General features: G+C 36.9%; 6 protein-coding genes, 2 long non-coding RNA genes and 1 pseudogene across 13 annotated transcripts; 8 read left to right on the top strand and 1 right to left on the bottom strand.

Annotated features, from left to right (window-relative positions):
• The first annotated feature begins 4,938 nt into the window (after positions 1–4,938).
• On the top strand, positions 4,939–7,291 carry hoxa11a (homeobox A11a). The gene is made up of 2 exons (XM_039678343.2): positions 4,939–5,913; positions 6,596–7,291. The coding sequence occupies exons 1-2, from the start codon at positions 5,148–5,150 to the stop codon at positions 6,823–6,825; spliced, it is 996 nt and encodes a 331-aa protein (XP_039534277.2). The 5' UTR covers positions 4,939–5,147; the 3' UTR covers positions 6,826–7,291.
• An 8,915-nt stretch (positions 7,292–16,206) lies between these two features.
• hoxa9a (homeobox A9a) lies at positions 16,207–18,249 on the top strand. Its single transcript, XM_039678996.2, has 2 exons — positions 16,207–17,031; positions 17,314–18,249. The coding sequence occupies exons 1-2, from the start codon at positions 16,497–16,499 to the stop codon at positions 17,550–17,552; spliced, it is 774 nt and encodes a 257-aa protein (XP_039534930.1). The 5' UTR covers positions 16,207–16,496; the 3' UTR covers positions 17,553–18,249.
• Positions 18,250–23,690: 5,441 nt separating this feature from the next.
• On the top strand, positions 23,691–28,530 carry hoxa5a (homeobox A5a). Its single transcript, XM_039678995.2, has 3 exons — positions 23,691–23,822; positions 26,149–27,185; positions 27,680–28,530. Exons 2-3 carry the CDS (start codon positions 26,645–26,647, stop codon positions 27,928–27,930), a joined length of 792 nt encoding a protein of 263 aa, XP_039534929.2. The 5' UTR covers positions 23,691–23,822; positions 26,149–26,644; the 3' UTR covers positions 27,931–28,530.
• On the top strand, positions 23,798–48,357 carry hoxa3a (homeobox A3a). 4 transcript variants are annotated; one of them, XM_089123158.1, is made up of 5 exons: positions 23,798–23,822; positions 29,340–29,452; positions 42,297–42,357; positions 45,613–46,171; positions 46,854–48,357. In XM_089123158.1, the coding sequence occupies exons 4-5, from the start codon at positions 45,730–45,732 to the stop codon at positions 47,645–47,647; spliced, it is 1,236 nt and encodes a 411-aa protein (XP_088979284.1). In that variant the 5' UTR covers positions 23,798–23,822; positions 29,340–29,452; positions 42,297–42,357; positions 45,613–45,729; the 3' UTR covers positions 47,648–48,357. The 4 variants fall into 4 exon arrangements, with proteins under 4 accessions (XP_088979284.1, XP_088979283.1, XP_088979285.1 ...); XM_089123157.1 differs by lacking the exon at positions 42,297–42,357; XM_089123159.1 differs by lacking the exons at positions 23,798–23,822; positions 29,340–29,452 and adding an exon at positions 40,108–40,692.
• hoxa4a (homeobox A4a) lies at positions 33,291–36,334 on the top strand. The gene is made up of 2 exons (XM_039678997.2): positions 33,291–34,988; positions 35,468–36,334. The coding sequence occupies exons 1-2, from the start codon at positions 34,577–34,579 to the stop codon at positions 35,791–35,793; spliced, it is 738 nt and encodes a 245-aa protein (XP_039534931.1). The 5' UTR covers positions 33,291–34,576; the 3' UTR covers positions 35,794–36,334.
• Positions 39,412–43,088, bottom strand: LOC120483783 (uncharacterized). The gene is made up of 2 exons (XR_005623653.2): positions 42,854–43,088; positions 39,412–39,616 (listed from the first exon to the last, which is right to left on the bottom strand). It is a non-coding gene; the product is annotated as an uncharacterized LOC120483783 (long non-coding RNA).
• A 2,644-nt stretch (positions 48,358–51,001) lies between the features above and the next one.
• LOC120483769 (homeobox protein Hox-A2a-like) lies at positions 51,002–52,814 on the top strand (annotated as a pseudogene). The gene is made up of 2 exons (XR_016147376.1): positions 51,002–51,523; positions 52,004–52,814. The product of XR_016147376.1 is annotated as a homeobox protein Hox-A2a-like (transcript).
• An 81-nt stretch (positions 52,815–52,895) lies between these two features.
• On the top strand, positions 52,896–55,601 carry LOC148970912 (uncharacterized). 2 transcript variants are annotated; one of them, XR_016147391.1, is made up of 5 exons: positions 52,896–53,183; positions 54,302–54,420; positions 54,525–54,680; positions 55,028–55,127; positions 55,311–55,601. It is a non-coding gene; the product is annotated as an uncharacterized LOC148970912 (long non-coding RNA). The 2 variants fall into 2 exon arrangements; XR_016147390.1 differs by lacking the exon at positions 52,896–53,183 and adding an exon at positions 53,675–53,993 and having other exon boundaries at positions 55,311–55,600.
• A 2,629-nt stretch (positions 55,602–58,230) lies between these two features.
• On the top strand, positions 58,231–59,677 carry hoxa1a (homeobox A1a). The gene is made up of 2 exons (XM_039678985.2): positions 58,231–58,870; positions 59,052–59,677. Exons 1-2 carry the CDS (start codon positions 58,231–58,233, stop codon positions 59,399–59,401), a joined length of 990 nt encoding a protein of 329 aa, XP_039534919.2. The 3' UTR covers positions 59,402–59,677.
• Positions 59,678–71,670: the final 11,993 nt, after the last annotated feature.

The following is a 71,670-nucleotide window of genomic DNA, read 5'->3' as shown; positions in this document are numbered from 1 at the left end:
ATCTTAAAAGAATTTTCAAAAATAGATTTATTTTAGAAAGCTTAGAATTTGGAATACATTTTGTTTTATAATAGAACGACTGCAGCTGAATCCTCTCGAATTCTGTTGTTATGCTCTGGCTTTTCATTTTAGTTTTGGAGTAGGCTATATATAGTTTTTGAATCATGTCATGAGCAATTTTTAGATCAGGTTTCAATGGGTGTTTAATTCTTTTTTTTAGTTTGGCAAATAGGACGCACACAAACAGACATGCATGTAAATGCTTTTTAAATTTTATTTATTTTAGTCATTCTTTGTAGTATTTTTACGTTTAAAAATAAAGTCATATGATCAACTAAATTTAACAGAAAGGCATTTTAAGTTGGTCAAGATTTATCAAGATTTTATTAAGAAAACTTTGAATTCGGCTGACTGCTGAATCGTTATCACAGACACGGTTAGTCTAAACAGACTATAGTTCAAAATATTGACTAAATATAAAAATATTTAAACCTTAATTTAATACGCGATTGGCACATTTACACAATAAAATTTCAAAGAAAAAAAAAAGAAACGATAACACCCTAGTGTATAGCCTGACTTTAGACAACCAGAATTTTGCTATTTTGCAGCTTAATCTGCAACTGAAGTTTCAATGTGCATTATGTTGTCCTATATGACAATCTCCTGGTAGCCTATCGACGGCCCTCATATGAATTTCCAAAATAGTTAATTATTATTATTATTATTATTATTATTCCATGTAAACAAATAAATGGGTTCCGAGTTTCTGATTATTGTAGGCTGCAGGCCTACACACACAATCTGACTTGACACTGCTGATGATCAAAAAAGATGCATGCCTTCCAAAGTCACGTTTCAGTTGTGTGCGTCAGCCTGTCTGTGTGTTGGTCTGTTTTGTTGACGTAATGTCTCAAGTGCGCGCACATAGTCTTGAAAGGGTGAATGCATTTGAACCATTCGCGAGTCCTTTGCTCACTAGTAAACCTGGTTTCTGGCGCCATCTAAAGAACAAAAATGTAACCGCACCTGCACATTTTTATTTATTTATTTATTTATTTGTTTATTTTGTGGGCTGTTTTCCGGATCAGACCGAATTCGACTGTATTGTAGTCTGCGTCCTAAAACGGACCTGTCATAATTAAGCATTTATTTGTTTTAATAATTTTAATGTGATTTACATGACCGTATTGATATAAAACAAAGAAAGTAAAAAGTTTGATAATTATAGATGAAGATAATTTTAAATATAGACAAATTGACCCAAAACACCCGAGTGTTTCAGGAGAGAATGTTGGAATGTGTTGTGAGAAAGATTAGAGATTTGTGAATGACTGGTAAAATGGCGCGGGTATTTCTCAGGTTTCATTCTGTGAGCCATTAGAAGCTCGGGGTGGTCGTCTAGACAATGAAAGCCAAGGCCACATACAATAGGCTCATGCCCTACGTCTGGTTTATCCATTTTATTAAAAATAGGCCTATGTATTTTATATTTGATAACTATAAGTAGCCTACTTTGTTTGATGTAGAATTTCATGACGCATTGTCAGATAGCCGCATAGATTTATTTGTAGATGCTCATTTATCGCGCTACTTTTAAAAACACGAGTGATCAAATTGCAAAACAAAAAAAACAACAACAAAAAAAAAACCTTTCTAATGGTGAAGGAGATGGTAGAAATACAAATAGAAATCCTAACCTCCAAATTCAAACAAATTATCCCAACACTAGCATCTATAAACAACAGGAAAAATCTTAAAATAGGCTTCATGTGGTAAAACGTTATTTATTTGATTTTGTTCTAGTCAAAAACAACATCGCTGACACATTACACAAATACATTATGTTACAAAAGATATAAACTATTTTAAGTAACATTGTCTTAAACTTTAACATTGTCTTAAACTATGTGTATGTATAGGCTATATATAGGTTATGCATTATATATTATAAAAGGCATTTAAAATGGTTAAAGCAATGTGTGTGTGTGTGTGTGTGTGTGTTTTCTTTAACCCTTTTAAACAAAGTTATTCATGACTAGAACATTTGCATGCATATAAGTCGTGAATTTACTACATCATCAGTCACTCACTGAATTGTCGAGCACTTTCAAAACAATTTTCTTCGACAATATATTTTTAAAAGTGTCAAAAAATACAAAAATACAGGTTTTAAGCGGTCCATTTAACCTGAAATTACGCCTAATCTTCTGGATAACCCATGCGCTTTGTATATAGGCTAACACATGTGATACGCACATATTAGTAAATCCTGCTGGAGTTACTAATCTGTGAAATTAAATCTTTAGGATATTTGGCGGATGTAGCGTGTCTATTTCAGAAGTCTCTGTAGCTTAGTTCTAAATAGAATCGAAAACCTTTTAGAATTAATTCCATCTAGGAATTCGTTTTTTTTTTCGTTTGATCCTCATTGGAATGTACAAAATAAAGAGACGCTAAATGGCATTATTTAGCGTTATTTGCTGTTGTTTGACGACAATAAAATTATTTCTTTTATTACCAATGTTGTTGTTAATTATTTTGTTGGCTGTTTTTTATTGGCAATGTAATATAAACTATCGTAATATGCTGCATGTTTTTAATATATATGGGACAATTTACGAATAAGTATTTGTAATCTAATCTGTACTAATTGCAGACCATTAATTTCCCGACCACATGCCCAAGCCAAAAAAAAGAGAAAAAAAAAAACAACAGCAAAAGGCTCATTAACTGTTCTGCTGTTTCTGCATTTGTGATAGGCTTGCTTTTGCAATGTTTCGCTGAGGTTAACTGACAAAGTTTAGTAGGCTATAGCCTAAAGTGATATTCATGGGGATCGGCTAGTCCATCCAGTTCTAAATCCAGTTTGGCTGCAAAAACATTTTTTTTCTTTTTATTAGATTAAATATTACTTAGATCACATTGATTGTTCTTTTTTACGGTTAGCTACTAAAAACGGCGTGCTACTGCGTGTGGTATAGGCCATGCAGGCCTATTTTACTAATTTTATGAATTACTTTGTGGCATTAGTGTGAGAGAAACTGTAGCCTAGCTATACAATTTTATTGGGTGGTTTCGTTCTCTCTTTTTTTCTCAAGTGTCTGTTTTCCCCTACTTGTCACGTTATATTGCTTTCTGTCGTTCCCTTATGTGAAAGCGACATTTCTGACTGAAACTCCATCCGGGGCATAGAGTGGCTTGCGTGGCGTTTGTTGTTCATTCTCTTTTTCAGACTTGCGCGGTGGGCGGTAGCCCGTCCCCCTCCCCGAACTTGAAGTCGACCCTGAGGGAGGGGGTGCGGGCCGCAACATCAGACTAGACTTAGATACACTGGGGAAGAGAAAGTCAAAAGAGCAATAGAAAAAAATTATGCCATAACTTTATATATAGCAAGTTGATACAATCTCCTAGAAAAATGTAGGCCTGTGTGTAGTTGGATGTTAATGTCCGTATGACATTATCGTATTATTCATATAGGCTATTCTTATTATTTCAGTCCATGTTCATGTTATTATAAAAATGCTATTATTTTGTCTAAACCTAACCTTGCTCTTAAACCGTAGCGCTTCGCTATAGAGTCACTTACTTTTTTTGGAGTACAGAGAAATTGTTGTCTTTAGCTGAGACATGCGTCAGTGCTACCCATTCATCTTAGCTGAGCAGCGTAGTTCTGTTGTGTAAAAAAAGAAGAAAGAAAAGATGTAGGCCCACAGGGGGTCGCACTATATAGATCGTACAAATTGTATAAAAATCTATGCTTGCCTATCACAGGTTTCCGTTGCACTTGGTCCAAAATGCTGGAAGCTTTAAAGCACAACTTTAAAGCACGCGGAATTTGTCACGAGTTGTGAAGAGGCGGAGCATCTGGTCTCGGGGCCACCGATTTTCTGTTTGTGTCATTCTAACGCTATCAACCTATTACTGGTGATAATATAATCGTATAATCAGAACATTTTAAAAAGCCCGACAATCACACCCTGCAAACCTTAAACGTTGCACTAAACGAGGCTCATGTTTTTCACCTCCCTCTGCGTTCCTCAGAGGCACGTGGGGATTAAGGGTAATATGTTGTGGAAAGGCGAGGCCTTTACCGGCCTAATCCGGGTTTAAAATCTACGGTTAGTTTGTTTTGTCCTCGGGACTTTCAAAAGTAAAAAAAAAAAAAAAAAAAAAAAAACTTTTCTAGAAGAGCTGCCAAAACAAAATGTAACACGGATGATATTAAAAAAAAAAAACAATAACAAGGTTCTGAAATTGTATAGTTTTTGTTAGGCCTATACAAAATAAGGTCCCGGTATAGACTGTGGAATTCTTGAATTGAAGTTTAAATTATGTAAAAATTATTTAGTAGACCTCTAGATATGACTTGAGGTCTATGACCTATGTCACGTTTACGCACAAAGTGGCCCCGGTGATGCATCTGAAGGTAGTTTGTTAGTCCTTTGGAATGAGTAGGCTATTGAAGAAAACCGAACAGAGAAGTAGCCTAACGATATAGGCCAAATTATTGCGAATAATCATTCAGATTTCTAGGCTAATCATTAGGCTAACTTTTAAATGTCATGCTGCTATCACTGCTTGCAGTTTTTTTGTGTCAAGTAACTTAATGAAAACAAAATAAGAAATATGATTGAAAGACTGTGGTAAAGTGAATATATTTCCAAATGTTTTGTTTTAGGCCTATGATTACTGGATTACAGAAACCATTCACTTTTCTCAACAGCCTTTATTTAGAAAGACTTGTTTGCCGTTTGCTGTAGCGGCATTGCTCGCTCGCAAACAGAAACGTATGTTTTCCTGACTTATAAAGTTGAAAGAATACGGGCAATTCTGGGAATACTTTATAGTCTAATTATTTTTTAGAATTTCATTTAGAGAGCAGTAATACATTATAACGTCTATTTTTCAGTTCATATAGGCTATTCAAACATCCCTATCAATTGAACACAATCCTGATTATGTCCACCGCCTCAACTGAGATTTTTTAATCGTCACAAACTATATTTCGCAAAGACATTAGGCTACAAATACATTCGTAATTCAGTTGAAACGGATAGATTTCTCGTCAATATAAACAGTGAGCGAGGATCTATCAATTTATTTTCCAGATCACGTGACCCTGGCCTCAGTTGGACTGGACAGAGATGAATTTCCACGTCATCTTACGTCTCAACATTTCTGCCTCTCGATACCCCTACAACTCGGGTAAGAGGCACGCGCACATGAGAGCATGTTGTGGGCGTTGCGTAAAGGTCTCGCTAGCCCAAGCTAGACGCTGCGCGGGTACAATGATGGATTTTGACGAGAGGGTTTCCGTTGGCTCCAACATGTATCTGCCCAGCTGCACATATTACGTTCCGGGTGCTGATTTCTCCACGTTGCCCTCTTTTCTATCTCAAAGTCAGTCTTCTCGTCCCGTCACCTACTCTTACTCCTCTAACCTGCCTCAGGTACAGCATGTCAGGGAGGTTACATTCCGTGACTATGCTATTGACGCGTCCGGTAAATGGACTCACCGGGGTCCACTGGCTCAGTGTTATCCGTCGGAGGACATTGTACACAGGGAGTGTTTACCAGCGGGAACGACAGTTGGTGAAATGTTCCCTAAAAATAATACATCTGGGTATTATCACTCTACATCGAACTCGACCTCCGCGCACAATTTCTACGGCAGTGTTGGAAGAAACGGGGTGCTTCCTCAAGCATTTGACCAGTTTTTCGACAACGCTTACGGCGGCTCGGACAGTGTAGCGAACAGCGACTTTGCAGCGAGGGATAAAACGCACTCCAGCAAACAGCCAACGCCAGCGCCCGCGCCGGAGCAGGACTCTGAAGGAAAGGAGCGACGGGAGACCAGTAGTCCCGAATCTTCTTCCGGAAACAATGAGGAAAAGACTAGCGGTGCGAGCAGTAAGTATGAGCTCAGCAAGACTGTCATGCGAGAAAGTTTGCAATCTTGCCGCTCCTGTTAAAATTTTATATGCTGTTTTATAAGCGTATAAGGTTTATAGAGGGCCTGAGATTTTCCCAACAAAACCTAGGCTACTTATAAACTGTGAGAATCACGTGCTTGGAATTGAAATTGGCCATGAAAAGACTCAAAGCTAACGCAATTTTAACTTGAACTTTAAAATGCGTTTAAGTGACCGCAGTGATTTCACGGGAATGCTCACAGCATTTGTAACAGGCTTCTCATGTGTCTCTGGTAATTCATGCATGTTTTTTCCACTGTTTCAAAAATAAGAATATACTATTATATCCTGTATATAATTTTACAACGCTTTTGATAAAAAAATGCTTATAGGCTAAAATAAAACTGTTCGACTTATTGTTTTCATATTTAATAATATCGCGGACAACCATTACTATTAGCCTATTAATAATGACAATAGGCCATATGAATAATAGAATGTTATAATATAGCCTAGCCTATATGTAATAATAAATAATATATATATATATATATATATATATATATATATATATATATATGACATTAATAACCTCAATAACCAATATTGTATAGCCTATAAGCTATTCTTATCTTTCATAATCTAAATCTAGCAATGACGCTTTTTTTTCAATGTCTCAGGTGGACCCAGGGTACGCAAGAAGAGATGCCCCTACACTAAATTTCAAATTCGGGAGCTAGAGAGGGAATTCTTCTTCAGCGTGTACATCAACAAAGAAAAACGACTTCAGCTCTCACGGATGCTTAACCTCACCGATCGCCAAGTAAAAATATGGTTCCAGAACCGGCGCATGAAGGAAAAGAAACTAAATCGGGACCGGTTACAGTACTACACCAACCCACTGCTCTAGAAGAAGGAAATATCAACAGATATTAGAATATACAACAGCTGCAATAATGAGATCACATAAGAGACGTTATATAGACTCTCAGCGGTTAACTTCAAGTTCGTGACAAGGCACCATTCACTTGTATACAATTACAGAGAGCATATAGGCCTATGACATTTAAATTCACATAATTTAAGAACGTTTTTAAGTTTTATGCTCGTAAAAAATAAACGTATACAATTTTGTGGTGAACAGAAATTCTTTAATTATACGCTCGTGATACACACTAAACAAGTAGCTACTTCTCCCCTTGCATTTATGATGGACACGCGAAGATTGAGTGCAAATGGCTAAAATATATGGGTCTACACAAGGAGAGACTTGACAGGCCATTCGTATGGCGTGTTAATTTCTGTGGAGGAATGTTGTACAAGTTGGCCTAATGACTTTGGTGTGACCAAACAGAATAAAAAGTGCTAGAAGCAGACTGCACCCAATTTTCGAATTATTTATTTAATTTGCTAGCAAATGGAATTTCCACCATCTTTGTTAGTGAACACTTTAAGCAATAACACTTTCTTCTACATGCCGTCTCGGGATTGTAAATTTAAACTCATTACAAACAACTGTGTACTCATTATATTCAAAGTTTTCACCTGGTGCAAACTCTGAACAAAGAGACAATGCTGGTTGACTGCACGGAAAATGCAAACTCGCTCAATCTCATCCCAGCCATAAAAAACATTTCCGGACTCGAATAAGGTCATCTTTAAGAAGTGGACTCTTTACAAAACTGTTCTCATAAGAAACTTATTTGCCCATATTCTACACCGTGATGTACATTGTCATTAGGTTAAAAATAAGGTTTGGTCCATTGTAATCCAGAAAATCATCTGTTTAACATATATTTCCTAAATTAAATAACCAAAGAGTTACAAAGTATCTGTAGTACACCGTTCTCTTACAATTGTATAGGTAACATTTTGCATGAACATAACAACACAGTCTCATGAAGATGGGTATCTATACTACGAGTGCGCATTATGTGCATTAATGAAGAACAATATAGCCTATATATATTTTTTTTGTTTATTGTTGTTGTTGTTTTTCTCAAGAACTCTCTCGGACCATGGGATAAAGCAATTGTAACCTGACAGTTTTACAATAGCACGGTGGTTACAGTATTTGCAGTTATCATCTGAATGTTTATGGCCGTACCCGTAGCGTTCATATAGGCTATGGCAGCCTATGAGCAATAAACTAAGTCAGATGGAGGGAGAAAGAAAGTAGAAAGTATAAGAGGGGGAGAGAAAGACTGAGCTTTATGGTTGCTTGCTGCAGAGCGACTTGGCCTGGCTGGTGCATCCTTTGAGGCGCTGAGGTATATCCGCCTAATTACAGGGACATCCTCCTTGTTGCTTCAGCAACACGACCATAAAAGCTGTCTGTGTCTGGAGCATTTGGGCAATTGCTGTGTAGTGCCATAAACTGTCTGAGAACCAAGGTTATTAGCCACGATTCCAAGGGGACAAAGGCAAAGAGATATTGAGGGGCGGCATTACGAAGTGACTCTTGTGCTGTTGTATTAATTTAACACTTTTTTTCTTGAGGCGCATTGTGCTGTTTTATCTGCTTAATTTTTTTCTTTTTTCTTTTCTTTTTTTTTTTGGAAAATGTGTTTTTCTGTCTATTTACTTTCAATAATAACTGTCCCATCATGAGCATGTTCAAACGGCCTCCATTGGGAGGCACTCGTGAGATCAATGTCATGGCCGTGGATCATCGACTGCAGACTCAGATCTTTTGAGATCATTGCAGGTGTTCCAACCGAACTCCCTTGAATTCAGTCACTAAAACATTCCACAACTTTAACTGTCTGGATCCAGAATACGCATTTAACGTCTACTGTTCTTATTAGGCTATATTAAATATGAGAGGGTAAAATATGAGGGCATTAACATTTCACTTATACTGAATCAAAAAGTTTATGGCAAATTAATATGCTCCGTGTTTTAAGAAATGCATTAATGGATACAAAAGATATATGCGTCTTCGCTTATATATTTTTGGCACAATTGTTAGATTAATGCTTTACAAAAAATGGTTATGGTGATTTATTGCCAACTGTAATCAAGGATTTATTGTGGGCTCAGAAATGACGTATATTTTCATTCGAGCTTTCAGCGATCATTGAGCATTAACTGGAGAATATAGCTAGCTAACAGCGAGTATGCTGTCTGCACATTTCTTTTTTTTCTCTCTTCGGCTGACAAATTTCATTATAAATGGTGTTTGTATTGTGATACATTATCGCGACTTTCCGCAAGAGGGATTCAGTAACAGCATGAAAAGTAGAGCAGACGAATGGGGTAGCTATAGTGTTACAGTGCGCGTGGACAATTCGTCTCTGGTGCAAAATAAATGCTTCAGCTGATAGCAATAAAATGAGAGATTTTTGTTCTTGGGTTTCTCTTACAGCGAACTCGATCTTGCAAATAAAGAAACGTGCAAAAGTGCCGAGTTTATCTGACATTTGAAATTTGGTACCTAGGCCTATAACTAAAAGTTATCAAAGATGAGATTTAGATCGACCAAAATTAAAGTAGGAATTGGCCAGCTGTTGTTATTTTGATGAGGACTGAAATTGTAATGCCTAAAAGTTTGTGTAGTCCCCAAACCAAGTCTTTGTTGTTAGACCTAGTATTTATTTTACATAGACTACTGCACGAATCTAACCATTGAATGACACCTAAGACAACTTTCCATAGATTATTGTCTTAGGATGGTGTTAAATATGGGCTGTAGGCTACATAAGGCAAACAATATACAACCATAATAATAATAATATGAATTAAATGTTACAAAGCCCTATCCCCAAAATAAAGGCTTACAGAGCATAATAGAAAATAAGTGGAGAAGGAAGAATGAAACTAGTGCAAAGCAAAAGAATATTAGTTAGTTGAATATCAGTTCCTTAAATTACACTGTTACTTTTAAATTTACATTTAAAAGTTAAGGGTTACATCACCCTTATTTTAAAACTTAAAATATCGAAAAAGAAATAAATGGTCCTATGGTGGGATTGTCTTTAAAGATACCATTTATACGCCAAAAATAGTTTTTGCGTGTATAAAAGATTTACAGCGTAGCATATGCACGCAAAAAAAAAAAAAAAAAAAAAAATTGAGTGTATAAATAGCACGAGAAATTAAATTCGTGGTAGGTACGCACTTTCATGAGATCGTGTTGATAATCCCCATTTCACGTTTATTTTTAAACATGAATTTTAACCAGTCAGTGTCAGCGTCACACTCTAAAAAACGCTGGGCTGTTTTAACCCAATTTTGGATCAAATGTGGACAAACCTAAACGTTGGGTTAAACACGTAATTAAAAAAAATGTATCGGCTGGCTTTGTCCATATTTGACCCAACGTTGGGTTGAAACAGCATTTTTAGAGTGCAGTCTCATATCGGACTGCGTGTGTTTTACAAGAAACATTGTGTTGTCAGTGTTTTTGTTTTATTTTATTTTAGCATGTGGATGTTCACTCTAAAAAACGCTGGGTTGTTTTAAGCCAATTTTGGGTCAAATATGGACAAACCCAGCCGTTGGGTTACATTTTTAAATTACATTTTAACCCAATGTTAAATGCAAAGTGTTTGTCCATATTTGACCCAGAATAGGGCTAAAACAACCCAGCGTTTTTAAGAGTGTAATAGGCCTGTTCTGGCCAAGTTTGATGACGGCACTTTGTATCTGTGCACCAGAAAGTCTATCCCACACATAATTCTACAAATATATATTATTAAAGAATCGACATTAATATTTAATTGTTAGTAACACGCACACTGACCCGATTTCGAGTTGGCTATAGGCCAATATGCTCTTAAAAAGTCTTTAAAACTAGCATGCATCTTAAAATAGCCTAGCTGTTTGGTCGGCTTTACATTAAAAAATGCTGGGTTGTTTTAATCCATGTTTGGGTCAAATGTGTAGAAACACAACAGTTCGTTTATATTTTTGTGATTTTGAAACAAATAGGTTTGTCCATATTTGACCCAAACATCTGTTGAAACAACCCAGCATTATTAGAGTGTAAGCGTTGTGTATTTCTTCAAACACTAAGGGTGAAAAAAAGTTTGTGGCAACCCGCAATTCCACACATACACACGTCTTAGCTCTACTTCGAGAATCTAGCCGTCCCACATGGTCTCCTCTGCAGTCCAAAAGTTGCTGCTTTGCCACAGACAGGTGACGAAGGCATGGAAGGGGTGTGGCTTTGTGTTTCTAGGCTTCCACTGGTTGAAATGTGCGCACTGAATTGAACGAGGGCACCTTTTTACATCCAGTTTGTCAAACGAAGTATAGCCCAAATGACGCCCATCCTTTCTCATCTCCAAACACTTTCCGGTAATGGAGTATCCAGTTAGCGCGAGAGAGCATCATGTGGATTCCTTAATTAATAAGCGGACTGAACCTGACAGGTTGACCTGCATTAGCAGCTGAAGTTTAGCATCTGACTTGGAAGATTATTTTATTTTATATTTTGTTTTATTTATAAACCAACAAAACTAAACAGACGGGGCTGTTCAAACCATAACTGTGACCACTATGGCGACGTGGTCTGGAGAAGCTCGTTTCGCATCGTGAATAGATTTTTTATCTCTGTCCTCAGGACATCAAAGAAGACGGGCATGTTGTTCGAGTAGCGGAAGTGCATTGAAGAAGCAGACAGTCACAGTGAGTGAGGATTATGGTTCACGGGATGCGTCGGACTTATGCATCCGATAACTTTAGCTATTATGGTATCTTGCAGGAATCAGATAGGCCATCAGACGTCGAATCCTGTCTCTACTATAGCTGCTTATAGGCTAGTATCAAGGGACAAGATGGAGATGGTAATAGTGTTGTCAGAACGACCGATGAAAACGATGAGGATGAAGCACAAGAAACAAAACACATTTGGAAAATATGTCAAACCTACAGAACAAATACTTGATATAGCCTATTGTTCGGTGTAATGTGACAAAGGTAAGGTAATCGGTTTGTTCTTGGTCTGCTCTCCATACCTTTAACTTTACACTTGAAGCCATTAATGTATGAATCTGGTGCAGAAAATAAATGAATTTATTTAATTAAAAGTATAGGCTAGGCCTATATTTCCAGATATTTAGTTTTAAGGTAAATATTATAAACAACAAACATAGGCTATAATGCATTGCTCAAGAAAAAAGGTTTAGATACCTACTAAAGCCTACTAAACTGTGTTAAGTATACTGTGTGTTTAATAAGCCAATTAATTACTAAAATATAATATATTTAAAAAGAATGTCACTTTTGGTTAAAACTGTTAATAATGTATACAGAAATAACAGCGTTGGAAATAAAGATCAACTGTAGGCCTATTCATGCTATCAATAGGCCTATAAGATTATTGATATTAGTTCGAATAGCCTTCTAAAAATTGGGATCTAAAGTCTTGTTACTTTGTGTTTAATTTTGAGAACAACACTCTAATTTATTATATTGACCATGAAACAAACACTTCCCTATTCTACTGTCAGCTGTCCTTTACTAATTCTAGATCTCATGAAACATGGAGTTTTCAACAAACTGGCTAACGGAAGACTTCCCGGAAGAAGAACTGTCCTTGTACTAATCAACAAACCTTACAGCTGGAGAAGAGGTTCCTCTAGTCTACACTCTATAGGGTATGTAGTTTGACTCAGGAGCGCCGCCTAGAACCAATAGGCAAGGCAAGTCAAAATTCCCTAGAACCGCCATATAAAAAGTGGAGAAATTAGCCTACCTCAGAAAAGACTCACGGACACACACTGAGTTTTCACCAGTGACATATTTTATAGGTTACTTGTTTTCTGCATCTTCTTTTTCTTCGAGATTGTTATCTGATTTTCGAGGATGATAATCATGTGGTTCAAATCCTATAGGCTACCAACGCATGGAATATCAACAATTTCACTTTGTTATTGCAATATGCGACAGCACCCAGCATTGTGAAAAATAAAAAAAAACATATAGGGGCTAATTGCAGATTATTGATTATATTGAAATTAAAATATTAGTGTGTTTATGTTTAATTGAATTGTGTGGTAGGCTGTGCATTTTTATAGAATCATAGGCCTAATACGTTAAAATATTTTGAAACCGTGCACGCACATGGGGCTTTATTTTTTTATAGCCTACAAATTAGGCTACTATAGGCCTAACATTGGCTACTAGCATATAGGCTACTTGGTTATCTAAACATCTTGAAAATACCCAGGTCGTTTGAACGACGAATTGTGTAAAGAAATTATGAAAAGGGAAAAAAACGAAAAAGAAAAAAAAATGACTTTGGATATTGATTAGAATGTGCTTGAATAGGCTACAACGTTGCGTTTCCATATATATCTCTATCTCTCTCTCTCTCTCTCTCTCTCTCTCTATATATATATATATATATATATATATATATATAGAGAGAGAGAGAGAGAGAGAGAGAGAGAGAGAGAGAGAGAGATATATCTATATATATATATATATAGATATCTCTCTCTCTCTCTCTCTATATATATATATATATATATATATATATATATATATATATATATATATACATACATACATATACATATATATATTGCGTTTACTTGACATTTGTTGAGTTTCACTTTGACAACAAAACGGATTTTCGACATTTAATACGTTCTAGATTTTTTAAGTCATAGCCTAACTTTCGTTTCCCGTTCTCTCCGACGGAAATGTAGCCTATTTACTTCAGCGACCGGCCACAACATGTATAGACACTGTCTACACGAGTTTAGTCCGCTTTTGTGGCGTTTTATTGCAGGCTACTTTATGAGGCTCGTCACTTTTCTGAGTGACTATAGCCCTCAGTAGAGACTGGATAGAGGCACGAATAAAGACGTTCGGATTTCAAGGGTTGGAAAAGAGTCAATTTTGGTTGTTGTTGTTGTTGTTGTTTTTTTTCTTCCAAGTTAACACAGGTAAGGTGCTGACATTAGTCTTTGCTGTTACGGAAAATGCATGTTGTTTTACAGTTGTTTGTAAAGGTTAAATTTAAGACAATGCCGAAGATTTGTTTAGATTCGTTTTTTTCTGAAGTTTTGAACCAGACTGTCGAGTGGTTTAGGTAGTTTCATGTTGTTGGGATTGTATAATTAAACCCTACAACACGAAGCTGTCTTAATTGCCCCAGTTTTATTCGTCAGTAACCAACTATTTTTTTTATTTTTTTTGGATATCGAAACAGACCCAGCGTATTTAAATGATCAGTATAGCCTATACATTTTACAGCCTTGCTTTTCAATTGTACGAAATGCAAGCTCCTTTTAAACATAGGCCTAATCATCATAAGTTTTTATTTTTTTATTTTTTTAACGCTCTGCTAGTGAACCGGGCTGATGGCAGACACTGATTTGTCGAACTCAATGTAGACAGCCTTGACAAGGCCTCGGTTACGTCCAATACACCGCAATCGGCCACGTCTGCTTTAAGCAACAGCGACCTCGGTGGCGTTCCACTGAGCTAAAGAAATTGCCTTCCTGGCTTTCGCCTTGCGCTGTATAAGTGGCTGAATACAAAATACAAGATTTGTTTTATGGTGGCACTCCAGTACAGCTAAAGGACCTAGAAAGCATGAATAGCGCCTATGGTAAATCTCGTTTGTGTTAACAAACACCCTATCGCAGTTTACGGCTTCAAAGGGCCATGTTGTTTCCGTCTCTTTTTCTCTCTGTTCTTCTTTTGTAGTGGTGTTTCCTGCTGTAAAATGCTTCTGAATACCCTTCTGGTAACCACTGGTGGATCAATAAGCAATGTGAAAAATTATTTCATTATATAATATATATATATATATATATATATATATATATATATATATATATATATATATATGTCATATAGGCCTACTGTACGAGGCTCATGATACTGAGCCGAAGCACATTAGTCTTTCTTTATTTGTACTTATGGCTGTTGAAAATACACCTGATTAAAACATAAAAGAACAAAAAGGTTGAAAAAAAACAGTAATTAGTTTCTCGTTTTCACTTGAGCTTCTCGTTTTTACTTGAGTTTTCTTGCATTACGCATTTTGTGTTATATTGTTTGATTTTGCTGTTAAATATATGCAGTCCTACTAAACATGCAATTCTGTTTTATTTTCTTTTTAGGCTACCATGATTTATATCTAAAGCATACAGTTAACAATATTCAATCTATTTATGAGCAATGTTTGCCGAATAAAACGTACAACAACAACATTTATAATAATAATATTTAAATATAACATAATATTAACTAATAGCCTATTATATTTTAAATAATAATAATAGCATCGTTATAATACTATTTCAATTTACAATAAGGTTTAATTGGTTAACATGAACTAACAATGCAATCATTTGATTTATTAATGATGTTAATCTCAAAATTTACTATTATTTTTTAAGACCGAAAGTTGTATCTGTTAAATTTAAATGTGAACATTTTATTAATTATCAATAAGAAAGGTTAATAAGTGCTGTAATAATATTTATTGTTAATGCATTAGCTAATGTTAACAAATGAAACCTCATTGTAACGTGTTACCTTTACTATTTTTCTGACCAAAGAAATTTAGAGGGATTAGTTACACTTTGTTAAAATAAAATGGTTACAGTTGTTAGTAAATGGTTATATTGTTACATTGTTTGATGTATTGTTATTTACACGACGGCACGGGAAGATATGGTCAGCTAATTCTGTTCATTTACATTTTCTCTTGGTGTTCAGCATGCAGCAAGCATTTATGTCCTTTATGCATTAAATATACACTTCACACAGTTCATTATTCCTAAATGTTCCGTATGACTGAAAATATACTGTAATGGTGCAAAGAGATAACTAATCATTGATTATACAGAATCGTCTGTATTTGCAAATACTGAAAATCAACAAACTGCAACAGGAAAAAAATACACAAAAAGCACCTTGTTGCCAAACAGAAGCATTGCATGTCTCAAACAAGGTAGTAAATCCATAAAGAATATGATGAATGATAAATAAAAATTGACAGTTAATGGCTATACATTATATGCATTATATTAACTATTGTATTAACGATCAACTCAATCAAATAGACAATTAAAAACAAAGTGGTTATTACATTCAAACTGACTTGGTACAGAAAATGTAAGGACCACTTATGAAAAATGAAAGCGCTTTTAATACTAATAATAAAGATAACACCATAGTGTCAGTTTGATACTTTGATTACATAGTACATTTCTGGCAACGTCTCTTGACCATGGCTTTTGTCTGAAGAAAGAAAAGAAAACCCTTTTTTTGTATAGCTTTTTTTTTTTTAAATTTGTATATTCTTTGTAAAGCTTATTCGACTGAGGTTTATTCAGGTAGAAGAGTTTAATTTGAACCAATGCATTTTTTCTCTCTTTTTTTCAGAAATTCCATTGATTTTTTTTTTTTTATTATTATTGTGCGGTCCCAAATGGTCACGTGTGTACCTCACCCAATCAAATGGCAGTTTGCTCTCAACTTATTAGCTGACTGGGGCTTTGCGAGGGGGAAGTTGCCTCTCCATTTTCACAGATTGTTATTTTGTGAGCGTGTTACTGTATGTGTGTGTGAATGTTTTTATGTGTGTGTGTGTGTGTGTATGCATGAGAGTGCATGCCTGCCATGTCGACATCTGGAGCTTTGACAGGATACTATATTGACTCCCTTGTTATGCCGGACAACGAGGAGACTCGCTTTCCCTCAGGTTCAGGGCTCATTCAGCACAGGCCCTCCGTTTTACCCACAGATCATACAGAGATCGGCCCCTGCACATTCCCGGCAAAGCAAGCCGTTTATGGTGGCTCAGGTTGGGGCCACATCCCTACGCATTTCTCCAGTGGTGTACCGTCAGTGTATCCGCCGCATACACAACCTCCAGTAGCTGGGGATTACGTGCAGTCTTGGCTTTTGGACTCTGCATGTGGGCTGCCTTTCACTGAGCTACCGACGGTACATCATCACTATCATACCAAACCCGATACAAATAGAACGAATGAGGACGGCACAGAGGCCAGTCAGGCCAGTTCACATGTCGTACTCCCTCCCGGAGGCTTCATTAACGGAAGATGCTCTACCGACACAGAGAAAGTATCTGGCCGGACTGATGAGAAGGGAGGCGATATCGAGGAGAAACCGGGCGCTAATCCAGGTAAGGCTGACCAGATGGTGCGAAAGTACAATAATATTAAACTTATATTATGCACCTTTCTTATGTATTTAACACGATTATTTAACTGCGGTAATATATTTGACAGCGAAATGTTTGACATTGTTTGTGACTGTTACGAGACTCTGGGGCATAGTTTGGGTTGGGTAACTGATTTAGCCTATGCCATCGTCTGGATTTTAGATAGGGTATTGTGTAAACGATGTACTACTCGCTTATGATTTCGAAACCCTCCTTCCCACATGCCTCTATACCTTTCCCCAGAAAACCCTGTGTCCAACTGGCTTCATGCGAGCTCAACGCGTAAAAAACGCTGCCCGTATACTAAGCACCAGATCCTCGAGCTGGAGAAAGAATTTTTATTTAACACTTACCTCACGCGCGACCGGCGGTACGAGGTCGCCCGTCTACTGAACCTCACGGAGAGACAGGTCAAAATTTGGTTTCAAAACCGCAGGATGAAGATGAAAAAATTTAAAAGAGATGGATCGAAGGACGAATGAAGCACTTCGTATATGTGAGGATGTGAGCTGATACATCCTTTTACTCAAATGTTGTCATGGGATTTTACATTAGATGTCATTCTTTTCAAACAAACCGTATTTGACTTAAATAGGCCCAAAGCATGCTGGGATTGTGTTGTTTTATTGAGTTATAGGCTATTTCTCATACGTGGATCCATTTTAATGAATACGGCACAAATCAATGTTTCAGACGTTCACTGATGCAGCCTTAAAACAATCTGTATTTAATTTAGACCTAATTTATTAGAAGTTAATAAATATGTCGGAGCTATGTGCTCTTCCTCTTCGATTGCAGGTGTGTATTTCAGACCGCTAATTAACATTTTCTTTTAATCTGTAACTATTACTATAATTTGCTTAGAAATATTGGGCCCAATTTTATGTAAAGGTACTAATACACTTGAGATCATGTGGCCTTAGATTATTTTTTTTAAATATGACACTTCACTAGGCTACCTATTTGTTTTGAATCGACCAACATTTTCACGCCATAACACACGATGTGATAATGGTGAGAACAGGCTGGATAATGGGTGAAGTCTGCGAACTTCAGGGAACAAGTCAAGTTAGATTGTGAGCTATAGAAATAAAAGCACTGTAGGCAACTTTACAAATACCTCATGGTCTGTTGACCGCCATATTCTTTTTGTTATTTTTTTTGTTTTGTTTACTGTTTACCTATTTTCTCAGATGCCATTTGTGATTTTATTTATTGAATAATAAAGCAATTCATATCTCCAAACAAGTCTCCCTTACATTTTGTATTCCTCGTGATTTTTTAAAATAACAATTAAGTTGTAATATAACCTGATAATAAATTGCTTGTAGACTACATGTACAATTTTATTTGTGTAATTTTTGGTAGATTTTCTTGTGCTTTTCCTTTTCAGACTTTTTCGTAAAGTTGTATTTTGCATCGGTGGAAGGGAAATATATGGCCTACTAGATTATTATTATTTATATATATAGGCCTATATATTATTAATGAAATTGTTTTATTTTTATTGGTTGCTGTTGGTTTATTGTTTTACTTTAATGGATGCTGTGTAAACAGTCCTAATTAAAAGGATTCATTGAGAAGGTTATTGAGAGGTTATTTTTTATAGCCTAGTAGGAACACCTGTTTTTGAAAAAGAAAAAAAACGCAAAACGATATGTAAATAACATTAATAATAAGAAGAAGTAGGTGAATAACTAAGAGTGTTAAAACCTTACAATCTTATACGCTAATTTTGGCTTATAGTACTTTACTCAAAACCATTTCACAAGACCTGCCATCAGCTCTTGAGGAATGCTCTCTGAGGCTAGGGTATGCCGGGCGAGTTTGGAGTCGAGGAGAGCGGTCTTGTAGACCGGTCTGGCAGATGAGGTTGTTAGCTGCTTGCTGCCATAAAAGACAATTACTGCTATAACCGTTTATGGTGCGCAAAGCGCTGTGAGGCGAAAGAACGCAACACAACAGAGATATTATAAAACTCGACAGCTGGGCTAAGTGAACAACGCACCATGTGTGCATGAATCTGTGGAATTAAGAGAGCAGAACCTCCATGATGAGGTGATTAATGATATGGATTTCGGTGTGTTATTTTAGATCATGTCTGTTTAAACATAGCTAAAATAAACCTTAAAAATTATAAATATGAATATGTGAGGCCTGGCTATAGCCTGGATAAGTGTACCCATAAGTGTAACAGATATAGGACTTTGACTTAAAGGTCTCCTCATGGAGACAAGGCAATGAATCGCAGACGAGGCAACAGACATTGGCATTCTGTTTTCAATGGCTTTATGGCCGTACAGACACAATTAGACCGTTTCCAGAGGCCCGGCACCCATTTGGAGAGGTGCTGTTATTTTCTTCAGTTGCCTCCGCTTTCAGGGAGACTCGACTTCGTGCACAAAAAGCCAGCGGAAATAATCTATTTTTATTGGTCTCTTATTGCAGTTTACCCTATACGGCACCCTTTATAGCCTACTTTTACATGGTAAAATGGAGGCGTCAGTGCAAATTCTCCAGATTTTTTTTTTCCAAAAACAGTAGCCTACTTATAAAATTAAAATTATGGAAAAAAAATCATAAAAAAACATATTCTTGCTTTCACTTGGGGGAATTATTTTGGTCATAACACGATGTTTAATCGTGGGCGTCCAAGCAAAAATGGAGGCTGCAGTTGCTTGCATTGTTATACAGTCTGACCACTTGATGTCAGTAAAACCTCATCATTGAGAAATGTTTTGAGTGGCCTATAACCTATTTCCAATAAGAGCTTCCATGTTCCTATTTTTTATGGTTTCATTTGTTTCATTTTTGTGTGATGGAATTACAAACCAAAAAAACAACAAAAAAAAAAAACGGTTTGATGTTCTCTCTTCTATTGTAAATGTAAAGCAATAATTACAACTTACATTGTAACAGTGAAGCAAAATCAGTTGAGCACTGTCTGGTTTATGAGTCAAGCCTGTTTGTATACTCGATTTTTAATTAGTCAGTATTTAAGTACCGAAAGAGATTTATTTATTTTAGCATTTAAGTATGCCTATTTTAATGTTAATAATACAATTCCACATTCTATCCATTTAGAAAATATCTATTTATTGTTTTTATTAAGTTTTTTTTAAATATCTTACAAAAATATAGGGTACATTTATTACAGAACATTTATTTAAATGATTAAACTACTCCAGTTTTGGTTTTAATATGTTGAAAAACTATGAATGCATGTCGGCACAAGCCTTCTTCAGAGTGTGTCGGTGTGTATTGTTTTCAATAGGCTATTTTTTTTTTCCAAATGTGACCTGCTTTTAAAACCTTTTGCGGTCTACTGAAGTGCTAAGGTATTTGACTAATATCCCCAACAATTCTGGGATTTTTATGAGGTCCTTCCTGCAAGTCTGAGACTAACATCGATCTAACAATGAGTTAATCTTAAATTAATCTAAAATTTCATCTAAAAAAACTAAAATTCATTCAATTTAGACTAACATTTAGTCTGCTATACCAGAATTACACGTAATAACTGGTAAGCCCTTATTTTGTAATAGGCTGAGTTTTCTTTGTCTTACAAATTACTAAAGTCCACAGTGTAATAACTTTGACATTTTTGGAGGTGAAAGGAGCACATAAAGCCGTCAGAGAATCAAAAATTCTATGCCAATTTTCACGTTTGCAAAGTGACGTCGAATAAAAATATACAGCGTTACCAAAACAATATCACCTATTTGGCGTTACATTGTGTGCTCTCCTGTGAAAAAATAAAAAAATAAAATAAAAACTAACACTCGACCCAGCTTTTGTAGAGTGTAGGCTATCTGGTTTACATTTAAACATCTCACTTTAAACTTTTGCACGTTTAAAAATGCTCTGATTAACTTGTACTTTAAAAAGCTTAGTAGACCTGAGATTGGAACACCCAATTCAAAAACTGGTTTCTTTTGGCAGAATTATCTACATTATAAATTCCTTCCATTATATTGTTTATGTTACGTGTATGCAGGGCTCGTCTTTTAAAATAAAATTGCATTTTATGCACTTTACTCTTTATTTTTCTTCTTTTCTATTTCACAACAATGAAATGTAGGCCAATAAAACGAAGTACAATAGAATTTTAATTGTTAAAAACTTTTCCTTTTGATGTTTTGAACCTGTAAAATAAATATAGGTCTACTTCTATTTTTTTTTTAACTTTTCCTTTTGATGTTTTGAACCTGTAAAATAAATATAAAATATATAAATAAATAAAAACTATTAACGTGTTCTGCCAATTCAATAGATTTTTCGAAGACTATCTTAAGTCAAAAAGGTTCTAAAGTCTTGTTTCTTATTTTTAAATACAACTATATTTTGAAATAATAATGTTCATAGAATTCTGATCATTTTCAGCGGACCATTGACTGATTTAGATATTAACTACTGCTCTTGCAAGAAAGAAACGGCAAAAGCAATGCTTGCAATTGGCTGTTTAAGTGCTTGCGGAGTAATCATGTGACTTCATGGACCCAATGCCAGTGAAGTGGTATTTAATATGAACTCTGGCTGTAATGGGATTGTATATCACACTGGCTCGTAAAAACGACAGCAAGGATTCCTACTCAACAATTCTGGACGATGAAAAAAATACGATTTTAAATTAAATTGGAATGTTTGTCATAGCGCAGCGCTCACTCACTCTTCTTCTTCAGCACTGGCCAGAAATGTTGCTTTGTGTAAAACAAATGGTCGTCTAAAGCAGGGAGAAACTACTTTCTAATGTTACTTACACGTGACATGAAGCTGTGTCTCATCGGGGATTTAGAAAGGACATGGATATATCCTGCCCCCAAATTCATAAGGCACGAACAGATCAACCAGTCGGATGTGTATCTTCAAATGAGAACGCAAGGTATGACTTCCACGTTTGTTTGAGACAGCTTAAGATGTATAGTCTATCTTCTGTAGGTTTTCTTATATTATTGTGTCAGAAGCGATACAGAGTCGTGTCATGTAACTGTATACCATTAAGCCATATGCAGCTGTTCATGCATGTGTGAAGTCGTAAACGTTTTAATGTCTTGGCTCTGTGGTAATAAATTAATTACTCAGTTTGTCTTTAATTTAGAGCATCTCCTATGCGTATCTGGTTGCATAATTTATTTCTCTCTTTGTGTCTGCTTGCAAGATTTATAGCCTACTCTATTAAAGAAACTATGATTCTATCTCCGATGTTATTGTGCCTTACTGCAACAGGCGGCTATAATCTTTTAACGATACTGACCAGAATACTATTTGCGGCATAGCCCTATACACTTTTAAACTAGGCCTAAAATTATCAATCTAATAACAGAAAACCAAGAATCAATTTCATAAGTCAGGAGCGATGATACATACATGATCGTAACACCCTGCATGCATGGCTAAATAGAGTTTGGAGTAATCGTGCAGTTTAAAACGATTAAATCTAGAAATGTTTAGATCGTTTTACGTATTTGCGCATTTTACGTAAAATGTTGATCATTTTGTGTTGACAAGGTAACAGGCCAACACCAACGGTTGGCTTGCGGTAGGCCTACTTCACAAAACCCAGCCCAACGCCATAGACTCAAGGCCCTTGACATGGCGTTGGGGTACACCAAATGTGAAAACTCCAAGCCATATTTGCCAACGCATTCTCACCCCAAGGCGTCACCTTTGCCCATGCTATTGTCTTAAAACGTTAATTCGGTTAGTCAGTCACAGCCTAAGTCAAATAGCCACAATTTAATTCTTTATTGCTCTGTAAACAATATGAAGTTTGTACAATCTGGGAGCATAAAGGAAACTTAACACCTAAAATGGTAATGAAGACACCAAGAACACAGAATGTTTTTTCCATACAAACTCTTCTCATCTTTTCTCTTGTAACCCTTCACTAGCCTACTCATACCCTAATTTAATTAGAAATGCCTAAAGTAAAAGAGATTGTGTAATTATTGTGGTCTCATTTTTTTCTTTTTTTTAAACACCCGAATAGATCAGTTATCCTCCAAAATATTTGGATTAATTCTTGTGTCTCCATTATGATTTCATTTTTTTTTACTTACGCATGTTATTTTAATAAATAAATTTTTATTATTATTATTATTATTATTATTATTAATAATAATAAATTGGTGTCTTTAGGGTTAAATTAATAGCAATATGACAATTTTAACAATTAATGAAAAAAAATGTTAATACTGCGGATTAGGCTTAGTCTTTCGAGTTAGGCTACTTTTCCTGTGAGCTCCTCCTCTCTGTAAAATGGCGTCTGGCTAAAAACGTTGCTTTCCCAGCCCCCACCTCTGTCCTATTCCCTGGAGGAGCTATAAATCTGTTGTTGTTTATGAAAATTTACTACTTTGCCATACAACTTTATGAGCTGCCGCTAGCTCCTATTGGCTTCCACGTTGGTCACGTGTCTGAGGCCACTTGAACGTTAACTTTTTATGTGAATGTATCCCTACCCAAAATAGAGCAGCATTCTTCTTCTGACCTTGCTTTGTCTAGCATTCTTTTACCTCTGCTTTTACACAGAATTTCGTCGTTGTAATATTCTTGTCTTTCAATTTCGAGGTAATATTCTACATTCGCTGCCATCGAAGTGAGCGTTGACTGACGGAAAAGAGAAAACTGCTCATCCTGTTTGGCACACTGTGGCATGATAGAGAAGCTTTTCGAAGATCTGTGAAGTCTTCGAAAAGATTTTTCATCAGCTTTTGTTTCTTGCCTTCGTGGACCAACAGACACTCTGAACGGTAAGGACTTGGGTTGTTTCTATACGCTGCGATCGAACTGATTTTAATGTAATGTAGCACATTTTGTGGAACATTTCAAATTAGGTTTGTTGTTGATGTTGATCTAGATGATGCTTTTGTTGTTGTTTGCTGCTGCTGCTGCTGTTGTTTGTTGTCCACAAGTACTGTTCCTTCCTTATATGTTATCTGACTGCAGTTGCCTAGCCATTGCAAAAAATGTGTCATGTCTTGATAAAAAAAATAATAATAATAATAAAAGGCTGCTTATTGTTATTTTCCTATTTGGAATAAGTATACATAAGCTATTTGTATCCGAATAGGAGCCTACTATTTAGAATGCTATTTTGGTGTGGTCCTTGTTTCAGAAAAGTTTGAGATTTCGAGTAGTTAATAATTAGGCTATTGTCATCATATATAACTTAATAGTAGCCTAATATCACACTGTATAGGCTAGGTCATGTTCTTAAAAAGAAATCTAAGTTTATTTTAAACGGTAGGCCAATACGAATACCCTAATAAATTAGAAATACAGTAATTAAAAGCGTATTATCATTGAAAATCGTCGTACGAGTGCTGAAGTGCATAATGATATAGTAGGCAAAAAATGTCGTCATCTGGCAACCGCAAAATTAGCCTACACCTCAATTTAAAACGGATCAAAGCCTTCTTGCAATATGCGATAGCTAGGGTGGACTATAATGGTATACTTTTAAATCATTCAGATTTTTATTTTATTTCATTTTATTTATTTATTTATTTTTAATTGTTGTTATTATTACAGCACGTTAGTCTAAGCGAATAAAGTCTCCCCAAACGAGTTGAAGAGCAAGCATCCTAATCGAAAATGGAGGATGTTTAATTTATCCCATATAATATATTATTATAAACGAATACTACAATACAAGAGATATGCATAATTATATAGGCCTATTTCTTCAATTGTGAACGAATGACGAGGTAAATATTGGAACATCAAAACCACCACTAGATGGTGATCTACTTTACTGGCTGCACAAGCAAGTGTTTTAAGTTCACTTGTGCAAGCTATGTTACAATGTGTCCACTGAAATGTGAAGTGAAACGGCAATGCCGTTGATACAGCTCAAAAACATCACTTTTCATAGCATCAACAACATTAAATATATACAGAGAATGGTCTTGTGTCGGATTGCCTGAAACATCTGGATCTAGAATAGCCAGAATGTTTAGCCGTCTCTGTGTTGCCCTAATGTCACAATTTGCATGTTGAATTTCGGAAGAACAAGCATAGGCTACCTAAAATAAACATATAGGCCTACAACTTAGGCTTACATATTTGAATTATTATTATTATTATTATGATTATTATTACTTAGGCTATTGTTAATATTAGTATCATTATCATCGTCATCTTTTTTTGTTACGTTTGAGCGACCTCAAGGTCATTGGAACTATATTTTCGTGTGTAATTTTACGACGAGCACTAAGGGAATTTGTCGGATCTTAAGATGCTGAAGCCGAAACTTAAGCGAATATCTCAGTTCTATTCAGATTTTTCCTCTTATAATCAAATAAACTGTAATGTGGATGTGCTAATTCCCTATATTGTATATTTATATATTTTCTCTCTGAAGCCATTTGTCAGCATATTTGAAACATCAGTGGTCAGTTTTATTTGTTCCATAAGTTTGCAGCATAATCACACAGATTTTAAAGAATCACAGTTGGCATATACAAACAACAATAATTTAAGTGAATTTAATTTAACCAGACCAGATAGCCATCCATTAACAGTATTAACAGAAGAATTAAACATTTTAATTCAGCAGTGTTTTTATACTATAAAAAACTGTATATTATATCCTCACTTACCATATACCCCAGAAAGCTCTGCTATTTGCAAAAAAATATCATTCTTTATGATACATAAGCTTGTTTCCTCATATGGACAAAAAAATAAATAAAAAAATATACTGCCAGCTTTGAGCATGAAGTAGGAATTTGGACCACACACACACAGCTCAACATATTTAAAAATTTCCATATGTTCTTGTTTAATAAGCTATATTAATTAGCGATGATCATATAGGCTACCATATTAAAATTAGACAAAATAAGAGCGTGTGGTACCTGCTACCAAATTACCTAAACTCTTTATTTGATGAACCAGTTTATTTTCCTTATATTCCTTTTTATTTTAAGTGGGTTGGCTATATACCTAAGAATTGTATCCTTTTGTATTATATTTTTTTATATCCTTGTGGGTTCTTTATTTCAAACCTTTAGATGCAGTTGTCTTTGAATCTACTGAATCCATTAGACATTCTGGTGCGTGTTTTGTGTGCAGGTCACGGTGCATTGTTTCACCAGATACAATTTTTCTACCGCAGAGTCGTTACCCTCTGAATGACCCCATCGCGTGCTCGCCTCCAGTTTGATGGTTTATGTAGTCCCGCTTTTAACCAGAGGGTGGCGCGCGGCTCCAATCTTTAGGGGCAAACAACAGCTAGTTCGGCGAAACTCTTGTTGCGCGCTCCCGTATCCAAACAATTCCACCCTGATTTCCTGCTTACGCGTGAGTTTACCGCTGGAGGTCATGGAATAGGATTTACGACTGGTCAACAAAAACACGTGACTCTAAGCCGTACCCCATATTTGGGAGCCTACGTAAGGGAGCATTAAGTCTGTGTCTCACTCATTTCCATAATTCATCATAAATTGTGCAAGGGTGTAATAGAAGCTCAAAACCACCAAGAGATATAAATCAAACACAGACGGCAGCATTGTTCTCTCCATCAAGGTAGTTGTAGTAACTAAAATAATTATACGGTAATTGTCAACCAATGAGCTCTTATTTTGTGAACTCATTTTGCGGTCGCTATCCAAATGGCGCGGACTATCCCTTACATAACTATGGAGACCACAGCTCCAGTGGCCAATGCAGAGATTCTACGGGCATGCATTCGGGCAGGTATGCTTACGGCTACAATGGAATGGATCTCAGCACCGGACGCTCTACCACCGGACACTTTCTCTCATCTGGTGAGCAAACTCAAAGCTACACAGACAGTCCAACTGCGACGCCTGTCCGGTACAATCAACCGGTTACCGCGAGCAGCGCCGAGACTTCCTCTGACCCTCTCCCCTGCTCATCCTTAACCAACTCTCCTGTCAGCGAGCAGTCACACCGCGCCCTGAAAACCTCACTAGCGAGCACCGCTGGCTCTGCGACCAACAGCGTCGGGACGGTTCTCAGTCGCGAGGACGTCTCTAAAGCGTCCATGACGGAAGAAAAACCGCCGGGAAGTGCGCAGACAGCTTCACAGAACGTATCCGAGGCGCCGCAGATTTATCCATGGATGCGAAAACTTCATTTAAGTCATGGTAAATGGAAAACAAAGTTCTGTTTTTTATGTTTGTTGGAGTATAGGTGTAAATGAACCCCTGTCAAATTACACAAATTTAGCTGGGGACATTTAATGCAAATAGTTTACTTTGGGGTTTGGACAGTTAAATCGAAATATGTCACCTCCAGCATGCTGTCATGTTGTTTACTGACTCCATGTCTCGGAACATAATATAGAATAGATTTTATTTTATTAAAATGAAAGAACCCAATTGTAGCTATTATTAATAGCCCTGTCTTTTACCCATTAATGATTTGGCTGTGCTATTAAATTCATTAAATAAATCTGATTTCATTTTAAGACGAATTAAATGTTATGCTTTCTGTCCTTGAGAGCGTGCCATGCACGCATACTTTGAAGATGAGTCATGTCCTTTCAACCATGTTTTGTGTTGTGATTACATTATTTATGTATTATAGTAGGCTACATTAAATCATAAAAGTGAAAATTTCACACTTTTGTGTATAACAGACAATTTGACCGGACCGGAGGGGAAAAGGCCCAGGACAGCCTACACACGCTACCAGACACTTGAGCTTGAGAAGGAGTTCCACTTCAACCGCTACCTGACACGTCGCAGACGAATTGAGATTGCACACACACTGTGTCTCTCAGAGAGACAAATCAAAATATGGTTTCAAAACCGCAGAATGAAATGGAAAAAGGACAACAAATTGAAGAGTATGAATATGGTGGCAGCAGGAAGCGGATACCGGCCCTGAAAATGTGTATATTGTAAATGTGCATAAACGAATAAATTAAATCTGTCAGTGTTTCTATACGTGTGTATGCGCATCTGCGCGCACACGTCTAAGTGTATGTTTTACAAGGGGATAAAGGTTTTTTTTTTTCCCCATTTCACAAAAGAACATCCCATTGGTCTTGAGACAGTGTGGCGCTCTGTTCTGCGGCCTTTGTCGGAATAATAATAATAATAGTAATTAAAACAATTACCTTCTGTGTTTTCATGTAATGTTGCTAATGTGGATAGACCTTTGCATTGACTTAGAAAAGCCACATAAAGGTGCCAATTAATATCAAACGTTTTGACGAAAAATGCTTTACGTTTGGTGCATTTGGTAAGCCACCCTGTAAAGGTTTTTGACTCTTCCTAAATGAAGCATAATTTAAATGCGTTTTGTTGTGTTTTTATGTTTCCTGTTGTAAATATAAATTGATGTATTTAATGTATTTATTTTAATTCGATATTAAATATCGATTGTATTTAATTCATTGTAAAGTTGAAGTAGAAGACTTTCTTTTTCGTGTTATACTGTCATTTTTGTGTATTGATAAAATCGTTATGTTAAGACTTGTCCGTATATTTGTGGTGTCCTCATTTTTTTACTTGAATATTTGTGTGTTTTACTGAACTGTTCAAGTAGAATTATTTAGCCTAATTTACCTTCTTGTGAAATTTTAATTATAACTGGAAGTGCAGAAAAACAATGTGGCCAATGATAAATGCAATGTTCATAATAATAATTTTTTTTATCTAATGTAAAATCTAAATTTGTTGTCAGGTTTTGCCCATAAGGATTGTGTGTGTGTGTGTGTGTGTGTGTGTAAAAGAGGCAGGTGTATCTATAAAAGTCAATGCACCACATAATTGTTCATTATTGATTTAAGCGTGAGTATTAATCATAAAATACCAAAATACCCGCTTTTCCACTTTCAAAACCTAAATAAAATATGTAGCAAGAAATTTTCAAATTCTAGTTTGTTTACAATTAGTTTTATTCTGCAAGTTTGAGTGAATCAACAGGTATGAGACACACTAATCACTACTTTACTAACTCAATGTGGAATGTTCCCCTTGCCAACTTCTCAACATGAGTGTGCGTCCACGCCCACGTCTCGCACTCTTCTCTTCTCTGGAAATCTGAAAAGGGTTTTAGCGGCAAACTTTAGGTCCTATGCCATTCTGGATCCGTGACATTGGCGGGTAAGATAAATAATGAGGTTTTCTCCACGAATTAGATCGTAAAACAGCAGATAGGCTCACTGGCCATAAAACAGTCACGTGGTGGCAATTAAAGTCAGTTTTATGGTTTTGGGGAGTCGACACTAGCCTATATCGCATATAAAGTTTAATCGCACTGACGTGGGGCTTCGTTCTCTTTCTCTGCAGACCTTAAGAGGTGTTCATTGACTTCTTACCACAACTTCTATTGACGCACCAGATTGCTATGGACTGGAAACACGTCGACCGGATTCACTCGGGTGGACGAAAGTCAGTTCCTGGTAAGTTCAAGTTGGTTTGTTTCGGTTTTTCGGTTCTTTGAATAGATATGATTTACTTTAGGCCCTCGGTGAAACAATGAGCAGAACATTAATGCACTCAGTTTCAACCGTGTAACTGTTAATTAGGGTTTGTACTGTGAAGACCTGCTTGTCCGGCAGATAAGTGGTAGGGGGCATTGCTCTCTGACTGTATAATTGCTTCATTTCTACTGCATACAATTCTGAATTGTAAGGACATTTTTAGTTAATTCTAGTCTGTGTTTTTGTATCAGCCACACCCTTCCAAACTTTTGGTAGTAGATGTTGATGCACAAATTTACCATCTACCTAAAAGTTTTATCTGTCTTTCTGTCTGTCTGTCTATCTATCTATCTATCTATCTATCTATCTATCTATCTATCTATCTATCTATCTATCTATCTATCTATCTATCTATCTATCTATCTATCTATCTATCTATCTATCTATCTATCTATCTATCTATCTATCTATCTATCTATCTATCTTTAATGGCAAATAGCTGTATGGTGCTTACTTTGTTAGCAAGATCATTTCATACTCTCAATATGGATAATTTGTTAATATTTCTGGATATTTTAACCACTGACAATCTTGTGATTAAAAATGAGTAATTTTTATTCAACAAAATCTTATAGCACCACTACTGCTCAGGACTGCAGTTATCATGCTCAACAATGCTGTTTTATTTTATCTTAACGGGCACATATAATGCAGCCTGAAAAATACAAATGTTACAGTAATGCAGATGAGATGAGAAAATGCGCATATAACTTCCACATGTTTTAAGCAATGTGTAAGAATGAGTGGGAGATAGACAGAATTCGATAGACAATGAAGGAGAGACGTGCTGAAGAAAAATGTCTTCGCTCCTGGTTCACCGTGAGGTCAGCGGCGGCAGGAAGATGAATGTGCGCACGCCGTAAACCACCAGCAGAGCTCGCTTTTGGCCAAGTTCAGTGTCACTCGCATTGGCGCCCCTTTCCCCTATAAGGATAAAAATGAGAGAAAGAGAAAGAATAATAACTCCGGCACACACCTTTAATTGCAAGAACTCTCAGTAGAATAGAAATGGTTCACAAATCTTGATGCAGCATGGATATCAGCAGAACGAAATTGATGGCTACAGCAGGCCAAGCTGTCTGCAGATATCAAGGTTGTTTGATACCATATGAATAGATTTGGCCTAATATTAATGGTCATGATAAATGGAAGATATTAAAGATGCATTGGGAAAACAATAGCATAGATAGATGAGAGAGTGAGAGAAAGGGAGAAAGGGAGAAGGGGAGAAAGGGAGAAAGAAAGTTGATGAGCTCGAAGGCTTGTTTGTGTCCATCTGTTTATTTGTGCTTGTTTGTCTGAGAGAAAGAGAGTTCGATTGTAAAGGTAGGGGGGAGGGCTGGGGTCAAAAGTTTACTGCAGAACAAGTAGCTGTCATCTGTTCTTGTAGAGCGCAGTGCCACTTTTATAATGGCACAAAAGATGGAATAGCTGTGAATCCCGTGAGTTCTGGTCTAACCTCGCGATGAACTCTGCAAGCTTGGTGACCCTGGGTTAGCATCCCCAAGAGACTACCTCCTCCGCCTATGCCAGAGATTGAGCATTCAGGTTTTATTAAGGGGTTTGATTGGTGATTTTCCTTTGAATAAATCGCATTTGATGACAAAAAGTTCTGCTGGACATTTGCATTTAGGATTTATCATATTTCCGCAATGAGCATTTCTTTGTTCTGAAGCGTTGATTTCTCTTTGTCTGGATTCTTGAAAACCAAACATTTGTTTAGTTTAATTGAATAAAAGAAAAAAAATAATACAAGGAAAATAATCTGTTTAGCATTATTTACCGGTTAATTAGGGATAAACGAGGCCGAGACTGTATTTAGATTTGTAATCAAATGACTTGGAATTGTCTTAGAAATAATTTTATTTAGTAGACTTATTCTGCTTACATGCGACGAAGCATCGACGCCATATTCTCTATATGTTAGCGAATACAAGCCTCATATCTGCCTCAAATTTGGATATATTTATTGGATCTCTTTGGGTAATTTATTAGGCCTATTAATTGTTTTTTTTTTTTTTTTGTTTTTTTGTTGTTGTTTTTTTAAGAATGCATAGGCCTTGGCTATATTTTGTGAAATATTTGACCTTTCCGAACAAAATCTTAAGTATAATTTGGTACAGATATTTTAAACAACAAAAGGCATTTATAATAGTGATAATTATAGCCTAATGTTATGATGATTAATAAAGCTATATCACACACATTTGTAGCTGCAAAATTTGTTTAATGAAAGTAATTTATAAGAATAATTTTATCCAAGGTTATATTCAGACAGCTTAATTTACGGGTCTTACCTGAGGTTTATGGTTTAAGACCTGATGAAACTTGCTATAGCCGGAAATTCCCTTTTTAACACAGAGAAACACAGCAGGGATCTTTGTAAATATAAGGTTTTGAGTCTTAAAGTCCAATTACTGGTCGCTATTTAAATTATTTAGATTTTTAATTTTATTTTGGTTTCAGCCAACAATAAAAATGAATATTTAGGTTGCAATTCGGTAGGCTAATTGTGTAAATCAGTTGTCAAGTTCACGGGTTAAAACTGAAGGTGATTAATCTGTTGGCGAAATGTATGTTGCCTTTTACATTTTTCGTGTTTCATTCACTGTTAATTTGTTTAATGTTTGCTATAGTCAATTTATTGGCAACTTATAATTCTATGTAATATGACCATACGCCGTTTCTGAAATTAACTCTCACTGAGTAAAAAAAAAAAAAATTGGCAACTAACCACGATCTCTCTTATTTATATCTTATATTAGCCTAATTGTTGTGAGATTTACGTAAATATCCATAGTCGGTGATTTCTTTCTTCTGATCGGCTGATAAACTGTTTGTTTTACCTGCTTTAAATAGCCTATGTAAATACTGCTGCGTTTTGGTGTTTGATTTTAGGTCTCCAGTTTTTTTGGTTTTTTTTTACACAAAGGAATAAAGCAAGCTGTATAATGTATAACAGACGACATGGTACCTAAAGCCTTTGCTTTCTTTTTTTTCTTCCTTTTTTTAAAATTGTATTTATTTATTTATTGTTAAAACCTTGCTGTTAAAAGTCTTTAGACGTTAGCAATATAAATTCATCTAGAGGTGAAATCAAATTCACTCACTCAAACTACTTTATAACAACATTTATTATAGCCTAATAATAGGAACAATAACGATACTAATTATTATTAAATTTAATACAAATTATTATTAAATGTTGTTATAATTTTTTGAAAATTAAGTTAATGATATATATATAGCCTATATATATATATATATATAAAAGGACCCTGTTCTAAATGAAGTCCAAGGCCGGGGTAAATGCAAGGTCACTGCGTCTAACAAATATGAAAATGTCACCTTTTCACGGGGCACGCCTTGTTGTTTAACAAAGACTGTCAATGAACAAGATTAATAAGGGACGAAATGGACGCTGAGTCATGGAGAGGTCAAACCGAAGTTATCTCTGTGTAGCTAAAGAAAGGTAGCCAGAGCTGTTCTGAGGCTGTGGGTCCTAATAACGTGAATCTTGCGTGAATGCTTGAACAGGAGTTTTCCGTTCGGGCTGACTGGTGAAGCACTACATGGAAATATCAAGGAAAAAGAAGCATTACACGAACTACCTATATCGCAAGAGGGATGCTTCTTTATATTCGTTTATCTGGGCAGTCTTATCAGCTTCAAGGTCAGGAATATATATATTATTATTTTTTTTGCTCACGAACTTTAACAAGGTAGGCCTTCTCATATTTTAGTTTTCATATAAACATTGGAATTCAACAAGATATGATACAGTTATGGAATATAATCGTACAAAAATCTGTAGTTTTAACACTTCTTAACACTGAGATATTTCAACTTGATGTTGCAGCCATTATTATAACGATTATTAAGTATTTTTATTACCATTTAAGCAATATTCATACAAATATAACTGTATGTAGCCTATTGCTGTAAATTAAAAGCCTCCAGCAATAAATACAACTGATACAACTAAGTAGTGGCTACCTTCAAACATAGTTGAATTGAAGCTATTGTGCAGAACATGAAAGTTGTTAAGTTGTCCATTTTAACTGGACAGTTAAAAAATATTAATATGACCAACATATTTCATTCTGGGACTTCTGTGAAAGAATGTCATATTTATTTATTTAGACTAGGCCTATATTTAAGTATGTTTTCTCTTAATGAAGACACATGTGAGGTTTTCCTATACTAATTCGGTACTAATAATCATTTTAATATCAAACGATGCAAAGGCGTGCAACTAAAAGGCTCGTGTATGCATTCGTTTTTATTGACTGCACATGCTTGGGCTGCTTTGAGCAGATCGTCTAGTTGATTATATTTCGTAAAAATTGAAGATACCAATGGCAGACCCCCTAAAACTAAGTCCGTTTATTATGTCTGTAAAAACCGTTACAAAAGACGTGTGGAAGTATTGGTAAATGCTGTTGCTGGCTTGAAAATAGTCTTTGTCCTGTTCATTAACAGGTGCATAGGCTAATATCACTGGTAGTTGCTTTGTGAAAGTGGTCATGATGGGCCTTCTTGGAGGTTCTTTTGAGGAACCTATAGAAATTTGAACATCCCTGTAGGGTAGGCTACAGAACTGTAGGTCGTGGTACACAACAAACGAGATTTCTTTTTGTACATTTGTCATCAGAAAGGGCATCAACACTGGAAGGGGATGCTTTCGTGATAAATCACGTCTTCTCTTGCACTCAATCCTTTATCACTCTATGTCATTTTAACATAGATCGTATACATTCAGCTGTTTCGTTTTCTATTCAATGTATGTAACTATATCGAATTAATTTCTCATATTACGATAACAAAAAGAGACGCATATACCGCTCGAACACATTTTTGCTGTGATAATGCCTGGCCTGCTATTGGTGCTTGTTTACACGATGCCCACAGGAGGCGCTGATTGGTCGCATTTCTCACGTGACCGACCAACTTTGTACATTTGACAGAGGAGTAGGTGGGTTTTGGAGAGATCAGAAAAACGACAGCACGATAAAAATTAGAATTGTTGCACTTTTCAAATTAATGATCATGAGTTCCTACTTGATCAATTCAAATTACATCGAACCTTCTTTCCCACCCTGCGAGGAATATCAGCAGAACGGATACATGCCCGTGTCCTCTGATTATTATGAGCGGCAGAAAGACGCGGGCTTCCCCCATCACGAGGAGACATCATACCCGCGATCAAACTACCAAGAGCCGAGCTATGATTACGGTAATGTGTCAACCAACGGCCTCAACGATTTCACCGACCGTCATCACGCGCAACCTCAATCCGTTCCGCAGAATCATGGACCCCGCCTCACCACAGAGAGCTGTGCTGGTTCAATTGCGAGCAAGGATTGTAGCCTCGTGTCAGAGGCTCTCCCAGGCGCACAGAAGGGTAAAGAGCCGGTGGTGTATCCCTGGATGAAAAAAGTCCATGTTAATACTGGTAAGTAATGTGCACGGGCAATAAAAGCTCTAGGTGCCCTGTGGAGGGCATTTGTCGGAAGGCATGTAGGGAACATACCCTGTTGTAATTGCTCATTTAGAGGATTTACTGCCATCGAGATCCCGGTGATAAGGAGTTCTCGCACATTTGATTTCCCCCGATGTTCCGCCCGGGCCATTTGCCTTTTGTTGCTTACGAATCTAAAGAAAGTTTATCTTTGACCATATTCACAACAAACAGGCCTTTTAATTTAGCTATTTTCCCATAGGATTTGACTCGTGTTGCAATGCTACCAAATTAGTTACATCAAGACTGAGTGTGAATGGAACAGGCTAGTCGGCGAACGACGCGAATCCATTGTTTCATACTCTACTTGTTTAGTGCTCTTCCAAAATTTCGAAGTGTACTAATTATCCGGCATCTCACTTATACCTGAGAATGTCAATAACACCTGCTTGGTTGTGTGTTTATGTGTTTAGTGACCGCCAGCTACTCTGGAGGAGTGCCCAAGAGGTCTCGCACCGCCTACACACGACAGCAGGCTCTTGAGCTTGAGAAAGAATTCCACTTTAACCGATACCTGACTCGACGTCGACGAGTGGAGATAGCACACACTATGTGTCTTTCTGAGCGTCAGGTGAAAATCTGGTTTCAGAACCGCCGCATGAAGTGGAAGAAAGACCACAAGCTGCCCAATACAAAGATCCGCTCCTCAAGCTCTGCGCCCTCCAACCAACACGTGAAAACGGATGCCACTCAGCAGCAGCAAACGCTGCTTCCCACGCCGTGTTCCTCGAACCTATAGTGCTAGAAGCAAATCGACACAGACGGAACTGAACAAGAAAGAAGAACACATTGCAGTATTAGGATCGGAATTTCACAGGGTCACTTTTTATTCAGTGTCCGACGAGGCAAACTTCGCCTTCCCAACCTCTTCCTCCACTCTAATTTGAGCTGGAAATCACATCCTTCCTGTAAAATAGTTTTTCTCTCCATTAAAGGAACAACAGTAGAATGTACTTTAACTTGGACAATGGATCATTACGTTTTCTGTCTTTAACCGAGGCATACCGAGTCTTGTTTGTGAAGATCAACGCTAGTGACGCGTATACAAACTGACATTTTAACATGAAGGCACAAGTATAGGAACAATCGTCCTGGAGTAGATATCTTATTTGTCTTAGTTACATATGAGTATTGTTAAGTGTATTTACGTCATCAAAGCTGTGAATATTCGTGTATTTGGTTATTTGTATATTGGTGAATGATGTCGAGTTGTTTTAGTAAGCCTGTATGCAATTGTAGGCTACCCGTGGAAATAATAAATATGACTTTATTGTGCTTTATCCCTTTAGGTTAATCCATAGAAAAGACTAAGGTGGCCTTTGTTATTTAGCTGTTGATCGAGGCGTAATACCGTTTTATTCCAAGTATTTTGATAATAACAAAAACAAAACTTTATAGCCTATATAACTGAAAGGAATTGTTCGCATTGGACTAAAAGCTTGTCTCTGAAATTTGTATTACGGATATTGCGAGACCAATACTGTTTAGACCAACGTTTTATGTTTGCTAATTTGATTTTCAAGACACAATAGCATTATATGAAAAGGTGCACTTCACAAATCGAACTACTTTTTCTACCAAACATATGAGTTTTTATTTATTCAAGCAGACTAATATTTTGGGTTTTTGTTTATAAAATAATTAAAACGCCATAGCATAATGGTTAGGCTATATTAGTGTTCCTTTACAAGCTTTAATGGTTTTAGATTTTCCTTTACAAGCTAACTTGTAATGCGATACAACGTTGCAAAATTCCGCATTGAAACTGCGTTCAAAGCTTTCATTGCTGTTTGTTGAATTATATTAATTAATGCAGAATTTTTGCACTTTTTTCTTCTAAATCAATTTTCAAACTGTTAGGGTATTTTGATGAAATCCCGTACATTTGTAATTCGTGATTTCACTCATTATTTTTCGATGACATTTTCAATATAAGCAGACCTCCTTTGTGTACCCAAGCTTTTTGCTTTTTATTTGTCAGGACAACGACATTTTTTAATTTGATCTTAACTATAGCGAAATCTCGTTTGCAGTCACTTTCTAAAATCAAAATATTGGCTATTTAAATAACAACTATCATTAACTATTCCCCCATAGAAGTCTATTGAAATAAATTAGAGACGGACGGTAGGCTACTTACCAGTGTAAACTACTGCTGGGTCAAGCAAAGGACACAAATGAGCTGTCCAATCATCAAACTGAAGCACTGTGTATGACCCCTTAACCTCTGACCTCGCCATATTCAGCACCCTCACAGACCATGGTCCTTTTATTTCTCGAACGCATGGGGCAGCAGTGGAACTTGAATATGACCTGAGCATTTATGGGAGACCAAACCCGTACTCTGTGGTTACTTTGTGCCTTATTTTACAAAATATTACTTAAATGTTAAAATCCTCTAAATTTCTCACCCTTGAACAAGTTAATAAAGCTTTATTATATAAAACACACGAAATAGACTTCAACATGAAATAGACAGATCGAAGAAAGTAAAGGAATGGTCGATCATTTAAGAATACCAAATTAGGGATCTGAAGTTCACTCATAATTTGTATTTGTAATTATCACCAGAATGGCAAATATTACACTGAGACAACAGTGGGTTTTGAATTTGAACAGCTTATCATGTTCTTTTTACGATCTGTTTATGATATGTTGCAGTCTGTGTGTGGCTTTGGGGGAATCAGTGACGATGTCTGTTTAAATATTCAGATTTAGAAAGAAAACCCTTAAACTGCAGTCACTATGAGATCGAGTCACAGTTCGTCATCATTGATTCAGATCTTGACAGACAGGAAATTTAAACTTCCATCATGACACTAGCACCTCACCTCTCAATCTACCATGCTTAAAATTTAATTGACTGGCTCACATGACCTTATTAAATAATAGATAGGCTACATCTTGGTTAGAAATAGACACAGGAGGTTCGGTAGGATTTTTCATTTTGCAGTTGACCGTCGACTTAGCCAGACCTCACAGAACCGACCAGCTGGTCCTCTTCCGGTCAGTCTTCAAACAGGGCTTTTGGAGTAAGTAGCTAATCTTATCCTTTTTTTTTTAAATATAGATAATATTTTGAAGGTAATATATGAAAAAGTATGCAGAACGTGTGAAGTACAGGCTATGCAGATGTTGTTTGTACTTATGTGAACTAAATTTATGTTTTCTCTCATTATCCAAAAAAATATTATCATTTTTCCCTGAATAATAAAAATTCGAGGTTAAGTAGGCTATCAGTTTATTTGCAAACGTTAAATAGTGAATCACTGTCATTTCAGTGGTAGTGGTTTTCGACGCATATACAAGGCAATTGTAAACAGAAACGTAGGCTAACACAACAATAATGATAATAGTAATGTAAGCCACAAAATCATTTGACTGTATGTATCAGTGTCTTGTTTCTATTAAGAACAAAACACAGGACACATATAAACGTAAGTATATATTTCAACATTCAATATTTTATTCCGTTTACATTCAACAAACGTCATCCGAAATCATAGGCTACGTCCAATAAGCAGTCATAGATCATTGCCGTTTTCACTGGCAACATGGTCAAACTGCTTTGAGCTGTACGTCATTATTAGCTTTGATGATGACCACGGTAAATCCAAGGAAAAGAATTATCTTCGTCTGCGTGTGGTAGTAATCTTAGCTTGCTTGAAGAGCTCCAAATGTCAGCATTGAGTACAGATTTGTTCTGTCCCCTGGCGATTCTCCACGATCCATTTAGAGTGAAAATAAAGCCATGCCTGTTGACTTCTTTAAAGTCACTTTGTTAAGGGAAAACACACTAAATTGTTGAAATATGTTTATGCTGGTATGCAGTTAATAATTCAATAATAATAAAGTCATTTAAAAATAAGTGATGTCATCAAAATTATAGGCCTTTTAAAATCACAAAGCGTAGTTTTAAAGCGTTCGTAGCGCACTTGGTGCTCGGATGAATAGGATGGAGACATGCTGAAATATATGAAGGCAAACAGACAGCACCAGGGACATCAGCATTTTCGCGTTGGGTCTCGCAACACCCCAGGATTTCTAGTTCTAACAGGCAGGTGAATACACCTAAAAAAGTCCAAGCAACACAAAAAGTATGACTAAAGCAGTTTTTGAAACATTGTTTACTCCTTTAAAATGTCTGACATTCATAAGTCACGCTTGAAAGCACATACATCAAAAATGAAGATGTATTATGCATCGCCTTTGCACTGTTCACTCAAAAGCGGACAGCGCTGGCCTTTGTCCAAAGATTCTTATTGTATGAATATTGAGTTAAAATGATAACATAGCTCATGCTGAAATCTGGGGAAAAAAGTTTGTTCTCATTCAAGTTATGGCTTTTGGGAGAACAAAGCATTGGTGCATGGGGGAGAAGCGGTCCTGCCTGACTGAGGTGATTAATTATCTTCAAGGCTTCACCACGTCTGGTGGATGAGCTTTCAGTAAACACTCTGCTGCCGGAAAACAAGCACCAAATGGTGTAAAGAGTAGGCCTCTTTTCGGGACGGGTCTTCTTTCTTTTGTTTGTTGAGGTATAGGCTTGATAGATCACTGCTCTGTAAAAAAGCAAAGAAAAAAATGTAACTTTACAGCGACTATGACTCTTGTCGCTAACTAAAGTGTATGATGTCCACAATAGTAACTTAGTATTGACACATACATTAAAGTAGCAATATTTTATCTTTATCTTACATTTATAGGCCCATTTGTAATTTTTAGTACTTTAGAGTTGACAAGAGTAGCTCTAAGGTCAGAGAGAGCAGATGCTTGTCCGCTGATAACACGAACTTCCATTTGGAGTCTTGTTTGACTGATACACCGTAATCACCGAGAGAGGGCCACCTTGCACACTCGAGGTCTTTACAGTTTGGCTATTTAGGATAACAGTTGTGTATTAGATTTTAATATATGTAGTTAGTTGCAGGAAGAATTTGGATTGTGCATTTTTAAAAGATAGTCAGAGGGGAAATCTGATTGTATTAATATTAAGAAATAAGACCTTCATTTGTTCTCTACGAATCCATTTATTTATAACACACAAACAGACTATTAATCTATTAAATGTATGCTTTCAGGAAACTCCACAAACCCAAAAAACACGAAATGTTCTCTCAATGCAACGGACTGCAACCAATCTCATTGTAACATTTCAGCTAATCTCTGATGCCGTCTTTTGATTAAAAAAGGCCCAAAATTAAGACCAGAATTTTACATTTCGACTTATTGTCTAAGCACAGGACTTCCGTCGTTTCCATCTTTGTGATTCTACTCAAAGGGCATCAACAATAGTCTCTATTAATGATTCACAGATCAAAAAAGGTTTCCTTTTTAATAGACACTGGGTCACGTGAGTGGGGCGCATAATATGGTTGCGATATTATGATGAAGGGGGTGGATGGCATGCGAACCCCGGTCTGCTGCTGTGCTGATAGCGCTAGCCTACTTCACTAAAGTGGGGTTGGGTCATTGTGGACTTGCTGGAAAGCCGGAGAGATAGAGAGAGAGAGAAAAAAAAATAAAAGAACGAAAGACCCTGCGGATGATGTTATACGGCTGTCATGAACGGATATGTTTTTCCACACAGAAAAAGACAGAAAGCCCTGCGCACCATGAGGATGGATTTTATTTTGAGGTATTTCCGTTGATTGTTCATTGCTCTATAGTGAGGTTTTACGGCTCAAAGAGAAGGTCAGTTATACCCTACAATGGCGGATAAATACAGGAGAGAGTAGGACTCAAGATCATTAAAATAAGCTCAACTTCGAGCATATTAAAGAATCAACTTTTATTCATCACTTAACCGGCACCGAAACAACCACAACACTCGTAAATCTATTTGTGTTTCATACATTTACATGTTACATTGCTTTAAGCAACAATTTACAAAACCAATATTGTTTAAAAATGTTAAGAAAGTTATACTGATTTTTTATTTAAAAAAATGTATTAAACTCATAAATCAGAATGAATCTGCTTCATTTCACAAAACCTGAGGAACAGATGTTTATTATCAATAAATAGCCTGCGCGTGTATAATAAAGTAAACATGTAATATAAATGTAACTGTTACTTCGTGGACTAGCTATTTTATGTAGCCTATAGTTTCTAATACATTTCAAACGTTTAAAAATGCAGTCCAAAACATTTTCTCTCACACCATTAAGGTTTTTTTTATTTTTGTTTTTTAGAATAAAACTATTATTTTTTAGCCTAACATTTTTATTTTTAAATGAGAGAATGATTAATGATAATATATTTGTATTGCACGTGGATTTAAATCAGCAACACTTGTGCGTGGCTGAAAAGCTCAGGTTGTGAGGGTGTGTAAACTGGGTTTTCCCAGAAAGAATAAATCACCAGACAGCGAATAAAACTCAACAGAGCAGTGGCGGCCGGATTGTTGCGGAGCTCGCATGGGAAACGAGGATATAATATAAAGAGTATCATCCAGAAGCACGCTGCCTCGCGAGGTCACGACGCTCGAGTCTTGATTTATGGGCTGGGGGACTAAGGGCGGCCGCTGCTAGAGAGCTAATGACTATTCGATCTAAATTCTCTCGGAAGGAAACACAATGGAGGAGAACTCGATGCATTTGCCCGAGTGTTTTATTCCCTATATTCCTAATGATGATGCATTCTTATTTTCACACATACATCAATATGTATCTTTAACTGTAAAAATATTTACAGTTTATTTACAGTATTTTTATTATATGCATTTGATCTATTAGTAGGCTAGTGTAATTAATTGCATTAGCAAAGCAAGAATCAATTTTAAAATTGATATCCAGCACTAATGTTTTTTTAGCTTTCACAAAACTTAAGAATACGTTACCAAGATCGTTTTCAGTAGTTAATAGTCTTTATTAATATCTGTTTATGTACGCTATATTTGTCAGATAGCCTATAAGCTGAAGTTATATTAACCATTCGTAGTGTAAATGGATTTAGAGTAAAAATAGTGCAACCCAGCTAAAAGAAAAGAAAAAAAAGTTTTTATTGTCTAAAATATTTTGAATTACATACTCATTAATATAGAATAAAAAAGGACATAAAGCGAGTTTATTTTTATTTAGAGAGTATCACAGTGCGCCCACTGAACTGTTCAATTAAGTGTGATTGACATTAACAACTATTTACATTTCTCCTGGTTTGTGTTGATATGAACAAACATAAAACAAAGGTATTGTTGTGAGAAAAGACAAAAAATGACGATACTTTTATTTCTTGTCGTAGATCTTCAAATAAATGAATGTGTCCCATCACTAAGCCTGCAAGAGACTGTGTTTTGCTTAAGGTGAGCTCTCAATTGCATTTCACAACTACCATGTCTTGCTATATTGTTTAGTATCATTCCATTTACTTGGCTTACACGTGCACGCATGCACACACCTCTGTTACACACCTATGTAAAATGAAGACACATAATTTCATTCTTGCAACGTTATATGGTCCAATTGTCATTATCAAGGAGTCTGCTGCAATGCTCTTCAGCTAACGTGAGAAAATTGTTTTAAAAGGCTACGGATTAGGGATTAATACATGTTTTTTTTTCCTGTAAAACACATCTAATATAAGAAGTTAAATGGCTGTGATTTTTTTATTTATTTTTTCATTTTAAATGTTTAAAAAAAAGACCTATCATTTAATCTATTTCTCATCAGTTTGCGCGCCATTAATGAAACCCCTTAGTCATCGTTTTAATGAAAGAAAAAATGAAACAATGGTGCAAATGTTCAAAATGCTGAAATTGTAGGAAAACCGCATACACAACGATTTTAAATCCCACTCACCATCCCACGCCGCCCGCTCTTTTCTCTTTAGTTTTGGCAATGTGTAACCCAGTGGGCCGCGCGAGAACATGAATCTGCCTCTGTGTTTACTGCCGTGCTGCGTAAGGACATAAATCTTCGCGTCTGACCGAGAAAATACACAAGCTGATGTTGGTAATTCATTCGAATGCAGAAGAGTTTGATCCATAACCTCCCGTCCCCAGCTCGCGGCTCCCTTTTTTTCTTCCTGCTACTTTGGAGGTCCTGGTGTTTTATTGCATTTTTCTGTGTAGCAAAAAGCATCCTTTGCTTTTTTTTGCCGATAGTCCTTCATTCAGTCTTCATGACCAGTTATGTGTTAAATGTTAAATAATTTATTGAAATGTTGCAGTACACTATTATTACTACTTCTACAACTTTTATTATGTTGTATTGTTATTGTTTATTATTACTAATTATTATGGTTATTGTGTTGTTTCCTGCTGCGATTTATAATTTCCTCAAACAATGTGTGATAACTGTATAGCCAAGTAATAACCAATTCAGTTTTTTTTTTCAGTATGTAGCCTATCTGTATTGCAGTTCTGATTTTTTTAATAACCAGATTTGCTATTAGGTTTGACATAGTTTCAACAAATAGCCTAGTTCTGAGCCTAATTTTAAAGATTTTGTGAAATTGTATGTATCCCATCCTGACTGTGTTTACATGGGAGTAAAGCAGCTTTCTGTGCTTGAGAAGGCGATTCATTTGCATAATTTTTCTTGTCTACGGTGACGCTTTGTTTCGAGGGAGTTCACTGGGGTGTGCATGAGTATGTGTTAACGTGCTAGTTTGTGCACGTTAGTGGTACACGAAAGACTCACTAGAGCGCAGCCCATGGTGGCAGTTAGTATAGGTCCGAGAACACAGGCGGTCATTTAGTAGTAGGCTATGTAATATGTGTGTATGTGTGAGGGTGCTCTATCTTTACGACCAGGGCGCACGAGACAACTTTCGTTATCTGGCTGCTATACTGATTTACGTCAAAAAGAGAAAAAGACAGAAGGAAGGAATTTGAATTCTCGAGCGCGACGGAATCGCAGCTTTACTGCAGATAACGTCCCATGACTCCTGCAAGTGCAGCTCTGGCTTTGTTGTCTTCCCGATTTAGCTTTATCCTGGACCGCTGTTTGATCGATTTCTGCCGCTGAATGAGAGAAGCTCGCGCCGTGCTGCGCGCTGCTCGTCAGAGAGGAAGGTAAGCGGGACAGAGGCAGAGTTCTCGCATGACTGTTAAATGGCGAGTTTGTGATTTATGACCGCGCGACTGAAATCTTGGTTCAGGAAGAGTTCATACTCGCACATACACACACTCACTCACAGTCAAGCCAGATTCCTCCCGTGCAGCAGCTGGGTATCCTGCTTTGTGGCTTCAGTGGCTTTTCTTTCAGCTTTCATATGATAGTGCCAGAGAGTAAATTATTGGAAGTCAAACATGGATGGCTAATCTAGAAAATAAGGAGGGCTTTTGGTTTGGTTTTATGTAATTATGTGGTATCGTGTAGGCGATGGCATTTGGGACTGATTTCAGTACAGTTATTTCTTTGATTGTATATATATATATATATATATATATATATATATATATATATATATATATATATATATATATATATAAAACAACAAAAACGCTTGTTCCAATTTGTATTATTGAGTCGAAATGTATTGGTATATTTTATTATTATTATTATTATTATTATTATTATCGTTGCTGGTATTATTTGTTATAATTGACGATGCAATTCTTGATTTTTATTGTGCGCTAAGTAGATCATGGTTCTTTTGGTTTTCTTTCTTATATAAAAGCACCTCGAATTGTGGGATATAATTAATAGAGTATTAACCTTTCAATTATCAAACTTATAACATTGGAGTTGAACATTTCTACCAGGCGAATGTAATTCGTTTCAGTGGGTACTGCCGCGCTCTGCATCAGATCTGGGCTGTGGCGATCTGGGCCGTGGCGATCTGGGCCGTTTTCCCGGCTTGACGACTCCTCATACATCCACTGATGCCAGTTAACACTATCCATTATTTTTGGTCGGCGTGGAAGAGTTCAGTGTGGTTATGGAGACGCGCGTCTGCCCGGTTTTTCAGGTTTCTTGCAACAACTTTCAAACCCAAACAATACACGCAGGGGCTTGAATTGATGTAGACTAAAACGTTCTGAAACACCTTAAGAACTTAAGAACAGAATAACTTGAGTAATGTCATTTGTTTAGAATAGAAAAAAATACAGTCAACATTAAAATTAAAAGGACATATATAAGACAAACTCAGCACAAGCACGCAAAAAGTTATTTCTGCGTATAAATAGCAGGACAAACACAATACGCAGTAGGCCTACTAGGAGATCGTGTTTGAAGAAAGGTCGCATTGCATTCACGGCAATGGTTGTGGCTGATTTATTGCCCTAATACTTTATTTAGGTTTACACTCATTTACATTAACACTGTTTTACAGGAAATATTAGTTGTAGGCCTATGTGCTAATTTGTTTATTTATTTTAACCTGTTAATATTGACTATATCTTATTTTGATTGGACTGTGTGATTAAGTCAAATATTTCAAGCAGTTATCATGCTCTCAGTTCTCTTTACTTATGTTGGCTATTGTTGCAGCTGGCCATAAGGTAAGTGGTGACCGACTCTCGCAGTCTCGCCATAGTGTCAACTGAGCTTTGAAAAGTAAGATGGATAGGCCTTATTCCACCCGCTCAACGTATCTTCTCTCACCGCAGGTTCACCCGTAGAGCCCATTGGCGAAGAGGTGTCACGTGACTACGTTGAGCCAATGTTCTTCTACGAAGGTGTCAGGACCTTGTCAGAAAGTGAAATAAACATTGGGAAACGGCGAGATGCAAAAAGCAACCTACTGCGACGGCTCGGCAATTTACAGTGGCTTCCCCTATCAAAGCGCAAACGGTTTAGGTTATGATGCCAATCAGCAGCAATATCTCCAGGCCCTTCATGTGGAAAGTGAGTACCATCGACCGGCCTGCTCCCTCCAGTCCCCTGGTGGTTCTGCAGCTCTGCACAAACCCAGTGAAATCTCCGAGGGCTGCCAGCGGAGTAACGGGACACAAGCACCAGTACCAGACATCCCCGATAACAACCAGCCCCCTACTGCCCCTTCCGGGCCATCATCCCCCGGTGCCCTGAACCAAATTCCAAGCAATGATACCATCAGCGAGAATCCTGGGCACTCACCTCCAACGCCAGCTACAAGAAAACACATTTTTCCGTGGATGAAGGAGTCCCGTCAGAACACAAAGCAGAAATCTTGTAGTACCATTTCAGGTGATTACGTGTATAGCTTAACTATAAAATGTTATTAAATAAGATGTAAACGCATGCGAGCCGTATTTTACGCATCTAATCTTAGTTGAGTATTCGCCGCTTTCTGTTTTTTTTTCTTCCTATAACTTGATGCCAACTAATATACATGTCCTATAAAATAGCTATGTAAACACACATCTTAATGCTACATGGAATTTAGCATTTTCTACTTTTTTGTCTCCAAGTGACAATTTCGAGCTTAGCATTATTTCAAAGGCTTCTGAGCATTCTCTCTGACATCCCCCCCCCCCCCCCCCACACACACACACACATATGTCTACCGGCTTTACTTTAATTTGGTAGGCACCCGTTTTATTGAATTGAATTGCAAACACAAACTGCTGAAAAGTTCAGTCATAAAACATTTGTGGAAGAAAAAACAAGTTGACTATTGCACTCTCGCTCTGCCCCACTTCCGGAGCAGACTATCCAACTTTTCTATACTTATTTGTATACAATATATCTGCTGTGAAGAAGTAAGCAATTATGTTTTCAATACAGTATCATGTGCTTGTTTTACCCAATGATATCCTGATATCCTAGTAATACTCTATAATCTTTAAATTGATTAATAATTTACAGTGAGCTCCACTTAGTGGGACATACACAATGACGCTTTTCGTTTTACTTTTTTCCTCAACAGTAGAGAGCTGCCCTGGAGACAAGAGTCCCCCAGGTTCTGCCGCTTCCAAGCGTGCTCGTACTGCATACACGTCTGCTCAACTCGTAGAGCTTGAGAAGGAGTTCCATTTCAACCGTTACCTCTGCCGCCCGCGACGAGTGGAAATGGCAAATCTGCTCAACCTTACGGAAAGGCAGATTAAAATATGGTTCCAGAATCGCAGGATGAAGTACAAAAAGGACCAGAAGGGGCTTGGAATGATGCCCTCTCCTGGAGCACAGTCCCCTCACAGTCCCGTTGCTCTGTCATCTGGTGGCGGAGGAGGGGGTGGGACTGCATATTTAAGTTCAATGCATTCTCTGGTTAACAGCGTGCCCTACGACTCACCCTCTCCAGCATCATATAACAAACCCCAGCCTAATGCGTATAGCCTGCCTACGTCATATCCACCTCCTCTGAATAACTGCCCGCCTCCTCAGAAGCGGTATCCGGGGACTGGCACAGCCACGCCTGAATACGACACGCATCATCTTCAAGGCAACAACAATTACGGAACGCAAGTGCAGGGTAGCCCGGTTTATGTCAGTGGCGGTGGAGGCTACTCGGATTCTTTGGTAGGTATGGGGGCCTCGGTATTTGGCCTGACCCATCTACCCCATCCACCTCAAGGCAATATAGACTACAATGGCTCAATCACCATGGGAAACAGCCATCAACAAGGAGGGTGCGAACCAAACCCATGCACATTCACAGACCTTACACCGCACTATTCTCAGGGAAGAATTCAGGAAGCGCCCAAACTGACGCATCTATAGTGCGATGGACTTCTCCCTGTCCACGGCACTTTTCGGCCACCTATTTTGTTCATAGTTTTCCCGACATAGCCTGTTTTATGTTCAACTTTACATATAGAAAATAAGTTCTTAAAACCGTATAGGCTAAATGTCATGGCATATATGTAGGCTAGGGCTATTTGAATTGTTTAGGTTAATCTGAAACAGGGTATAAGAACACAGTTTTATGATGTTTTTAAATTGATTTCGATTTAAAAGTTTTTAAATTGTCCTTATAGTCCACGATTTTTTTCTGTTTTGCATTTTGCACTTGAGGGGGGATGCATATGAACATGTTTTTTTTTTTTTTTCCAACAGTTTTGTTATACAGCGTGAGCTCGTGTTTTTCTCAGTCCTTCAAATGTATTTATTTGTTTCCATGGACAGTAGATTGTTTGTGTTATGTAACCCTTCAGATATACAGAAATGGGTAAAAGTAAAAATGCATCCGGGGATTTTCGCAGTCATGTCAGCGCTTAAACACATTGTCAAGTGCTGACAGGCAAGACTGTTTATCAAAGGTCAGTATGTTCGTATATTAATTAATGTTTGCGAATGTTAATCATGTCTTGCTCAAACAGTTGAAAAAGACATCCAATCAGATACTTTTTATTTGTTCGAATATTTTTGATGTCACATATTCCATGCTGCTCCACCTCTGAAGAAATAAAAGAAACTAACTGACGAGCTTATATTGCCTTCGTAGAAACTCAACAAAAGCATCAATTAGCAATATACAATTAGCAATCAAAAAATCATAATCAGCAGGTAATTTGCTCAATGTACGTCACTGTTTGGTTAAATTAAAATGAAGTAAAATTTAAAACTTATTTTGTAATAAAAAGATGACTGAAAGACATTTGTATAAAGGACACAAACAAGCAACTTTTGCATATATTTAATGAGTGGTGAACCGTCATTTCCTGCAGTCTTGCAGTAGGCCTATGTGAAAAGAGCAACCAGTTCCATCCAGTGGCAGTCTCCTATGGGCCTCCAGCAGTGCCTGTGGGAGTAAAAAAAAAAGTCTTTACAACTCTGAAATGCTCAAGTCCAGTCCCTTTTTGGGTTAACAACAGTGAAGGAAAAAGAAAAGTCAGATACTGCATAAAAGATAATGCTATTAGTAAAATAATGCTAATAAGAAGAACGCAGAAGTCTCAGAAACAATTCAATTGAAATTTTATTCAACCATAATCAGTACTCGAGACAGACATACACAATTATTTCTTAACAATTAGAGACGCTTTATTTAATATCAACAATGTAGTTTTGCAATTTCACTTTACAAAAAAGGGGATTGATTAACAATCTCATTGTTGTGCAGTACACTGGAAACACAAGTCACACGTAACACAACAGCAAGCAAAAAATATTATTTAATTTCCAAATATTAAACAGTTTAATTTTTGAAAATATTGGTATATAGGCAAATAACTTTTTTTCACTAGCCTATATGTTTAGCCTATATGGCTGTACGACGTAATTATAAATCACTGCAACACTTGTAAAAATGCTTTAATCGTAAAATGCCCTAATTCGGTGCCTACGTTTACCAAAACAAGTCAGAACAACTGATTTTCTCGAGCTTCCGCGAGACATTGGGAATATCTTCACGCCATAAAAATAAAGTTGATCGATTTAGGGACATTAAAGATGTAGCTTCATGGGGGAAACATGGCCATATTTTCAATGACTTGGAGTTAGTGCCAACTTCCATAACCTCTTTTCTACTCTCACATTCCTAAGGATCCCTTTATCAAAACAAAAACAGCGCGTCCTTTTATCAAATTATGCAATATAAAAGAAAATTACTTACTCTTTGATAGCAAATTACTGTTCCTCGAAAGTGGATGGACTTTTAAGTCTATATGAGAGAGATAGAGGCAAAACTTTGTCATGGAGCCTCTCGTGGATTTGGAGCCTACCAGGATTTGATTCGCGAAGAGTTAGAAGATTTAAATGTGTTTTGGTGTTATGAGACTGTCATACCCTTTGGCAAGTAAGATTGATCGCGTGCAGGCTTCTCATTGTTTAGAATAGGCTAGGCACTAAAACAAACGACTAAGTACTAATTTTCTAAAGTTTAAACATAATATGCATATAGGTTGTATTCAGCACAAAAAATGTAAATAATATTAAATAATTCAAACTTTTGCTTTACAGAAAGCCAACAATAATCAAAGTAGATAATGTAAGGTTAGTAGATTGAGCTAGAGCAGAGCAGGAGTTTGTATGTGATAATACGTTTTTAGTAGGAGTCTATTTACTCTAATCCACACTGCACAAAAAAAAAATCTTCTATATATGAAAATATGCAACACTATCTCACGACCAATTCGTACGAATTCGACGCATGATTAAAAAGTGGCTAATTCGTACTAATTCGTACGACCTCACTCGTACTAATTCGTACGATTTGTCTAAACCCACGTGATGGTTAAGTTTAGGGGCGGGGTAAGGGGTAGGTCATTCGTACGAATTCATACGAATTGGCCAATTCGTAAAATATGTACGATTTAGCAAAATCGTATTAATTCGTACGAGTGAGGTCGTATGAATTGTTACGAATTAGCCACTTTTTAATCATTCGTCGAATTTGTACGACTTGGTCGTGAGATCGGGTTGAAATATATGGTATCAGGAAGCGTTTTACTTACTGAGAACGACGTCTCCATCATAGAGAGCATAATTAAATATACAGACTTTTAATTTGTATTTTATATTGCATGGTATATTATAAATATTTATGATGTATTCTACCATATATTTCAGTGCGATCATCTTACAGAATGTTCTGTTACATATAAAGCTGTACGTTTTTGTCAAGCCAGTGTATCCTAAGAATCGATAGGCGGAACGTTACGTTAATTTGGATGGGGGAGGGCCATTTGTGATACCAATGCATTTATATGCAGTCTTAATGGTAGGCTAAGTATTTTCAGGTCACGTGAGATTAAAAAACTTCTCTGTCAGTAGCCTATAGCAGGCGATAGCAATAACTTATTTGGCTAATGTATTTGAGCAAGACTGATCCACTCAGGCTACTTTATTTGTGATACGAATACAGACAGAATGCACGAAGGGAGATGGGAGACTCTAGATGCACCGGCGACCAGGTTTGAGTCTGACTAGGAAGCTTCAGGGCCATTGCCTTCACCATGACAACGATGCACATTTCAGTGACCTCCTCCTTGAGAGATGAGTTGCTGGAAGAAGTTTTTCGGATCGAAGTCTCAAGCTGGATCCTTTTAAATAAACCCCAAATTGCCATTGGGTAGAGGTAATCATGTGACATGACTTTTCAGATTTTCCAGTCTCTTTTAGAATTCAAAATTGTCGATAGGCCTAGTGAGCGGTCCACACATGAATAGTGAGGCTACGTATGTTGAAATAAATAGTTTTTTTATGTTGTTGTTTTCTTCAAATAGCCGGCATAATTCAGTTGAGAGCGAAAAATAGACTTCAGCGAAGCCAAACTTTCCCTACCTGCGCTCTTGGGGCAAGAGACAACAGTTTTACAATGAATTACGAGTTTGAGTGCGAGACAGGTTTCATCAACAGTCAGCCATCGCTAGCAGAGTGCCTATCTTCCCCCCCTGTTGACGACTCATTTCAAAGTCATCAGTCAAAAGCTCAGCGCTCACGAACCTATACCCTCTTATCTTACCTCCTTTCGAGCACACCACCCCAAGATTATGCCTCAGGAGTCAGCCAAGCCATATAGGGCCCCGGCACAGTATAGATGGGGGAAGCCCACTGTACGCTAATTATCTGACCCCGGAATACCCGTGGATGAGCGAAAATAAGACCATTTGACTACTCCTCGTTGACTAGGAGTCATTTGCTTCTCTCCAAAAGGTGAGTTTAGGAAAACTAACCGAAAAGAAAACTAAGATCATTTAAGGTCTAAGAGAAAAATGAGTCATATCATCGTCACATCCTTCTTTGCACTATCCTCTCGATGTTTATCTACAGTCTATGTGAAAATTATATAAAATGTTTGACTATCTATAGTTTAATTCGAATCAGTGAGGTCTTTCTGATGTCTGACGTCTAACGAAGAATGATAGATAACTGTTGTTGCGCAAGGGACGCTCAGGCATTCATTAGAAGATGCTGGTCGGTACGCACACAGTGGCGATGCTGTTTGCGGTCTACACTGTTTTTCACAATACCTTTTAGTTTATAAGCTTTTTCGCATTTTACAGGTAACATTACATTAACATTACGATAGACAAATACTAGGTATTCTTACGTTATTTTTTGTTTGTTATTGTATATATTTTTGACTATGTAACAAAACAATTCGTGTGTTCATTTTTTGACAATTTTTTCCAGGCTTACCCGAGCTGCCCGAGGGCGGCTTGTCTAGTGGAGAGGGAGGTTCGCGCCGCCTGAGAACAGCATACACAAACACACAGCTTTTGGAGCTGGAGAAGGAGTTCCACTACAGCAAATACCTTTGCCGACCTCGCCGCGTGGAAATAGCCGCGTTGCTCGACCTTACAGAACGTCAAGTCAAAGTGTGGCTCCAGAACCGACGGATGAAACATAAACCCCAGACCCATATTTCCGACGTCTATGGGGAGCAAAGCAAGACGACTGCCGTTGATGATAGTGGTGAACTGAGCGACGAGGACGCCTCTTTTTGTGGCCTGCTTCATGGTAGACTGGGTGTAGAACACGAGTCGAACTCTTTTCAAAACGACCTGTCAACACTCTCCGGGCAGCCCTGTAATATAACGACATGCAAACTTTTGAAATGTTTTCTAACAGCTTTATGGAAAGAAGTCTGAAAGCTATTCCCAGTCAGCCTTGCTCTGGGCAAGGGGACAATAACAGACAACCGATATGCCAGACCGGACAACTGCGGTTCCCCGCATGTTATGGATTTCAAGATGTTTTCGACCGACTCACGTTTGTCTGATGCAGCTTCGCATACACTTTTCAATAAGTCTCTAAAAAGTCCAGATGATATACCAACGGGGTTTTATTTTTTAACGGATTAATTTACCACATTTGATTTACAAAATGCAAACTACTGATAATCAAAGAGGACCAGTGGACAAATGGACGGATAATTCAGAAGTTTTTAAAGTTTTTGTTGTTATTGTGGTTGCTGTTGTTGTTATTTCCAAGATGGGTGATGATTATCCAACACAGTCTCATGAAGATGCGTATCTATTTTTGGCGTATAAATGCCACGAGAAATGACATTCGTGCCATACACTGAAAAAAGTGATTTTGTCGAGTGGTAAATATAATCTGTGGAAACCATATAAAATGTACATGATTATTGCAGGCAGCCAACGAATCCTAAAGTAATGGGTAAATTCTACATATGCTACCCATTCATCAACAGTAAGAATCATCACATAGAAAAATGGAGTAAAATATACCCCCAAAACGTGAGTTTTTTGCTTTAAATTGCGCATGCGTAGGCCCGCGGTTTCTTTTTGAGTGAGTGTGGGCGACGCTGGATCCTCTCTCTGGCTGCCATCGAACAGCAGAAGTGAAGGTAAGCTATTAACATAGGAGTGCATATATATATTTTTAATTATGAGACATTACACTTCGCTTTTATTGGGCTTTCGTTTGTTTAACATGTCATTACTTGAAATTAAAGTTTGAATCTGTCGATGGCGTCACCATGGCGGAACACATCAAGCCGACGGTCGGCCGTTGGGCACAGATTTCTATCAGTTACTATCAGATTTAATGTGATTACCTTGACAAATTATACATTATTAAACATATATAAGACTCAGGTTTCAGTATTTGACCACTGTTTCTGAGAAACTTATAGTGACCATATTAATTAATTTCAGGAGTATGCAATAAAAAACAGTCGATGGCGTTTTTAATATGAATTATGTGCGTCATTCATCCGCTCCCATTCATAAATACCTCTGTCGTCGTCATGACAGAGCTCGACCAAACAAGTGCTTTCAGCTCAAAAATATGCAGATTCTGAGAAATATTTATTGATTATCATCGGTTTCTGTCAGATTTCTGTATAACGTTAGAGGAATTATATTTATTGAATACACCAAAATGGGCCGATGTAATCATAGCGCTGGATACTCCTCGGATGTAGTGTGTTTTCAATACACACTGGCAGCCGGCGGGCGTCGTGTGCACATAATTTATAACGCTACTACATAATATATCACGAAGAAGAGCCACATGACCTGTGACACCTGAAACCACAACAAAGTTTCCAAAGATCGCTGAATACTTGCAGATAACATGATTGCAACGATATATGACGCATTATTTGTGTTCTTCAAGCCATGCAGATAACTTCATAATATATTACATTTATAATGTAAGTTAATGTTAATCGATATAATCTTGATAGTCCAGAATACTATAAAATACAATATTTTATGTCCGGTTTTTTTATCCGAAGCCAAGTCAGATCACAGAAGGTTATTTAAAGCAATCGACATGCATTATAAAGTAATTTTGGAGCAAAAACATGGTTTTATAATCTCATAAATTGTAGTGTATTGATGTGTGCTAAGCTAACATGCTACCTAACCCTCAGAATGCACCTGCCATATATAGCTGTTAGATTTATGTTTTTTTTTTTAATAGGATGTTTACTGAAATGTTTCTTTTTTTAATTTACAGTTGATAGCCTACAGTGTCAACAGAAGTGAAAACGGATCAAAGAAATTGAAGTGGTCAGCCTCAGCCCCTCTGTGGGTGTGTTTATTCTAAAGTGGCCAGCATTATTCACTGAAGCTCAGGTGAGAATTTCTTGTAATTTTTACTTACCACTAGTATACATTCATGTGAATATGAGAGCTGGTCTTTAATTTAAAATGTAAATTTTGGTCATTTAACTTCCTAGATCAAGGAGGAGTTTAGACGCATCACAACATATTCCTTGGAGGAGACATTCACACGAAAGCTTGATGAGTACTCACGAGGTCTTTTGCGGCTAATGCGCGCCAAAGGAGAAGTAGCTGGTTGCAAGATGTGTCCTCTGCTGGACACTTTAAATGACGTATGTAATTTTATTTTTTCACAAATATGTAATTATTGATATGAGTGAATTAAAACTAAAGTAATTTGTAAACAATTGATTTGTTGTGCGCAAAGTTGAGCTCCTTACCAACTTAAACCTTTTAACATCAATGTGTGAATTCGGTCTTATCCATCTATTTTCTTTACTGCTTTGTCCGTTCGGGTCACAAGATTTTTGAGCCAACCCAGCATTTATCAGGTGAAGGGGCAGTGTTCATTCTGGATAGGTCGCCAGTCTGTTGCAGGGCCGTAATTCGGTCTTAGTATATGTAAATCACTCCCCACTTCGCTAACATTCTAACATCACTAAATTGTATCTCCCTACAGACACAGAACATTGAGAAACATGAGATGCTGTTGTCTGCTGCCTCATTAAAGACAAGACTACCTTGGTGAAAATCAAGAAGATCTTTTCCATTACTACCAGGTATGTCATATTCATAACAGATTTTTGATGAACTCAAAGGATCCTCCTCTCTTCTTGTATCCACCTTCTCCTTTTGCCTTCCACTCCCCCTCTGCTCTCCTTTTAGATAAACTGAAATATATTGAAACAGCATCTTACATTAAATAAAAATGTGCATGCTTTTTGTTTGTTTTTTACATGTAGGAATGTGAGGACTACACAGACAAAAACATGAAGGTGATTGTGAAGCACAATGTCATGGCTGAGGAGGATCCAGATTTGTCTATTGTGATCGAGGGAAACCAAGTAATGGAATCACAGAGTTTAGATACAACAAAATGTGATTGGACTTCTTCCAGTACTGCTCTGATCTCCTCGCTTCTAGTTTCATTTTCTACTCTCTCCTCCTCCTAAAACAGCAATGTTTTATTATCCAACATTATTGAAACAACATTTGATAGTCCAGTGAGTTAGCATGTTCATTACTTGAAATGTTGTGTAAAGTTATTGTGCTGCACTGTATTTTGAGTGTTTCATATGAATTTTTGGATTAAAAACATTGATCTGATGAACCATGTGAATGTCTTTATTGTGGGGGGTACATTTTACCTTCTCTGAATAAGTAATTAGCTTTGATTTGAATAGATAATTTTTACCTAATTTTAATGAGTAAGTAGCTGTTGATAAATGGAGGTAATTGTTACCCAATTTATGCAAGTATTTAATAGCTTTTTACTTCAGATAGTTTATACTCACTAATATGGATTAAATGTACCCCACCAAAGTCAATGCAAATTGTTACCTCACATTTTTTGGGTAAATTCTATAGATTAGTTTTTACAGTGTAGACACTAACTTTCATGAGATCGGGCTGTGATTATCATAACATATCGAAGGTAAGATAAGACCCGGGCGCTGTATTCAGTGTATTAAAGATAGGCCTAATTCATAACAGAATGCAGTTTAGATTCCTTGAATTTTTGTTGTCTGTTGCTTATTTTTGTAAGAATAAACACACTTTGTATGTATTCTATTTTAAAATAAAACACACACACACACACCACACACACACACACACATGTTGCAAATAGGCTAGGCCTATTTGTAAGTATACGAAACGTAAACACGTTATAATCAATACACTTGAACTAAATTAAAATGAATGGTCAGACTCATGTCTGAATGATCTGAGCAGAAAATAAAGATAATTTGTGAAGAAAAGTCACACAAATGAAATGCACACAGATTTTATATTTTTACTTTTTTCTCACTTACATTCTGCAACAATGTAATTAGGGGCCATGGAATCAGCGTTAGGAAACTTTTATTTATTTAATTTCGGTTTTATTTAATAAATCTAATCCTAATTATTTATTTAATCTTCTGAATGAATGTAATCTACGTAAAATATTATTTTTTGTTTTCCCCTTAAACGATGCACATCAATAAACTCTATAATTATTCCCACCACATGTGATATTATTACATACTGGTGTAAACTTTTCAAATGTTATATTTTAAGTATGGCGTCTTCGCCAATGGTGCGCTCTTTGTCTTTGACTCTTTTCTCCGCGGCGCGCGGGGAAATGCCTAGGGTGTTTCTTTCCACAACGAGCTCATAAATCAAAGTCTTTCAGGCAAGCTGACAGCACCAAGACAATCACTGCATGTGAAACGTCTACCCAAATAAGCGTTTTCACTCCCTGTTTATCATTGAGAAGATTTTGGATCATGAAGTAACCCACGTGGACGGTTAATAATTCATTTTTAGTGCCGTTTTAACACCCGGCATAGGATTACACAAACCTCTCATAAACTATTTCATTGTGCGTGCCATATGCAGTTTGTCTTTGTCTCTTTTAAGCTTTTTTATTGTCCTCATAACCTGACTGAAATAGTGTGATAGAAATGGTTTATAACCATTAGCCTATATTAAAAACCCTTAATAAAAACATTTTTTAAAATATAATTAAAGGCAGTATTTTTATGTTCCTGAACATCTTCCAGAAAAATGTTGTCTTATGTGAATTGACTGCAGCCTATAGGTTTTTTGTTTGTTTGCTTACTTAAATCACATTTTTGCTTAAATGCACTGTCTATGTTAATACTCTGGCTGGCTTGTTATAAAGAACCATGCTTTTAAAAGGAGTGTTAAAAAGAGTGGATGAGAAATACTAGGTCGTCAGGGGCTTGTTGAAAGCGCCATTTTGAGTATTAAAAAACATTAGACATCTGTAAGAAATTTTTCCCATGTTCATCCACACGGGGCGCATGCCTCCCTGCTCCATTGGCTATGAGATTGAAATAGCCTATAGGCTACTCTCTCTTGCTTATTATAACTGACCGCTTTTTGACCACTGATCACAAAACAAGTAATAAAGATAATTTTCACCAAAGATCACAGAATCATACATAAATACATAAATCGTACATAATTCGCTTATAGCAGTAATAACACTGGCTAGCACAGACTTTTTAAGAAAGGCTCACTCTTATTAAATTCTGAAAACATTCTAATGCAAAGATAGTAAACAGAAATAATTAGTAATCAGTTCAGTGTTTTTATCTTTTTGACATAAGATGATGCGTATAGCCTAACAGCCTCACAAAGTAGCCCAATTTACTCAGGCTGAATAAACCATACGGAAACAAAGACATTCCCTTTACATCATTTTCATGTGGTTCATCTTACCTTACGTATTTCTTCAACATATTTCCCCACGACAGTATGTTGATGCTGCCTGGACGTTGTCTGTGAAACACTTGCTCCTCTGCCAGCGAATCCATCCTTTCAATAGGGGGGTTAAGGTTGGCCTACGTCATGTTGATCGACAAGAGGTCGGCATTTACATAAGTCTGGTCTTTAACGACAACCTGTCAGTGCAAGGCCACTTCAGATCAAGATGAGACAGAGCAACTGATCACTGGCTGACCCAGCCCACGTGACTGTCACTGATCATTCATATCACTAGCGCGCGGGCACCCCCAATTCACGACTGATTGAAGGAGGCAGAAGGGTGGCACGGCACAACCCCGGGTGAGTGGTGAGACGTTAATCAGTCCCGGGGCCCAAATATCTGTCAGTGTGGCAGCCACGCGCAGAAACGCACAGGAAGATGCTACAATGAGCACATTCTTAGATTTCTCGTCCATAAGTGGTGGTGGAGACGGAGGTGGCGGAGGCTCGTGCTCAGTCAGAGCGTTCCATGGCGACCACGGACTTTCAACATTCCAGTCATCGTGTGCTGTTAGGGTAAACAGCTGCAGTGGGGACGAACGGTTCATGTCCAGTAGATCAACACAAGACGCGATTAACCCTCAGCCACACCAAGCCGGCTCGTATCAGTCCCCCGGGACTTTGTCAATTACCTACAGCGCCCATCCAAGTTACGGGACTCAAAGTTTTTGCTCCGGATACAGTCACTATGCCCTAAATCAGGATGTGGACTCATCTGTGAGCTTTCCCCAGTGCGGCCCTTTAGTTTACTCTGGAAATATTTCTTCCACTGTTGTGCAGCACCGTCACCATCGCCATGGTTACAGTGGCGGAAACGTTCACCTCCATGGCCAGTTCCAGTACGCCTCAGCCACATATGGTAATAGCCCAGATCAGGCGAATCTGACGTTTGTGGCGGGCTGCTCAAATCCGCTGTCCCCACTGCATGTGTCACATCACGATGCATGTTGTTCACCTCTATCAGATGGCGTGTCCACAGGGCAGACATTTGACTGGATGAAGGTTAAACGGAACCCGCCAAAAACAGGTGAGTGCCTGGAGAACTTTTAAATGTCAATGTCTGTTTTTTGACTGATATTGTTGACAATGTATGCTACGATTGAAAATGACTTAAATGAGAGACTGAAATGAAATGCATGCGCATTTATTTATTTATTTATTTATTTATTTATTTATTTTTTTTAAATCTGTTTTTCGTCTCTCTCCAGGGAAAGCTGGGGAGTATGGATTTGGTGGGCAGCCAAACACGGCACGCACCAATTTTACGACAAAACAGCTGACAGAGCTTGAAAAGGAGTTTCATTTCAATAAGTACTTGACTCGCGCGAGGCGTGTGGAGATCGCGGCTGCTCTCCAATTGAACGAGACTCAGGTGAAGATTTGGTTCCAAAATCGTCGCATGAAGCAAAAGAAACGCGAAAAGGAAGGTATTTTGCCTAAATCTCCGTCCGAACTGAAGGATGGTCTCGAAAAACCCGAGAACGCATCCGAAAAGTCGCTCTCCGCACCTTCCACGCCCTCTCCCACTCCGCCCGTTGATGCCTACTCCTCGAATTAAACGGCGTTTGTTCTGCCAACCTGTTAGTGCAGAACTGTTAATCTTGTTTCAATGTCAGAATCATTATGTGACATACAGAGACCATTGCACAATTTTGTTTCGACCTGAACCGTTTTGACCATTCAGTGTATTTCCGTGCTACTTTGTGTTATTGTGAAATGACTGTTAATAGTATTGGGCACCTTGTCAAGCACCTATATAGAACAAGTGGATTGTGCATTTCCGTGCACAGTAGCAAATGCTGCACCTTTACACATGTCTTTTGTCGGATTTACACACCACTTGTTAAAATGCCTACCTCAAAAACCAAAAGAAATAGCCTAGTGCAATATATTTAAGTAATGTATTATTAAGAGAGATTGGTCAACTGTAACTCTCGGCAAATGCTTGTTTGAAGATACTGACAACTTTGCTGGACTGTGCAGTGTTAAGTTACCCTGATGTTGTGAATGTGTTGTGTGAACATGGTGCGCGATTATTTTAAGTTGTCGTGGGTCATACTGAGTTTTATCAGTCGGAGATGTAAGCAAGTCTCCGTTAGAAACATGATCAAGATACGGGTGAATTAAATGTGTGAACTATAAACTTTTGAACGCTGGTCCTTTACTCTTGTAATAATGCCTGTCATATCCCACACAGCCGCATTTAACTTTCAAAAATATTACTGACATTGTGTTAGGCTACCTTTACAATAAAGCCGACCATCTACAAGTTAGGCTATATAAAGTTTAGATAATGTGTTCATTGTTGAGGGTTTTTTTTTTCTTTGGCTGGACCGTTATGTTTGAGTCATCGATTTGCATAATCTACCAATAGCTCACTCTCTGGCTCCGTAACTGATGTATGCGTCCGCGCGTTGTGTCTTCCTCAGGGACAAAAATATATTGGCACATGGTAAGCATGTTTATCCACGAAAGAAGATGCTCAGCCTACTGTCACCGTCATTCGTGATGACAACCCGATTGACCTGTCAGTTTATCGAAGGCAAACGAAGGACAAGGGGGTAAAAATTAACATCGATTAAATCATCTCAACTATCGACAAGAATGGGTCGGTCTTGGTCGGTCTGACCCCGTCCGTGTTGATGACGTGTGTTTCCTCATATCATATTATTTTTGTTTTATTTTTGAGTGTCGAGTAGGCTAACAGAAGAATATAAAGAGCAAAAATTCTGAACAACAAATCTGCCCCCCCCCCCCTTTCTCTCTCTCTCCCTCACACGTTGATGCGATTATAAGAACATTGCATGAGTAGCCTAATGTTTTTTTAATATACAAACTGTATATTTTACCCCTACACCAACCTATACCCCTAAACTTAGACCCATCACAGAAAACGTTCAGCATTTTTACATTTTTTAACAAAACATTGTTTGGTAGGCTATTTTGAGCCATTTTAATTACGGGGACTCTGGAAATGTCACCATTAACCATTTATGTTGTAATACCCACGTCCTTATACATGTGTCCTATATATCACATCCCCTTACACTAACCATACCCCTAAACCTAATCATCATACAAAACTTTCTGCATGTTCACATTTAAAAAAAACTTTAATTTAATTGTTTTACAACCAGATTTACAAATGAAGACGTCCCAAATGGAAGTTTTTGGAGATTTTGTCAGGTTTTGATCACTTCTGGGTACAAATCTGTCCCCAAAAATTGTTAAGTAGGCACACCTTGAGTACAGAAAGCGCGACAGTCCGACATTTTCAGTACGCACTACACAATGGTCTTGATTGAGAATTCCCCTTTTCCTTAAAACCACCTGCACATGAGGGTTGCGTGTGAGTGTGGAGCCTAAATTTCTTCTTGTCCGGTTGCGAAAGTTCTAGACTAGATGCGTTATTCTGTTTAAAACTATAGGCTACTCGTATTAATGTATTTCCTAAGTGAGTAGACAATTCTGTTTAAACTTATTAACTGAGAGAAAAGTTTTCCATTCAACTTTTTGATTTGGAAGATTTTTCTGTGTTTTTTTTTTCTGACATATGAGCACACCCTTGAACGCGGTGAAAATATTTTGAATAGGCTATCGATTTGGTTTATGCTGAAGTGATTGAAGTGAGATGAATTATAACGCAAAATATGACCCTCTTTGCCATTTTTTATGTATTTACCAATAGTAAAACATTTAATATGCATGGTTGCATTGTGTTAAAATGTATTAACAAAGTAACCAAAATATTTTGGTACAAAAATAACCAAATGATAAAATAATAATAAAAATGAACATTTTACAATTAGACCTATATGAAACCGAAACATAAATCTGAGGAAATAAAGCCAAGTCAATTTAAAGTCAAGTTGAGATTTAAATGTCTTCATTTCGCGTCTCTAATCGCCAGACTTAAGGAAGGCTCGTGACTGTGAAAACATAAATACGATCATATTATTTTCCGTTTAGGCACGTCAATAAAAACGGGCTACAAAAAAGTAAGAAACGTTTATGCATCTATATACATCTTCATATTTTGCGATATTTAAAGGTTATTTTGACATTGTTGCCTTTTTAAGGAGACTGATAACAAAGGATTACTGAAATATGTCATTGAAATGTTAAAATCAGACACTATTATTATTATTATTATTATTATTATTATTATTTATATTAGTTATATTATTATGTTTTGTATTAATTGAATATTAATTTAGTTATTTAAAGATCTCTTTTAAATTAAACTGTTAAATTAGCCTATTCATTCATGTTCTTATAAAAAACTAACAAGAAAAAATTCAGTTCTATTTATTATCCCATGATAATAATAATATAAAAACAATGCAATTGTAAAAAAAAATTATAATAAATAAAAAAGGCTATGTAAAAATATTTCGGTAAAAATTGATTCTTTCACGTGGATATTTATATAATTGTAGCTTATGGGTCACTGAGAGTTAACATTTTTTGAGATCTTAACACTGAGTGAGTGCTATCATACCATAATCTATATCAAGCGAAAGAGGTCGTAATTTACTTATATTTAAAATGTATTCAAATGTATACGAAAAAAAAGTCATGGCACGTTTACAGTATAGCCTACTTAACGCAATTCCATTTATGGCAGTCAATGATTCTATGCTACCTATAAATAAATAAAATCTATCAATCCCTTTCTTAATTAAATATTTGCCAATTGACCTTCTCTATCTGAAAATTAAAAGATTTTATGTGACTAACCATTGAATTATGAATAAATATAACAACAACACTGCAACACATGTACTGCACGCATTGCCCCATACAGTCTTTTTCTTTGTCTGTATTTGTATGTAGCTGAAGGTGGAACACCTGTTGGTCACTTTGGATTGTGCACATGAGAGATACAGAGAGTGCAAGAAGGGGAAAAGCAGCAAGGTCATCTAACACTGTTGTTGGTTTGATGTTAAAAACTAATGTCTAACATAAATTAATTTTATCATTTGGACTAATTCTAAAACGTGTTTATTCTTTCGAAAACTATGCTCTAAACCTCAAAAAGTGCTATAGTTTTTTGTCAGCATATTTGGTTTAAAAAAAGTTACATTTCACTCAGTTCCAATCTGTTCTCCCTCTTTCTTAAAAATGGAACATATAACTTAAATATTGTTGTCACATATGGAAAGGTATGAGCCCAAATTAGTAAATCAATTAGTTTTCACATACAGTAGGTCTAAATAAGGCAAAACTGAAGAATAAAAACTAAAACCTTTCATTTTCCTGAGGTCTTACTTTGATCAGTCATACTCTTAGCAACATTAGCCTTAAGAGTCAGATAATCCAGCAAGCAAAACAACCTAATGCTAACCTAGTAGAGTATCAAGCATGCACACACAGAGACACTCTTAACAAAATGCATGTTTAAAGGGATACTCGAACCAAAGATGAAAATTCTGTCATCATTTACTCAACCTCAAGTTGTTTCAAACCTGTATGAGTTTATTTCTTATGCTGAACACAAAGGAAGATATTTTGAAGAACGATTGGAACCAAACAGTTGTTTGTCAACATTGACTCCCATAGTAGAAAAATAAAATACTATGGAAGTCAATGGTGCCAAAGTTAGAGTCATTCTTCTAAACTTGAGGGTGAGTAAATGATGAATTTTCATTTTTGGGTGGAGTATCCCTTTAAGCAAAACATGCACATATGGCAAAAATGCACTTACTGTTATTTTATTTAAACAAAAAATGAAGGAATACTGGGACTGCAATGGCAATATATTCACTTATCTTGTCTCTGCTCTTTCCATGTCAACAAAGAATTACATCTTATATAGGAATAAAATATATATAAAACATCTCTCAAATAATTTGAAGGGGGGGGGGGTATTATATGCTTATTTAAACATTTAAATAGCATATACGAAAACATCTCCAAATGTCCATCCCTGCAGCTAACAATGGAAACTGCATGTTAGAGCAATGGACAAGACATGCTGTCTCAGGTTATTTAACACCTTAACTTTTCCATAGTCTAAGGATAGTGTTTTTGTGATTATAACATGTCCTTTCAGTAAAACAAATTGTGTAATGATAACTCACACGGAATATATTAGACATATACATGGACATAGACATATTCTCGTTGTCATACATGAAGCCTATAATTTAGCCTAAAATTGATGAGAGCAAAGCTGATGTTCGAAGAACATTACAGAGGGGTGTTCAAGCGAGAATCAGATCGAAAAAGAGGAAGAAATGGGGGGTAGAGAGAGGCAGACAGAGTAAAAAGGACAGAAAGAGAGAAGTCCATCCATCACACTGTCTTAACCTCACAGTGACCCCAGCCTGGCAGCCAATGAGGCACCTCTCCTCTGTGCAGGAGATCGGGTAACCGTGGAGATGGACTGAACGTTTTAGCATGCTCTTTTTGTGCGATCTGTCAACACCTCCCAGAACGTCTTGCTACAACTTAACTGATGTGAGTGCCACTACTTGATTGAAATGACTAGACCCACAATAACTTAAATACACAAAGCATCTTAGTTCATATCCATATAAGAACACAACCATGCATACGAGGAGGAAAAGGAATGCACTCATGCGCACAAACTATAGCCTATTCATTTTAGAATATTTCTTATCTGAAAGGATTAGGCTTAACCCGATCATACATTTAGTAATAAACTTGTCTGATGCTTTTTTAATTGTTTGGCATAAGAATGGCTGTAAGACAAACATTTTAGTCATATGCCTGTTACTGAGAGGAGTAATGGTGAATTGACAATATAAGCTAAATTAAAGCCTTCTGATCTTCAAAACCAATCAAAGGGCATGTATGAATAAGCAACTTGAATTAATATAATATAATATAATATAATATAATATAATATAATATAATATAATATAATATAATATAATATAATATAATATAATATAATATAATATAATATAATATAATATAATATAATATAGTAATATAATATAATATAATGTTTTATTAATGCCCTTCAGTGCAAGAAAGAGGGGGACAAAAAGGATAGGTGATGAAATGTGGGGGAAATTTCCATAGTCAGTTTGTTCCTACAAGCAAAACCAAAGTGCATCAGATAATACTGATTCTGTTTCAAGTTCAGCTCACCTGCACCAATTAGCCCTGAGGAAATAGTCTTCCTTCTTTGCAAAGAATTCACAGACTTACACAAGGCATACAAAATCAAAATGAAAAATGACTCTCACACGCCTTTTGACAGGCCTACCATTTAAACATTGTATGCGGATTTGGTGCAATTAGTCCTCTGTGTGACAAATTGATGATTTGATTTTTTTTTTCCTGTTGTATACATAGAGAAGTGGAGATTTCAGCTATCAGAAGAGTAATCAATCCATTTAAAAAGCATATATCTTATATATAAGATATATATATGAATATATATATATATGAATATATATGAAGACTTCAGATGCAAAAGCCTAAAAGCCTATAAGTCCATCTAAAGATTTAGGTTCCTATGTTCTTTTTCAGAAAAATGCATTTTTTTCATAAAGATCATATAAATAATACGAAGACCAGTAAAATGGGTCAGTTATGCTCATTTTAAGGTATGGTCTTCAAAGACAATAACTGTAGGGCTGGATTTGTGTTATTATTTGTACATCATGGTTGTCAACAACTGCTTCTCTGCTCACTATTAATGCCAACACTAGTCACACTGTCAGGGTCTGAGTAATAATGATATTCTTGTTCTTGGAAGAATGGAAATACAACCAGGGGATGTTGTGAAACTCATATTTTTTATAAACTGAAACATCATGTTTTTTTCACATGCCTACTCTCACACTAAATGTCTTTCACAAAACAGAGAAAGAAAATGATAGACAAGCTGTCAGACATCTATACAGTGAAGTTATGCAAGAGTAATTATTGCCTGTCCCCTCTAGGCAAAGCTAAGTCGCACCTTACACACACCTGCATGAGACCGGAATGAAATGCAAACTACATTTCCCACGAGGCAATGTGTGTTCATAGTTGACTTGATGGCTTGGATATGATGGACAGGTTACTGAGCTGAATCATCACCAGGTGCTGATCTACACTTGGAAGACAGGACATTATAGAAACATTAAACTGCTTAAGTCTTACAAGTTCAGCTGTGATGGACAAGTGGATAATAAAAAAAATTGAGGGATTCTAGTTCACCCAAAAAAATGTGCATTCTTTGGTAACACTTTACAACAAGGTTCATTAGTAAACTATATAGACTAACATTAGTTAATGTCGACTATGAACTAACCATGAGAAATACATTTTTTACTGTATCTTTGTAATCTTTGTTAACATTAGTTAATTAAAAAAAAGATGTTCATAGTTAGTTCACAGTGCATTAAGGAATGTTAACACGATTTTGATAAAGTAGTAGTAAATGTTAAAATTAATATTAACAAAGAAAAATGTCATAAAAATGCTATAAGTGCAGTTCATTATTAGTTCATGCTAACTAGTTAACCAATAACCCTTATTGTAAAGTGTTGCCATTTCTTTAATAATTTACAGACCCTCATGTCATTCCAAACCAGTATGATTTTTTGTTTTTCTGTAGAACACACAAGATATTCCGATGAATTATTTTTGCTTTCGACGGAAGAAATAAAGTCATGAGGGGGGTGGGACGACACAACAACATGAGTAAATTATGGGTGTATATGGTATTATACGGTAGTAAATATAGCTTGTGATATTTTTAGCCATTGACCGGCATGATCCTCAGAATATGTCTAATGCCAATATGAAGTTAACATTAATAAAAACCTTCTGGAAGTCCCTTGTTTCGTCACTTAGTTATAGGTTAAAGTCTAGTGGCATTTCATCATGAGGATGAGTAAACTAATGCTCTGCTGCTGTTTTGTTTAGTGTTGGACCAGAAAGCCTCAGTAGGCTCCTCGTTTTTAAAAACTTTGCATAGACAGCCTAGGTCTATTTGCAGATCCTGACCTCTTTGTGCATTAGGCTTACACCTGCGCACTATTATCTCCCCACATTATAATTTGTGCAACAGTGGCTAAGTGATTCCCAGTACAAGCGAGCATTTAATGACAGAGCTGTCTTTACCCTGACCATCACTGCCGGACGTTGGCAGGGATCATTCCATCGGAGCGTGACGTGTCACCCATGTGTCTGTGTGGCCGGTGATGTGATCTTTAGTCCCCTCATGATCTATAGACTGGCATTTTGGTCGTTTAGACACCAGACCCCAGCGTGCATGCTAAACACTCCGTCAGCCAATATCCTGACAGGAACTTAACGCAGTCACGGCAATACTAAGACAGGACAGGGAGATGCTGAAGACACAAGCGCCAATAGCCAACTGGCAGCTGGCTGCTGAAGGAGATAAACAACAACAACAACAACAAAAAACTTTAAAAAATAGATAAAAACGCATATTGTTTAAAAGAGACTCAAATTAATCTTTAGAGTTTTATCAAGAGGTCATTTTTGGGCAGTTTTTCTGCCTAAATAGGTTGAAGAACACAGAGGAAATGTAATCATGCTAAACTACATATTTGAATTTTTCATATTTAAAGATTACTGAGGCTGATGTCTGTCTGGAAAGTAGATAGAAGTAGATGGCATAGACAGATAAATTATTATCTAACCCCCCATTAACGAACATTTCCAGAACATTGCAGGGAGTGTTTTTCTTACACAAATATGAAGTTATATTTTATACATTTTACATGACCATGAACATTTTTTAATGTTTCTTGAACATTCTTTGAGCAAAAATGGTTGGGGGGAAAAGTGTTCTGTAAACAGTCATGAACTGTTAAAGTGTGCATTGATGAAGTCAAGTCAAGTCACCTTTATTTGTATAGAAATTTTTACAGTGATGTCATCGTCCAGCTTAGTTCACTTCTCATAAAATGGTGTCAATGCAGGCAGATCAATAATATTGTTGAAGACTAAGTAAGATGCAGATGATATACCAACGTTTCTCACAGTACATGGTCAAATTAAATTGTCTTTCTTTTTTATAAACATACACAATAATATTGGAAGTTATATATTTACTGACCCCTGAATTACAAATGTCCCCGATTTTCATATATCAACTTAACTTAAAGGGTTAGTTCACCCAAAAAAAATGAACATTTTGTCATCATTTACTCACCTTCAAGTTGTTCCAAACCTGTATGAGTTTCTTCTGCTGAACACAAAAGAAGCTTTTTTGAAGAATGTTGGTAACCAAACAGTTGATGTACCATTGACTTCCAGTATTTTTTTCTATACTATGGAAGTCATTGGCTATACTGTCAACAACATTCTTCAAAATATCTTCTCTGTGTATGAAGGTCTCTTCATTTTTGGTTGAACTATCCCTTTAACTTATTTTCTCTGTTTTTTATGAGGATGGGGGTCAGAGGAACGGACCAGGGTGTGTGTGTCCGTTCAGTACCTTTGGGACCATCTGTCCATCCCTCCATTGACACGTCTATGGAACTGTGAAGTGATCTAAATGCGCGGAGGTGTGCGCTCACATGTCTGTGCCTTAGGTCAATAAAGCCCTCATCAGGGATTCCTTGGCTCGCGCGTTTACATAAACAGCCGCTTAGTGGGATTAGCATGGTGTTAGCCTGTTAGCTTAGCGATGTAAACAGCGGTTTAATCTTTTCCCAGTGTCTCAGGGGGCTGACCAACATGACCAACATCTCATTAGGTTAGGATATTTTTGTATTATCCTTAGGTCACAGGTTCATGTCACAATTGAGAGAGCCTATTTTGGAAGGGCAATCAATTTGTAGTTAAACAAGAAGGTTTAAGCAGAGATATTCACCTCACACCCCGCGGTCACAACGTCGTGGATTCAAGTCTTATAGCGAAATCTGTCATTTAGAGAAAAAAAAAGTAGAATTTACATTTACAAAACACATTCAAACAACCAAAAGTTTCCCCATAAGAAGATGCTGAAGGCAATGGGCTCTATGCACGACGGTATTTCCGGTGAAGATATAAGGATGCTCGATTACTTCCGCCTATCGTAGAGTCCAATACAATACCGAGAATTTATATTGAATTTTATACTATATGGCTATAATAAAGAAACGTTAGTCACAAAAACAGACTAAACATAGACGCCCCTCGTTGTGTTTATGCTTCTTTTATAAACATAACTATATATAAAATTACATCTAAACGTATGAAAGTTTCATTTCAAAGAAGGGAGGACAGTAAATTTTGAAGACTCTGCCATAATACGGGTTTCCCCGGTCTAATCTCCACAACCAGAAACAGACGAGCATCTTTGCATCAAATGCGGAACTTATGCGTGCATATAGCCCATTGCCAATGTGTCCAGATAACAGGTCCTCACAGGACTCTAAAGGAAAAAGGAGCAAATATGCATCTACGCTTAAATTAGCTTTGGGTGTTTTTACTGCTGGCTCCACAGTTTTTACTGTTAATGTGCAAATGGAAGACAAAATAGCTCATGTTCTCAAGAATGACATTGTGTGACAGGCCAACACGAGAGTTCAGTTAATTTTTTTCCCTCATATATGAACCATCTTAATGATTGACAACGCATTCTCACCCCAAGGCGTCACCTTTGACCATGCTTCAATATTTGACGTTTTAGGCGCCCTTTAGCGTCACTTACATGACGCGATCCTACGGCGTCATCTAACTGACGCTAAAGGAAAGCGTCAGTTGGAGGACGCGGTTAGGTTTAGGTGTGGGGTGGGGGTAGGGTACACGCGATCCTAGGGCGTCATCTTACTGACGCTAAAGGGCGCCTAAAGCGTCAGATATTGAAGCATGTCCAAATGCTTCCCAAGGCGTCAGTTAGGTGACGCCTTGGGAGTGAGAATGGGCTGTGATTGAATGCTCCTAAACTATGCACTGTACAACCAACCCCACACCTCAGTTTCAAATGGGAATTTCTTCAAAGCCCTGCAGTCAAATGTAATGCAGAGATGGAGGTAATATGTTTCATACATTTTAGTGACCCACAGTGACTCATTGAAGTTGAAGTTTGCAGCTGTGATGTCTGATGCCTTAGGGACATGCTTCATTTCAACCCCTTTTTGTCTTTTGAATGATTATTCCTTGATGTGGTTTTCATGCATCTCTTCAATGTACTTTACTTGTTTCAGCTCAAGTAACGACCATCATGAATATGGGCCATTTTCCAGTATTTTCTAACATTTTCATTATTTTAATATACTAATTTTCATTTACTAATATCAGTATTCAGTACTAAGTATACAAGATTCCATCTTCTGTCGGTCTTTCATACTCTCTCTTTCTCTTGGTCTACAGGCTCAAATGACACATTACAGCTCTTAAATACAGTTATTCATGAACTGGAATACAGAGACGGCAAGTCAATTATTGCCAACCAGCCTGGAGCTACAGCTGCTCTTCCACTTTTTTTTTTTTTTTTTGATCAGAGTATATGTAAATGTTTTGTGCTTTGCCAGGATGGTTTGTGTGTGTGTGTTTGTGTGTGTGTGTGTGTGTGAGTGTGCATGTATCCATTAGGGTATTGTTTTGTAAGGATGATATCCATTACATTCAGCAAAACATGAGAGATCATCACTCCAGTGTGTCATGACCTGAACAGATTTTCTGCATTTTTTTCCTCTAACAATGCCAGTTGATAGAGATAACACAAAGCCAAAATCCCATCATGTTTGACAAAGAAATATTATTCCATATATGAAATATTTTTACAGCCTGCTTCGTATATAGAAACAAAGAAGATTAAAATCCTACACAAATGTGTAAAAAAAAAAATCAGATTTTCAGGGGCTGTAGTTTACTGGTTGTGTCTGCTATATTGTATATCCAACATTAACAGTGTGTCATAATAACTTTAGGTTTTAAGTTAGAAATGATGAACCTCAGATAGGCTAATTATGGTACCATCACCATCAGAACAACCTAAATTTGCAAAAACATTCTCTCACAAATTCTTTTCTAAAATACTGCAGGGTGGAAGAAAGTACAAAGAGAACAATACTGCCCCTTGTGTTGACAATACATCATAATGACAAAGATCCTTTGAATGTGTTTGTGTGCGCTTTGTAAATTAAGCATTTATGCTGCATATAAACACTGGACAGGATGCAAATGGTAACAAACTTTTAAGTCGGACTATGTCTACATGTTCGACCTCATCAACAAACACAACCTCTCACCCATAATATTATTTGTTGTTTCTGTAAGCCATATTGATATTGGCTTCATAGAGGTAGACACCTTGATATTACGAACGGGATGTTGTCTTTTGTGTGTCTGGTTCAGGTATTTCCAACACTATGGGGACAAAATGTACCCAAAGGGATGATACCAGAAATGTTTGGTCTGGTGGTGCTTTTCAATCATACTTGAAAATGTAAATATGCAGAATGCATTGAGGGTTTTGTTTAGGGGTAGGGTTATGGTTAGCTGATAGAATGCAGAGTTTGTACAGAATAAAATGTATTATGTATGTGGAAAGTCGCCATTTGTGTGTGTGTGTGTGTGTGTGTGCGTGTGTGTGTGTGTGTGTGTGTGTGTGTGTGTGTGTGTGTGTGTGTGTGTGTGTGTGTGCGTGCGTGCGTGCGTGCGTGCGTGTGTGTGCGTGTGTGTGTGTGTGTGTGTGTGTGTGTGTGTGTGCAAATAGAGGTAAGTTCAAGGTGTGTACATGCAAGAGAGAGAATAAAAGAGCCTGTGATGATATGTGAAATAAAATTCAACACATCTTGTGTATATAATATACATATATTATATGGGCCTATATATAGTATTACATATGAAAATTATAATGTGACAATGAAGTCAAAAAGATACCAAATAAACTGAAAT

Source organism: Pimephales promelas, chromosome 18 (assembly GCF_988280905.1).
Source record: "Pimephales promelas chromosome 18, fPimPro1.hap1.1, whole genome shotgun sequence".
Taxonomy (NCBI): Eukaryota; Metazoa; Chordata; class Actinopteri; order Cypriniformes; family Leuciscidae; genus Pimephales; species Pimephales promelas.
The sequence above is the reverse complement of the archived record's forward strand: the minus strand, read 5'-3'. Positions and strand labels throughout refer to the sequence as shown.

Coding starts and splice junctions, on each gene's coding strand:
- hoxa11a (XM_039678343.2), top strand. CDS start 5,148: ATGAATTTCCACGTCATCTTACGTCTCAACATTTCTGCCTCTCGATAC. Junction 5,914..6,595: donor AAAGACTAGCGGTGCGAGCA/GTAAGTATGAGC, acceptor TCAATGTCTCAG/GTGGACCCAGGGTACGCAAG.
- hoxa9a (XM_039678996.2), top strand. CDS start 16,497: ATGCCTGCCATGTCGACATCTGGAGCTTTGACAGGATACTATATTGAC. Junction 17,032..17,313: donor GAAACCGGGCGCTAATCCAG/GTAAGGCTGACC, acceptor ACCTTTCCCCAG/AAAACCCTGTGTCCAACTGG.
- hoxa5a (XM_039678995.2), top strand. CDS start 26,645: ATGAGCTCTTATTTTGTGAACTCATTTTGCGGTCGCTATCCAAATGGC. Junction 27,186..27,679: donor AAAACTTCATTTAAGTCATG/GTAAATGGAAAA, acceptor TGTGTATAACAG/ACAATTTGACCGGACCGGAG.
- hoxa4a (XM_039678997.2), top strand. CDS start 34,577: ATGATCATGAGTTCCTACTTGATCAATTCAAATTACATCGAACCTTCT. Junction 34,989..35,467: donor AAAAGTCCATGTTAATACTG/GTAAGTAATGTG, acceptor TTATGTGTTTAG/TGACCGCCAGCTACTCTGGA.
- hoxa3a (XM_089123157.1), top strand. CDS start 45,730: ATGCAAAAAGCAACCTACTGCGACGGCTCGGCAATTTACAGTGGCTTC. Junction 46,172..46,853: donor ATCTTGTAGTACCATTTCAG/GTGATTACGTGT, acceptor TTTCCTCAACAG/TAGAGAGCTGCCCTGGAGAC.
- hoxa1a (XM_039678985.2), top strand. CDS start 58,231: ATGAGCACATTCTTAGATTTCTCGTCCATAAGTGGTGGTGGAGACGGA. Junction 58,871..59,051: donor ACGGAACCCGCCAAAAACAG/GTGAGTGCCTGG, acceptor GTCTCTCTCCAG/GGAAAGCTGGGGAGTATGGA.